Genomic DNA, 50,687 nt, shown 5'->3' with positions numbered 1-50,687 from the left:
TTAATTTTAGTGTGTAAGCAATCGTAAAAAACTGTAACACAGTGATAAAGAGTCGTACAAAAACGTCCATCAGTCAGACTGAACAGTGACTGCACTGATACACCTGACACATACTGCACCTGCTCAGGGGAAAAGTTAAATTATAATGATTGTATTTTATATTGGATTATATTAAGACAAATATTTACATAATCACACTATCGGTCAAAAGTTTTTGAACAATTCAGTGAAATGTTTCACATTATTAAAATGAAGACATTTGATCTGAAGGTGTATGCTGAAATGTAAGAAAGATCTTTTATAGACAAAAATGTAATTTTGCAAATATAAATGTTATTTTTTTCAGTTACAAAACAAATGTTTTTTTTTTTTAAATGAATGACATTGACTGAATAATGAAAAAAGAACAGTCAAGAGCTCAGAGTAAATGGAACTCTTTTAATATTGTTTAAAAAGCATCTCAGGGTGAGACCTGAAGAAGTTGCTTGATACTAGTGTGGGAATATTTTTTAGATAAAAGTATGATTTAAATATCAATATAATCAATAAGTGTTTTCTTTCATTTGTTTCATTGCTGTGTGATTTTGTCTGTGCTTTCTTTTCCTCAGTGGGTTCTGGGGCAACAAGAAACAGAGAAAGTTGGGGGTTGGAGTCTAAATTATCTAGATAAACACACACACAAAAAGAGTAAAAGAAAAATAAATTATGAATCAATCCACTGCATATGTTTAAGTATAATCATGAGTTGTGATGTGTTTTAATGAATCATAGGATTAAGAAACAACGCTATATAATTAAAAACATTAGATGATTAGTGTTTTCTTTTTACTAAAAGAATGTTAAGAATGTTGGTATGTTGTCCGGCCACAAACTGTTTTTAGGAGACCCTCCCCAAAAGAAACTGTCCTGGAGAACATTCCTCAGGACTGGCGATTGACCACAGGATATACGTTTTGAAATGTTATTTTACAGGAACTAAGAAAAAGGACTTCACGGTGATTGGTGGAAAGGGAGCAAAAAGCAGAGGAGGAGTCAGAAGATAGAACGACGTCACATACTTATAAATATGTGTATTTGAATATTGGGTTGTTGGTTTTTCGGAGGTCGTCTGACAACCCAAAGCTTTGTTACACTTTTTACATCTGATAATAAAACCTTATATTACTTTTGAGCAAATTGTCTCTTCAAATTTCTGAACATGCAGGACTGCCTTAAAGTCCAACAATTGGTGACCCGTGACGTGATTTTTGAACAGACATCAGCACATTTGCAAGTGAGGGAACAGAACGGAGATCCGGTTCAACACACAGGTCGACCTTAAACAAACAGAGGTAAGCAGAAGCCTGTTTAATCGAAATTCTGCTTTTGAATATACTCAAATTGTTGTGTTGAACTTAGATGAACATTCTGTAAGAAAGAAGATTACTGGTAAAATACGTAAAACACAGGTTTTAAATAAATCAGATGTGAAAAGACGTTGCGTCATAGAAAACATTGGATTTTGAGACGTTGACTTTTCCCACAATTAGCAAAACCTTACACTCAAGGAGCAAAACACAAGGCTAGATTTGCACAACTGTAAGCACATTGTCAGCTTCACACTATTTGCAAAACATTACACACAGTGATTTGCAAAACATTACACACACTTGTATACATCAGACACAGAAGTATATCATGATGTCACTTCCTTGCAATTCCAAAGCACTGACTGTCAAATTACCACACCTATGAGCCAATCTGTTAAACACAGCCATCAGGTGCACAAACACGTGATTGCTAAATTGTAGACACACCAATCAGGTTTAAGCACTATAAAAATGCAGCAGGTAGGTTTACCTGCCTTCAACCAAAATGGAAGGAGTCAGAAGAAGAGTGAGGGTGAGAGGAGGAGTACACACAGGAGAAGGAGGAGAAGGAGGCAGAGGCAGAGGCCGAGGCCGAGGCCGAGGAAGACCTGAAGCAGGAGGAGAACGTGCACAAAGAAGAAGAGGACCAAACTTATCAAATGACATTCGTGCAACACTAGTGGACCATGTTGTGAAAACCGGATTGACGCTGAGGGAGGCTGGACTGAGAGTTCAGCCAAATCTTCGCAGATATACAGTGGCATCTGTCATGAGGACTTTTCGACAGGAAAACAGGTAAAAGAAGATCTGTCTACAGTTACAGTAATCAGCCGCTTATTATATGCACCATATCAACACTTGTGATACCTCTTCCTGTGACATTGTACAGTAAATTACATGTATTATTCTCTACATAGGATTGAGGGTCGGGAACGACAAGGAGGAAGGGGGCCCATATTCATGCAAGAACAAGAGAGAGAGATAATAAACATGGTTTTGGCCAATAATGCTATTAGGCTCAGAGAACTACAAGCAAACATTATCGGTGACCATGCCATTTTCAATAATGTTCATCAGGTCTCTGTCAACACTGGCACGCATCCTGAAAAGACATCAGGTTCAAATTAAACAACTTTATCAAGTGCCTTTTGAGCGGGATTCAGAGAGGGTCAAACGGCTGCGGCATGAGTATGTGGAGGTTTGTATTGTTCACTTTAGCACTGTGATGTTGCATACTCCACACATTACTTTTTTATATTGACTGTAATATACTAGACCTATCCTGAACTACACAATGTTGTCTTTCACTGTATTTCAGAGAGTTTTGCAGATGGATGCTGAGGAAATCGTGCATGAATGTATATTGATGAGGCAGGGTTCAACCTCACAAAAGCAAGAAGGAGAGGCAGAAATATCATTGGCCACAGGGCTATAATCAATGTCCCAGTGCAACGTGGGGGTAACATCACCCTTTGCGCTGCCATTTCACAGCATGGGGTTCTCCTCCGTCATGCCAAAATGGGTCTGTAGTGAGGAAGGCGGGGCGAGAGCCGTGGGGCGGGTAAGGCGGGGCCGGCGGCGTAAGTGGCAACGAGTGTCAGCTGTGCGACCGCCGGTCCCCGCATGCCTCACGGGGGAGCTCGGGAGCATAAGAGGACGAGTGACCGGACCATCGAGAGAGAGGACCTGGGCCCGGAAACAGTTAAGTTTGTTTATGTTCGTGTGGCCGGCAGTCGACCGTGAGGTGGCTGCCAGCCTTTTATTTGTTGGATTATTGTTTATTTATTTTGATTAAAGTTTTGTGAAGGATGCCGGTTCCCGCCTCCTTCCTTCCCTTCTATTGAACTTTATTACAGGGTCCTTACAACACCTCACATTCTCACATTTTTGGACCGATTGCACCACATCGTCACAACAGGTAATGAAATGCACCAGATACAATACACTGTCATCACTGACAATGTGTCATTCCACCGCTCTGCTTTGGTCCAGAACTGGTTTCAACACCATCCACAGTTGACAGTACTATACCTTCCACCATACTCTCCATTTCTAAACCCTATCTAAGAGTTTTTCTCTGCATGGCGGTGGAAGGTTTACGATCTCCAGCCCCAGGCTCAGGTACCCCTCATTCAGGCCATGGAGGACGCCTGTGACCAAGTCGACGCCGCAGCTGTGCAAGGATGGATTCGACATTCAAGACGGTTCTTCCCGCGTTGTCTTGCTAATGAGGATATTGCTTGTGATGTTGATGAAATTCTCTGGCCAGATCCTGCTAGGCGAAGAGATAATGTATAGTATGTTTACTGTAGTATTTTCTGTACAATATTGTCAGTTTTTTCAGATTATTTTTTGTTTGTTGTTGTTGTTGTTGTTGTAGTTATTTACTGTAATTGGAACCTGTCCTGGATACAGTATTTTACGTTTGTCTGTTGTTTGCTGAGCTAACAGTGTCATGCACACTACTGTAGTAGCATGACAACTGGGACATGTTTTGTTGTGATTCTCCATGTTGACTGATTTGGGTATATGGAGAGAAATCAATGATATTTTCCTCAGTCTGCAGCATTGGTCTTGTGTAGTGTTTGGTGAACTATTGTATAGTTGCACTTTCTCTGTGTACTTCATTTACAGTACTCTAATCACTGAGAATTAGGCTTGCTAAAAGTGTTTTAGGTTAGCAACAGCAGTGTGCAACTGGTTCAAAAAGATGAAAGTCATATGAAATGTGTGTGTTTCGTATGGTAACAAAATATTGTTTTTAAAAAGTTGTGGATAGTTTTGACAAAAGTGTTCCATTTTGCAAATGATCTGAAGTGTTGTGCTACTTTGGTGTAGGGTTGTGTTAATTGTGTGTAGTGTTTTGACAAACCAGGCCCTGTTTTCAAAATTATGCTTAAGCAATCGTAAAAAACTGTAACACATATTTACTATTGATATAATGAAAACTCTGACAGTAATAATCTCCTGCATCTTCAGTCTGAACTCTGCTGATGCTCAGAGTAAAATCTGTGTTTGATCCACTGCCACTGAATCTAGATGGAGTTCCAGAATAGAGGGTTGTTGCTCTATATATCAGGAGTTTAGGAGCTTCTCCAGGTTTCTGTAAGTCAAGTGTCTTACTGTCCAAAGCCGCGGGAACGTAATTTGAGCAGGGGGTGCTATAATGATTTTTGCTAGGGCTGAAGTTATGACTGTGCTTTGGGCAAGCCACTTAAGTTTAATGTTAATAAATAACGGAAGAAAAAAAATTGTTGCTGCCAAGAATAAAGATGAATGCCAATGTGATTATAAGATACAGCATAAAAACAAACACATAAACGCATGTTATATGTATGCCTATAGCCAAATAACAATCTGTTGAACGAAACTACAAGCTGCGCGTTAGCAGTTAACTTACCCGGTACATTTAAAACCGACACGACTTCTCCCCAGCTCTTTTCCTTATCGTTGCGGTTGTGGTATGTTTTGGAGGATACATTATATAGATAATCATGCTGTTGCCACAAGTTGTTCTTCCATCTCCGCTCTCCAACGTACCCTTGCAGGAGCTTTCGCGGTCGACATTTTTAAAGGTCTGTCAGTCACCTCCGTCACCTTGCAGATGTGCCTCTCATTGGCTGTTGCGAAAGTACCAACTTCATCACCCCGATTTAAAATCCTAAATATCAAACATGTTTGATATGATCGGGGCGGCCCCAATTTCTCTCGGAGCAGATCGGGAGGTGTAAGATCGATCTATGAATGCCTCACATTACGTGATAATCTGGGCCAAACCTCGGACCCGATCGAGGTTCTGGACCCGAATTTTCAAAGATTCTCGGGAGGGGAAATCGGTGTAAAATCTGGCCGAGAATCCTGTAATCTGAGCCAGGTTTAAGGTTACCACAGCGAGCAGGATGCAGTTCATGGCCTGACCTGATGGTAGAGCGGAGAATGGGAAGCGGCGACCTGACAAGAGCTGAGATGATAGAGCTGGATAAAGAAGGACGCGGTCACCTGACACGTCTTCATGGCCTGACCTGATGGTAGAGCGGAGAATGGGAAGCGGCGACCTGACAAGAGCTGAGATGATAGAGCTGGATAAAGAAGGATGCGGTCACCTGACACATCCTCATCACAAAATTTAAAATGCTATTAGATTATTAATGATAATCTTAAACTATATTTTACCTTATTAGTAAGTTTATTTATTTTATTTAGCCTTGTTGTGCAAGCTCACTGGAGCTTGAGCAGAGGCAGCAGCTTTTGCCAGAGGGGAACTGGAATCCCCTGGTTGGGCCTGAGTTCTCCTGAGTTTTTTTTTCTCGATTAGAGTTTTGGGTTCCTCGCCACCGTTTGCATACTGTTTTGCATCTGCCTGGCCGGGGGGGCTGCTTTAGAATTTTTAAGTTTTACTTAATTAATATTGCATATAGGAATTCATAGTCTGTTATATTTAACCTGTGCTTCTCTCTCCTTTATCTTAAATGTGTGCTTTCAGTGTGCGTGTGTTTGTGTGCGTGTGTGTGTGTGTGTGTGTGTGTGTGTGTGTGCGTGCGTGCGTGTGTGTGTGTGCGTGTGTGTGTGTGCGTGCGTGCGTGCGTGGGTGGGTGTGTGTGTGCGTGTGTAGGTGTGTGTGTGTGTGCGTGCATGCATGTCTTTGTGTGTGCGCGTACTTGTCTGTGTACGTGTGTGTGTGCGTGCGCGTCAGAGTGTGTGTTTGTCTGTGTGTCTGTGTGTTAGTACGTGTGCATATTGTGTGTGTGGAGTGTTTTGTAAGTGGGTATGTCTGTCTTCTTTGTTTTCACCTTTTTCTTGTTTTTGCAGGTACAACTTTAATTGGTTTGCTTATAGTCAATATGTCTTATGTACAGCTGCTTTGTAACAATGAAAATGGTAAAAAGCGCTATATAAATAAAGTTGAGTTGAGAGTTCAGTTGAGTATGTTTGTAGAGTGAAACACGATAAACAAGATTCTCAATAGCGGCTGTGAGTGTTGATGAGTCGTATCTGAGTGTCAGACATCATTCATGAGTCCAGTGCAGCAGATCAGTACTGAATGAGAGCTCGTGTGTCAAACCACTGTGACATCTTTCAATGTGCGGTGTTTACTGAAACATTCAATAAAGCTTCTGAACATGTTACATTTGTGTCTAACAACTTCATTCAAACAGAGAAAATCACATGTAGTGTTTGTGCAGGAATGTCCTGTATCATGATTCTTAATAGTTTTAATAGTTGTGTAAAGGTTCATGTAGCAGTAAATGTGAAATGCAGCTGTTGTGTTGTGAACATGATCTCTGGAGACAGAGCGGATCTATTCTGAGAACATCTGAGTCTCTTCATCCTTTCAATGCAAATGTGATTTTCAGCTCAACAGTCTCATTGTCACTGTTTGATTGGATCAATCATCTGAACTGAAACACACCAGTTTCACTTCTTTATTGTTAGTGATTTTATTATGTCATCAAAGTTCACACATGAATATTATGTATAAAATTATACTGTGTGCTATACATGCACTTTTCAGCCTTTGTTAGAAAGTTGTGGGTGTCACATTTGACAAATGATTGACATAAATCATGAATTTAACTAAAAAATATGCTGATCAAAATGTAAATGTATTTTTTCTCTTGACTGGTGTGAACATTGAACTCTCTGGACAAATGTTGTGATGATGAACAGCGGCTGTTGGTGCATTTGATCATAACGTTTATCTCATAAAGATAATTAGATATGTTGTATAAAACATTGGTTACAAGAACACACAAACAGAGAAATAAACATTTTATATAAAGGTGACAGTGTATGTTTTGCTGATAATATATTCATTATTATTTGGGGGAATTTGACGCAATAAAATAAACTATCACCATGCTAAAATGATCTGATACCTGAGCGCTCAGTATGGATGCTAAAGTATTTTTTTATTTGTGATCAATGTAGTTCAAGTGTGTGTGCGTGTGTGAGTGCATGCGTGTGTGTGTGTGTGTGTGTGTGTGTGTGTGTGTGTGTGTGTGTGTGTGTGTATGTGTGTGTGGGAAGGGTAAACCCTACAAAATGTCACCACAAAGATGGCAATATCCAAAATCCTTGTCCTTGTGGGGACATTTTTTGTCCCCATGAGGAAACAAGTTTATAAATCATACAGAATTAACTTTTTTGAAAATCTAAAAGAGCAGACAGTTGTGTGTGACTTTTAGGGTTAGGGGTAGGGAATATGATATACAGTTATTATATACAGTCCCCATAAAACATGGAAACCCAACATGTGTGTGTGTGTGTGTGTGTGTGTGTGTGCGTGCGTGCGTGCGTGCGTGCGTGCGTGCGTGCGTGTGTGTGTGTGTGCGTGCGCGTGCGTGCGTGTGTGTGTGTGTGTGTGCATTGTATGATCAGCTGCAGTATGTGGCAGGTGTATCAGTGCAGTCACTGTTCAGTCTGACTGACGGAGGTTTTTGTACAACTCTTTATCACTGTGTCAACACACAGCTACTAGGACAGTGTACACTCTGCCAGTAATAATCTCCTGCATCTTCAGTCTGAAATCTACGGTGGCCTACTAGTGCACATGACAACGAAATTTAAAAAGCAAATATAAGTTCACAACACAACGCAATCAAGCCACAACACAACGGAATCGAGTCACAACACAACGGAATCGAGTCACAACACAACGGAATCGAGTCACAACACAACGGAATCGAGTTACAACACAACGGAATAGAGCCACAACACAACGGAATAGAGGCACAACACAACGGAAATGCTCCCGACCACTAGGGGGCACTTTCGGCATGATAAATTAGGTCATGCCGGGTAGGAGGTGCGCGTTTTACTGGGGGTTGTTTTAGTGGTTTTGGTAGCCTTTTGCTTGTGTAAAGCATTTAAAAGGAAAGTGTGCTCTACTGTGGAAAAACTGAATGTCAATGGCAAACAATCTCATATGAACACATTTGCACAGCGCTTTTGAATGCTTGATTTTGATTGGCCAGTCATGACATTCTAATGTATGTTATGGCCCTTTCACCAGACTTGGCAGTTGGACAGAGTTGCTGCATTGCTGCTGTCTCTCATAGTGAAAATGTCTCTGGGCGGACGTTCAAGGTCACTAACCAGCCTTAAGTTGATGTATATTAATTTTTGCGGTAATGACAAATACTAATGACGCTCATTTTAGGCACAGTTTACTATGACATTTTACACGTATCGTGTATTTTAACTTGCAAATCAACCCACTCTGTATTCTTTATTTAAATCTCTGTATTTGTCTTCTTTTTGTTAGGTCATATAACTTCGGGAATTCCATTATTAAAACTATGTTCTCCGTGTTTTGAGCTCACTAAAATGTTGACAGGTTAAAGCCAGCGTGGATGCCGTTCACAAAAAGAGCGCTTGCGAAGAGTCGTGCCAGTGGAAGGATTTTGGGCACCGCTTGCGCACCACCTCCGTGCCGCCAACGAAACCCTCGCGTTTTGCAGCTTACCGCATGTCTCCCACTGGAAATGAGCTATAGACATTCACGACTGCCACTCAAAACTAATAACAGAGGATAATCCCGGTGCTTCGAATCACATTTACACAAACATCATATATACTGTAAATACACCATAAGATTATATTTGCATTGCATTGTCGCCTATTTGCATTGGCATTCTGCCTTAACAACCAGCATATGAGTTAACCTCCGCTGCTTCAATATAGCTAGCCTACATAATTTGGATTGAAAGAATGAATTCCAAAACCTCCACCGACATATCGTAGACTCGTAGAGTTTTTTTTTAACTGTGCATATGTGTTTAAATGATTTTAAATGCTAGAAACTGTATTGTGAGCTATACATTGGTCGTATTTACAATAGGCTAAGCGTGTAAATGAAATGATTTCTTTAACGTTGAAATTAAAGAATTAATGTTTTTCATGCTTTGCTTCTATTGTGTGTATATGAATTGAAATAATCAAGACTTTAAATGACTACGGCCAAAAACGATTTAATCAAAAATTAAACGATGAGCATTGAAAGGAAAATATTTAGTTTTTTTATTTTATTGTATTACTTATTTTCTTTGGTAAATGCAGAACAACAAACAGCAATGATGTGCATTAAAAACAAATTCCTTGATTACACGATCTTTAGCTAAATATTGTCAAATGGAATACGGAAATAAATGGCTGTGTCCACATTTATTTATGATTGTATGCATTATTTAACCTTTGGTTAAATAATTTATATTTACCATGCCATTTATATTTGCCTTAATTTATATTTACCATGGCCACCTGCCACTGACATTATGAATGCACTTGAAACGATGAGGAACAAGACAGGAAAAATTTGAGAAAATCTGACAAAATACAACTGAATAAGCTATTATTGGGATATTATTATATAGATGTTTTTAAATGACAAACACGGCTGTTTTCAAGGAAAATACACGTTTTATTATTTACAAATGCAAATTATTTACAAAAACCACACAGCAGCAGGTGCAATTACAACGAAACGTTTTCCTTCATGAAAAAGGATAGCCATCTTAAGCTAACATATTGTCAATCGAAAATAAAAGCTATAGTTTACGCTGTGTGTGTGTGTGTGTGTGTGTGTGTGTGTGTGTAAGGGTACAGAAGAACATACAGTCTTGTTTTAAACATGGCTAAGCAATCAAATTTCGATCCAGCGATCAAAACACGTTGTATTTTTTATTATTATTTTGATTAAAGTACTTTTCAACTTTAAAGGTTTTTTAACGGACGCAAATTTCGGACTCAATGTGCAATGGGCTTAAGTCTGCATTTAGATCCAGACAATGCCACAGTCTCCTATCTCAGTTTCAGTGAGCAAGCTCTGGACTTAAGTCTGCATTCGTTTTTTTACTGTTACGAATAATTGATTACTCTATTAAATATTGTTTTCATTACCAATTTATTTAACCTTTATTATGCATGCATAACCTCTAAAACAATTAACGCATAACCAAGTGTAAATAAACGTGAGCATTGCGGTTTTATGACTAACGAAACGGGAATATCTTGCTAATCTATATAAGGTTGCTCATCTATATCAGTAAATAGATCAATAGATTTGTTGGTTTAGCAGAAAGTCCAGTCGTCATCAGTAATTTAATGTGTTAATGTGTATAGTGGTCTTAAGCAGTCGTGTGCTGTTTTCTGACTAGAATCCGCTCCAGTTGAAAGAAAAAGTCTTAGAATGTTTGTCCTCGGCTTTAATAATCAGCTTGAAAATCCTTAATGCTCTCCCGGATCTCTCTCCCACTGCTGTCTGCACTGAACCAAGCACGGAAGTGCCGAATGTGCCCATAAAAATATAGAACAATAATAAGAACTTTGGTGCCCCCTAGTGGTCGGGAGCATTTCCGTTGTGTTGTGGCTTTATTCCGTTGTGTTGTGGCTTTATTCCGTTGTGTTGTGACTCGATTCCGTTGTGTTGTGGCTTTATTCCGTTGTGTTGTAGCTTGATTGCGTTGTGTTGTGAACTTATATTTGCTTTTTAAATTTCGTTGTCATGTGCACTAGTAGGCCACCGTAGAACTCCACTGATGCTCAGAGTAAAATCTTTTCCAGTACTTCCTATTCCACTGCCACTGAATCTACAGTAGATGATACTCCAGACTGGAGGCTATTGATGTAATATATGAGGAGTTTAGGAGCATCTCCAGGTTTCTGCTGGTACCAGTGTAATTCGTTGCTATATATTCCTACATCTATATGACACTCTATTGTACCTGTTTGTCCCTGTTGAACACTTTTCACTCTAGGTTGAGTCAGAGTAACTCCTCTGGATTCTGAAAACACAAAATATAAACAATTTATGTATTAACATCATATGCTAAAACAAGCACGACAAAAACAGCAGAAATAAAAACAAGTCAGATTAAGTCTTCATGTCTCACCTGTAATAAACACTGTGAGTGTCCAGATGAAGATGATGCTGAAAGTCATTGTTGTTCTTGTTGGTTTATGTGATGATGCAGAATGTGTTGTGTTGTCAGTTATGAAGTGTTAATGTCACGGACGGCGTGGAAGAACCCAGATGCAGGCAGGCGTGAAGGGGTTAACAAGACTTTAATTAAAATAACAAAGACAAAACAAAAACCCACGATGGGGTGCAAAAACAAAACAAGGATAAGAACACGGAAACAAAACAAGAACTCAAAACAAAACACTTCTCATAAGAGGGCAAAAACAGGACTAAATCAAAACGAGATACACGTAAAAACACTCACAAGAAAAAACAGGCAAAGTAGCGAACACTGTCTTTCAGGCAAACGACAAGGAAACACGGAAGAACCACACACGTACATACAGAACGCAATCCACGAGGAACAAGACAATGAAACAAGAGGATTATTTAAAGGGGAGACAAACGAAGGATAATTGATGAGGGGCAGGTGAGAAACATAAGACATGGCAGGGAGGCAATACATGAAACGAGAGGGGCGGACCCAATGACAAAACACGAGAAAGCACAAGAGATGTAAAACGTAAACAACTCATGGCTTTCTCACATAAAACCTAAGGGCTCTGTCCCGATCCTGCCACACGACTAGAAATGCAGAACCAAGAAGGCAGGACCGTGACAGAGCCCCCCCCCCCCCTTAATGAACACCCCCAGATGTTCACCAAGGGGTCTACTGACAAGACATGACAGACTGGGACAAAGACAAAAACCAGACAAACATGGTGAACAAGACAAGGGGCAGACAAGAATACAAAACGACAAACATGCGAGGGGGGAGGGGCTAAACAAGGGCTCATGGGGGACAGTCAACAGGGTGGAAGTCCATGAGGGTAGGGAGAGGGGGAAACAGTCTTAGTCCGGGTCGGCGCTTGAAAGCGCGCAGCCCCAGGGGGCTCGACGGGGGAAGCCCTGGGGGGGACCGCCTACTGGAACGTCTGCGGGACAAAGATGGGCGCCGGCTGGAAGGCCGGCCGCACAAGGCTGGGAGCCGACTGCGTTGCCAGCTGGAAGGCCGGCTGAAATGTCGGCTGAAGAGGGCTGAACGCCGGCTGAACAAGGCTGAACGCCGGCTGGAACGCCGGCTAGAATGCCGGCTGAACAAGGCTGAACGCCGGCTGGAACGCCGGCTGGACAGGGCTGAACGCCGGCTGGAAGTCCAGACTGGATGCCGGACTGGATCCCGGCTGCACCGGGCTGGATGCCGGCTGGATCACCGGACTGGACACCGGCTGGGACGCCGGCTGGATCACCGGCTGGGATGCCGGATGGATCACCGGCTGGGACGCCGGCTGGATCACCGGCTGGGACGCCGGCAGCACCAGACTAGATTCCGGCCGCACCGGACTGGATTCCGGCCGCACCGGACTGAGTACCGGACTGGATGCCGGCTGGATCCCCGGCTGGGACGCCGGACTGGATACCGGCCGCACCGGACTGGGCGCCTGTCGCACTGGACTGGACACCAGCTGCTGCACCGAACTGGAACCGGCGTGGACGCTGGGTTCTGTGTGGCTCGTGGATTCTGTCACGGACAGCGTGGAAGAACCCAGATGCAGGCAGGTGTGAAGGGGTTAACAAGACTTTAATTAATATAACAAAGACAAAACAAAAACCCACGATGGGGAGCAAAAACCAAACAAGGATAAGAACACGGAAACAAAACAAGAACTCAAAACAAAACACTTCCCATAAGAGGGCAAAAACAGGACTAAATCAAAGCGAGATACACGTAAAAACACTCACAAGAAAAAACAGGCAAAGTAGCGATCCTGCCACATGACTAGAAATACAGAACGAAGAAGGCAGGATCATGACAGTTAAACTCACAGCACTATAAACAGTCTCAGAGCACTAAAGCACGTGATCACAACGCAAACTCACTCTCTACATGTATCATTTACCTCAACACAGACAAACACTGGACTTGTGATGTGTTGTGTATCTTTTAAATAATGTGAATATTGTGTGTTATGTGTAATCAAAATAATTTGTCTGTTTTAATACAGATACTTGCATATGTTTCTAATATTATTGATTATGATGTTGTATTTGTGTCATCATATCTTTACATCATCAATTTGACTGTAAGGCTTTAACTTTGAATATTGTATCCTTGTTCATACTTTGAGGATTGAGGTCATGAGAGTCGGATATGAGAATTAAAACTTTTCATCAGTGAGAATTCTCAGGATTTGTAAAAGCCTTTGTAAAATATGTTCATATTTTTGTCATAAATAACCAGGAGATTAAATGAAATGTAATGTGTGTGATGTGTGAATGTGTGATAACGTGTAAAGATGTGTTTGTGATGTGTTTATAGTGCAGTTACTGAAGCGTTCAGAGGTTTTTGTACAGTCGCTCTATTAGTTTGTATCACTGTGGTGGACTTTCGGCAGCGGCACCAGACTAGATGTTGGCAGTAAGTAAATTAATTCAATAATATTATAACAGATTTCTGCTTTCACATGTAAAGATCAACTATGAAATATAAAAAATATATAAATATGATTTTATCATATTCATGTGGTTTAAAAAATGACTTTGTAATATTGCACTTACAAATATGAAACAGAGCCCCTTTGTTTTTTATACAATATTGTGAGTAAAGATTTAGATGTGTTTAATGATTTATACATAATTATGTAGGTAATAATTATGTTGTTGCACGGTTTCCTATTCTGATTAAGTTTTGGCTCATTTTTGTAAAACTAAAAATTTTAGTGTGCTATTGTCTTGATTCTGCCTCATCTTGTCATGTCTTTCTTGATCTTGTGGCAGAATCACGGCAGGATTCCTTGCTATGTGTGGAGAGAGTCATTGTGACCCTTTCGGCCTTCGATACTCTCCCCGGTCCTTGTCTGTGTTCCCGCCCTTTTGTATCCCTCGCTATTGGTTGTTAATTAGTTCATGCCCCTCACCTGTTCCCCTTTGATTTGTCCCCTTATTTAATGCCCCTGTGTTCTCTGTCTTGTGTCGGATCAATGTACTCTGTCGTGTTTCGTGTGGGTGAGTTCTTGTCCTGTTAAGTGTACCTTAGTCTTTGTTCTTATTATACTCTTTTTCCCTTTCTGTCGGTCTCGACGTTGTGTCGAACCGACAGAATGGGGTTTGTCTTGAGAACCTATCATCTTCTGAGTATTTAGAAAAGGCCAATGAAAATTGGCGAATGAAATTTGCATGCCGGACTCCTCCCCGGATGTCCGGGTATAAGAGGGAAGCCGGCGTGCTCATTCATTCACCTTTTGTTCTTCAGAGCCTACGCATCTGATGAGCGACTCTTCAATCTTCAGTGATCTAATCCTGCTGGATTCTACGACGTGGTGCAGCGGACGGTCCCTTCCTGCAGAGACTCTCCCCTGGGCGTCTCGGCAGTTCCGGAAATGTCTGAGCAAATTTTTTTCTAAAAGAGCAAATTTCTCCAGCGTGGCATGACCCGCTGTTCTCTTGGGTGCGACGCACTCATTGAGGAAGGGGACAGACACGATGTCTGCCTCAGGTGTTTGGGTCTCCGGCACGCTGAGGCAGTCTTTGTGGATACGTCCTGCCCGCACTGCGGGCGGATGGCGATCCAGACGTTGCGGTCACGGGTGGATGTATTCTTTATGGATAAAGCCACCACCTCGTCTGCTACCCGATTCGTGATGACAGTGGCTACGGCCCTGCCACCCGCTTCGGTTAGCACCGGGGGTGATATGGGAATCACTGTGAACGTTAACCCGCCAGCCGCAGGCTCACGGACCTTTCACGCCCCGTGTTGCTCGTCTGACCGTTCCTCAAGAGACGGTCCTACCCCATCTTGTTCCTCCACGAAGATGAGATGTCGATCGCAGCATCGGAGGGCGACCTTTTGGCATCCGACCCCGACGACTCCTCGGAGCTCCCTCCCCCGGGGGGTCGAGCCCAGGAAGAAGCGGACGTCGAGATGACAACCATGCTTTTCCGGGCCGCCGCGAGCATTGGGCTGCAGTGCACTGCACCGCCTTTACCCCAGAGCTTGCGGCTGGATACATGGTACCTGGGGTCTGAGCGCGGCTCCAAGCCGCGCCCAGCTTCGGTCCCGTTCTTCCCGGAAGTGCATGAGGAGCTAAGTAAGACCTGGAACGCGCCCCTCACAGCCCGTTCCAGTCAGAAAAGCTCATTACTTCGCCCTTACTTCCCTCGATGGTGGGGCGGCCAGAGGCTATGTCGAGATTCTCCAGGTGGAGCGTGCTGTCGCGGTGCACCTGTGCCCGCAGACCGCGGCCACCTGGAGAGCTCGGCCTAGACTCCCATCCAAGGCGTGTAAGTTTTCGGCATCTCTGGTGTCGAAGGCTTACACTGCTGCGGGTCAGGCTGCCTCCTCCCTCCACGCCATGGCCATCCTGCAGGTCCACCAGGAGCTCCACGAGGGTAAGACCGACTCAGCGGTAATGCAGGAACTCCGTACCGCCACCGATCTCGCTCTACGGGCGACTAAGATGACGGCACGGGCCCTGGGTCGGGCGATGTACACCATGGTGGTCCAGGAGAGGCACCTCTGGCTTAACCTTGTGCAGATGCGGGACGCCGAGAAGGTTCGCTTTCTTGACGCCCCCATCTCGCAGGGTGGGCTGTTTGGTGACACCGTTGAGGATTTCTCTCAGCAGTTCTCGACGGTGAAGAAGCAGACGGAGGCCATCAAGCATATCCTGCCCCGCTGTGACTCGGCCGCCTCCAGGCTTTCGAGATCCCGAGCGGCGTCTGCTTCCCAGCAGCCCCGGCCCTCTTCGACTCCGGCTCCAGTGCCCCCTTCCAAGGCTGCCTCCCGGAAAAGGACGTCGAAGAGGAAACCGCCTCCCCGTCAGCAGCCGTCGCGGAAGCAGAAGCGGCCCTGATGGAGGGACCCCATGGAGATCGAGGCCACCATCGGGCACAAATCCAGCCACTCCATCGCTGGGTCGGATAGGGATGGTTCCTGCCCCGTCCTACCATCTGATGGTCCCCTCCGGGGGGCCAGCACCCACTTCCTCACAAAAAGAGTTTCCTCTCTCTCTGGGTTATCACAGCCGTTCCCACCCTCTGGTCGACGGTGGACAGCAACTCGACATTGCGTCTTGGCGAAACGCAATGTCGAGTATAAACACCAGCCCTCAGCACTCTCAGACAGACAGTGCGTTGAGCTGGACAATCACCAGGCAGGAAAAACAGCAGAGCCCCGGGGGGCGATGAAGAAGATCAAACCTCTAGTCCCCCGTCACGGTTTCTGGGAGCTTGGCTTCAGCTTCCCAGACCGTCAGGCTGGTTAAGGAAGACGATCCGTCTCGGCTACGCAATTCAGTTCGCTACACGTCCGCCCAAGTTTCAGGGCGTCCTTTTTACCTCAGTCAGAGGCAAGGATGCTCCCGTACTTCGGGCGGAGGTCGCCTCCCTTCTGGCGAAGGGAGCGATCGAGCCCGTCCCACCAGCCGAGATGTCCAGCGGGTTTTACAGCCCGTACTTCATTATCCCCAAGAAAGGCGGGGGTTGCGCCCTATCTTGAATCTGCGTGTTCTGAACAGGCACCTACACAAGCTGCCTTTCAGTATGGTCACGCAGAAGCGCATCCTGACGTCCGTCAGGTGTCAGGACTAGTTCATGGCAATCGACCTGAAGGACGCGTACTTTCATGTCTCGATCCTCCCTCGACATTGGCCATTCCTACGGTTCGCGTTCGAGGGACGGGCATATCAGTACAGGGTCCTCCTCTTTGGTCTGTCCCTGTCTCCACGGGTCTTTACGAAGGTCGTGGAAGCCTCCCTCCTTCCCCTCAGGGAAGGAGGTGTACGGGTACTAAACTATCTTGACGACTGGCTCATCTAGGCTTACTCGCGAGATCTGTTGTGTACACACAGGGACCTAGTGCTCCGGCACCTAGATCGGTTGAGGCTACATGTCAACTGGGAAAAGAGCAAGCTCTCCCCCGCGCAGAGCATCTCCTTTCTCGGTTTTGAACTCGACTCTGTCTCCATGACAGCGCGACTGTCTACAGAGCGCGCCCAGTCAGTGTAACACTGCCTGAAGTACTTCAGGCAGCCAGCGGTCCCCCTGAAACAATTTCAGAGGCTCCAGGGGAACATGGCATCCTCGGCATGTGCCCCAGGGCTACCCCCTAGGGCAGGTATCAAGGCACGTCGTAGTGACGACGGATGCATCCCTAAAGGGCTGGGGTGCCGTGTGCAATGGGCACGCAGTGTCGGGGCTGTGGACGGGCTGTGCTATTTGCACTGAAGAGATTCCAACCTCTCGTGCAGGGCAGGCACGTGCTGGTCAGGTCGGACAGCACAGCTGCCGTGGCGTATATCAACCACCAGGGTGGCATTCGCTCACGGCAGCTAACACGACTCACCCGACGCCTCCTCCTCTGGAGTCAGCAGGTGATCAGCTCCCTGCGAGCCATACACATCCTGGGCGACCTGAACCAGACAGCAGACCGGCTTTCTTGTCAGGGGTCGCCTCACGGAGAGTGGCGACTCCACCCCCACGCGGTTCAGCTCATATGGGAGCAGTTCGGCCAGATGCAGGTGGACCTGTTTGCCTCCCCGGACTCCACCCATTGTCCGCTTTGGTACTCCCTCTCCGACGGTCCCCTCGGCATGGATGCCCTTGCGCTCAGCTGGCCGCGGGACAAGCGGAAGTACGCCTTCCCCCCAGTGAGCCTCATTGCACAGACCCTGTGCAAGGTCAGGGAAGAGGAGCATCAAGTGTTACTAGTTGCGCCTTACTGGCCCAACCGGACTTGGTTCTCAGAGCTGATGCTTCTGACAACAACTCCCCCCTGGCTGATTCCCCTGATGAAGGACCTTCTTTCTCAGGGGAAGGGCACGTTTTGGCATCCCAGGCCAGACCTCTGGGACCTCCATGTCTGGCCCCTGGACGGGACGAGGAGATCCTGAGCGGCCTACCCCCGGCGTTGGTAGAGACTCTCACCCAGGCTAGGGCTCCGGCCACTAGGAGACTGTATGCCTTCAAGTGGCACCTCTTCTCGTCCTGGTGCTCTTCTCGCGGAGAAGACCCACAGAGATGCTCGATCAGGTACGTACTGTCCTTTCTCCAGGAAAGACTTGAGAGGAACCTCTCCCCTTCCACACTGAAAGTGTATGTTGCCGCTATAGCCGCACATCACGATCCAGTTGCTGGTAAGTCTCTAGGACAGCACGACCTGGTCACCAGGTTCCTGAGGGCGCGAGATGGTTGAATCCGCCTCGCCTGCACCCCGTACCCTCTTGGGACCTCGAAGTGGTCCTGGAGGACCTCCAGAGGCCCCCCTTCAAGCCCCTAGGAGAGGCCGATGTTTCTCGCCTGTCGATGAAGACGGCCCTCCTGGTGGCGCTCGCCTCTATCAAGAGGGTAGGGGACCTACAAGCATTCTCTGTGTCCACGGGTTGCCTAGAATTCAGGCCTGGAGACTCTCAAGTTATCCTGAGACCACGGCCCGACTACGTGCCCAAGGTTCCCACCACTCCCCTCTGGGACCAGGTGGTGAACTTGCAACCCCTTCCGTGTTGTGTCCAGTACGCGCACTGCGCCTCTACTTTGACCGCACGCAGAGCTTTAGAAGCTCTGAGCAGCTCTTTGTCTGTTTTGGAGGTCAGCCGAAGGGGAGGGCTGTCTCCAAACAGAGACTGGCACACTGGATCGTGGATGCCATCGCCACGGCATACCAGTCGCAAGATCGCCCCTGCCCCTTAGGAGTTAGGGCACATTCCACTCGGGGTGTCGCCTCCTCGTGGGCACTGGTTCAGGGCGCCTCTCTGGCAGACATTTGCAGAGCTGCGGATTGGGCTACGCCCAATACCTTCGCGAGGTTCTACAACCTCCGCGTAGAACCGGTGTCAGCCCGTTTCCTGCAGGGCAACAGGTAGGACCGGTAATCGCTAGGGCGTACGCCTGCGAAAGCCCTTCCCCCTCCGGGGGGAGCAGCGGCTATTCGGCCTCACTTCTTTCCCCTCGGGTAAAGAATAGGCATTCCATCCATCACCATTCCATCCATTCCATCCAAGCACCCTTAGGCCGGGGTACAGTTGAGTTATCTCCCACATAGCTCTAAGCAGACCTAGTGCTCCAGACGTGGTAACCCCCCCTCCGTGGGCTGTTCCGTCTGATGTATCCTCATGAATGGTTCCCACCTCAGCAACCCATGACCTCCCTAGGTGGTCTCCCAACTTGCGGTTAACTCCTTCAGTCCGCACGTTTTCCCATGAGTTCTCCCCTGATGGTAAGACCATGTGGTGTCTCCACTAATTCCTCCCTTCGGTAGGTAGTGGTCTCTGCAGCATTTTTCCCCCGCGGGGAATAATGCTTACCCAGTGGCCCTTAAGGTGCCGGGCGGCTTCTTGCTGTTAGAGAACTAGGCCTCCGCCCGTGGAGGATGCTTAAGGCTCCTCAGACCAAAGGTGAATGAATGAGCACGCCGGCTTCCCTCTTATACCCGGACATCCGGGAAGGACTCCGGCATGCAAATTTCATTCGCCAATTTTCATTGGCCTTTTCTAAATTCTCAGAAGATGATAGGTTCTCAAGACAAACCCCATTCTGTCGGTTCGACACAACGTCTCGTTCCCTCCATCAAGGAACTGGGGTTACATCCATAACCAAGACGTTTTACTCCCTCGTGGGTTTTTGTTTTGTGTTTTATTATTTATTAAAAGTCTTGTTTATCCCCTTACCCGCTGTGTGTTTGGGTCCTCTCTCCTTGTCTCACCTCACCTGAGATTCGTGACCGCTATAAAATGTATAAAAGTTGCATTGTGAAAATAGAACATCAAATTAAATGTATTTTGTGTTACAACAAACAATTTGTATTTATTTATTGTATTTAATATATTGTTGGGTTATATTTTTCAAAACCATTTAGTTCACTCGTATGATTATTTGAAATGCTGTTAAGACTTTGTCACTGTAGGTGATGTTACAGCTACTTTCTACATTATATTTTAATCCTTAATCAAAATAAATAAATGTCACAAAGGTAGTGTTTTCCGCATTGATCATTTCTAAAATCAAAAATCATTTACAAACACTACTGTATGTTGGTGATTCATAGCACTTGTAAACATTTGTGAATACTGTATGAACATTTAGATCAACATGAGTGAAAGATCTCATCTTTATTTATTATGATCTTAGTAGGAAGTTGTTTGTTTCTTAAATTATAATGTCTGTGAGTTTCTAACTATTGTGTGTTTGTCAGGCTTCACTCGTCCTAAAGACGAGACAGTGTGATGTGGAAGGTGGATGGGAGCAGCAGATCTCAGGACACCAGTGTTGGGCTCCTGCAGGAGGACGGTCTGTACAGCTCGAGCAGCAGTCTGACTCTCTCTGAGCAGGAGTGGAGCTCAGTGCTCTCAGTGAGCTGTGAGGCCAAACACAAAGATCACAGTCATACAGTCACTGGACAATTCAGGAGAGATGATCAGTGTTCACACTAGACTCTCTCTCTCTCTCTCCTCTGACTTCTGTTCTCATCTGAGTCTCACTCATGTCTCACATGTGTTTCTACATTCATTCCTCTCTCTGATCTGACATCTGCTCTGCTTTTCACAAACACCACACACCAGTGCATGTGTGCTTTATTCCTTCACTGCTGATTGTGTTCGATCAAAATTCTACAAATAAAATCATATTGAATCTTCATGACTCATTTTGTCTTTTGTGACGGATCACACATCAGCTCTTTTTTTATAAATAAACATCACTCAATGAACCATGAAAACACCTGCAGATGAAGTAAATTTCTAAACCAAACTGTCAAATGAATAACCACAAGTCACTTTCGCTTGTTTGACACGTTATTCACGAGTTGGGCTCATACACAACATACTGACCTTATTAATGTTTTCATCAACTCTTCACTCTGATATAAGACACATTGAGTGTGTTTACATGGGCAAAAACAAATGGATATCTATAAAAAAATCTCCTTATAACAGAAATCTGTTTACACATGTTTACATGCAAATCATTAAACCCGCTTCGCAGAAAACCGGGTTTACATGGAAGTTTGAGACTTGCCAGGTGTCATGATCCTGTCCTTCTAGTCAGGTTGTTTTCCAGTTTCTTCTGGACAGCCTCATGTACAAATCCTTGACAACCTGTATTTTTATATCTATTTTAATGTCCGCAGTACCTGCATATGCAATAACATTTTTTTTTTCATTTTGCTGTTTCTACATCAACTGCATGATTCGAGGGTAGACTTTTATGTGTTAGTTTATTGTTACTTCTGTTTGAGGCTTTTACTAATCATAGGCTACCAGACATGAGCACATTAACAAAACTGGGAGAAAACCGGTAACAGCATCTACATGCAACGCAAAAGTAATGGGCAAAAAACTACCTCTGCCGAGCAGGTTTTTCTTAGGCTGTTTATGATATTTCCCTGATAAAAGAAAACCGTTTTACACTTTTACATTAACTCCCTGTTGAAAAAAACATCATCTGCTGGGTTAGGTATGTTGTGATGCTGGTTTGCTTGAGCTGGTTTAAGGTCGTCATGTGCTGGTTCCTCACCAGCTTAAACCAGCTAACGACCAACACATGACCAGCTTAAACTAGCACAAACCAGCATCAAAACATACCTAACCCTGAATATGCTGTTTTGTTCAACAGGCTTACTTGTATTCAGTTTATTAAGCTTAATCAGAGTAAGAATGTGAATGTAAACACGCATTGATTGCTTCATTCTCGTTTGACTCCATCAGCATTAGTGTTACAACTGTTCACTGAACCATTCTGGGGTGCTTTTCCCAGATGTATTGTTAACCAATTATTGTCGCAAATTTCATCATTGCCAGCATAGTTCAACAATTCAGAATTTCCTGAAACACGACACAATGAACCAGCACAGGACAGAATACACAAGGGCATTATAAGGGATCAAAATCAAGAGGGGACAGGTGCGGGGCATGAACTAATAATTATCACTAACGAGGAAACAAGAGGGCAGGAACAATGACGAGACCTGGAGAGTATGGAAGGCAATCAGTGCCAAAATGCCCCTCTCCATGAATCAAGAGGTTCTGCCATGGCTCTGCCACAAGATCAAGAAAAGCAAGACAAGATGGGGCAGAACCATGACAATTAGCACTACAGCTCTCGATGTGTGGTTTCGTTTTAGTGTGATATGTACATTTACATGTTCTTGAGCAAAATAAACATTCTATATGCATTCTAGATATAAATAATATTTTACGTCTTTTCGTTTGTCAAGAGAATTCAAGCTATGTTTTTAAAAGGTACATGTGCATATGCTCTGGGACTCCGGGGGAAATCTGAAATTACAAAAGTGGAAACTTGTGAATGAAAGAAACAGGAGGAAATGAAACACTGGAGAACCAAAATAGATAGTGTTCAGATGCCACTTTTGTTTTTTACAGCAATAATCTGACATTAATGTGATCTGAATTATAGTTCAGCAATTAATCTGTACAGTATATGTTATAATTCCACCATCTGTGTGACATCATCATCTGTACTGTTTAACCAAACACATGAAGGGGGCGTCACAGGGGCTCTTTTGGGCTCCTGGAAGATGAGCCACGCTGCTGCGTTCTGAACCAGCTGGAGGTGTTTGATTGGCTTTGCGAGAAAGACCTGCAAGAAGAGCATTGCAGTAGTCCAGCCTAAAGATTACAAGGGCCTGGACAAGGAGGGTTCAGTGTGTTTTAGAGGTAGAGGTAGAGGTATTGATGATGTGTGTGAGTAATAAATAAATAAACATTTTAAATGTATACACTACCGATCAAAATGTTTTGAACACATACTAATTTATTTATTCACATTTTCCACAATTTAGTATAAAACTAAACTCATCAAAATGATGAAATAAAACAAAAGAAATTGCAATTATACAGGAATTATGTTGCGTATTTTAGTACCTTTAGTGTAGTCACATTTTGCTAGTATCAAGCAACTTCTTCAGGTCTCACCCTGAGATGCTTTTTAAACAATATTAAAAGAGTTCCATTTACTCTGAGCTCTTGACTGTTCTTTTTTCATTATTCAGTCAATGTCATTCATTTAAATAAAAAAAACATTTGTTTTGTAACTGAAAAAAATAACATTTATATTTGCAAAATTACGTTTTTGTCTATAAAAGATCTTTCTTACATTTCAGCATACTCCTTCAGATCAAATGTTTTCATTTTATTAATGTGAAACATTTCACTGAATTTTTCAAAAACTTTTGACCGATAGTGTGATTATGTAAATATTTGTCTTAATATAATCCAATATAAAATACAATCATTATAATTTAACTTTTCCCCTGAGCAGCTGTAGTATGTGTCAGGTGTATCAGTGCAGTCACTGTTCAGTCTGTGTCAACACACAGCTACTAGGACAGTGTACACTCTGACAGTAATAATCTCCTGCATCTTCAGTCTGAACTCCACTGATGCTCAGAGTAAAATCTGTGTTTGATCCACTGCCACTGAATCTAGATGGAGTTCCAGAATAGAGGGTTGTTGCTCTATATATGAGGAGTTTAGCCTGAGCTTCTCCAGGTTTCTGTAAGTACCAGTGTAAGTAATCACCATTACGTACTCCACTGCTGACTTTACACTTTATTTGAAGATGTTGTCCTGGTTGAACTGCTGTTACTTATGGACTCTGAGTACTGTCCTCTACACTCTGAAAGAAGCAACGAGAATGAAATATAAGACAACACTGAAACAAATGAAGATTTCACTCTTCAATGAATGAACAATCGTGATGAAAATGTTACTACACAAACCTTGAGCAAACACTGTGAGTGTTCAGATGAAGATGATGCTGAAAGTCATTGTTGTTCTTTTTGGTTTGTGTGTTGATGAAGATTGTGTTGTGTTGTGTTGTGTTGTGTTGTGTTGTGTTGTGTTGTGTTGTGTTGTGTTGTGTTGTGTTGTGTTGTGTTGTGTTGTGTTGTGTTGTCAGTCATGAAGTGTTAAACTGTACAGCACTATAAACACTCTCAGAGCACTGAAGCACGTGATCACAATGCAAAGAAGTGGGCAGGATTCTTCTGCTACAGTCTAGTGCACTATCATTATTGAATGTACATAGACACTAAACTAAAACAACAATAATAATAATAATAATAATAGTGATATTAATAATAAATGGAATCCTTTAGAGATCTCCTGAACTGTAGCTTGTATTGTCTGATGTAATTGCTGTATATTCTGTTTTAGTTTGTATTCAGTCAGGTGTAATGAGGGTTTTTGTACAATAGCTTCAGTAGATTATATTTGACTGGTGTATATTACTGAAGTAAAAAACTCTCCAATAAATTACTCAACGTACAGAAAATTAGTAAATGTTAAAGATGTGCATTGTTGTTGTTTTCATTGTGTTTGTGAATGTGTTGTGTGTTTGTGTCCTTCAGCTGGTCCTCAGAAGCCCTCAGTGTCTCTGCTGTCGTTCTCTTCTCTACAGATCTCTGAAAACTCAACAGCGCTGCTCTGTCTGCTCAGCTCTTACTCTCCACAGGGGGCGCTGGTGAGCTGGACACTTGACGGGTCAGAGGTCACAGAAGGGGTTCACACCAGTGAAGAGAGTGAGCATGACGGCCGATACAGCCGCAGTAGCATCCTGACCCTCAGCAAAGCACGCTGGGAAGAGAGAGAGGTGTATGTTTGCAGAGTGAAACACGATAAACAAGATTCTCAATAGCAGCTGTGAGTGTTGATGAGTCGTATCTGAGTGTCAGACATCATTCATGAGTCCAGTGCAGCAGATCAATACTGAATGAGAGCTCGTGTGTCAAACCACTGTGACATCTTTCAATGTGCTGTGTTTACTGAAACATTCAATAAAGCTTCTGAACATGTTACATTTGTGTCTAACAACTTCATTCAGACAACAGAGAAAATCACATGTAGTGTTTGTGCAGGAATGTCCTGTATCATGATTCTTAATAGTTTTAATAGTTGTGTAAAGGTTCGTGTAGCAGTAAATGTGAAATGCAGCTGTTGTGTTGTGAACATGATCTCTGGAGACAGAGCGGATCTATTCTGAGAACATCTGAGTCTCTTCATCCTTTCAATGCAAATGTGATTTTCAGCTCAACACTCTCAGTGCCACTGTTTGATTGGTTCAATCATCTGAACTGAAACACAAGTTTCACTTCTTTATTGTTAGTGATTTTTTTATGTCATCAAAGTTCACACTAGGTATGACAATAACACTATGAATTCAGTGAGATTACAAACCTGTTAGTATCAATCAATGAGGACTGAGGGACAGATTTATTTACAGAGATACATCTGTTTATCTATTTGGTTGACAGCTACAGTAAATGAATGTTCCGAGAGTAATGCTCTGTCACCATCTAGTGGTCAGAAAAACTATAAAAACACAACACAAAAAAAACCACAAGACAACTTAAGGGCTTCTCCAGTGAGACGTTTCTGCCGGCGGATGGGAAGGGACATCAGTAACAGATGCCTCCAGAACCACCAGGCTTGGGACGTTCGGGACACTAGCCACTCGCACAGATGCCAGAGGAGTATCTTCCAGGTTAGAAATCAGACGCCTGTGCCTTGAAAGGGGACCCGACTAGCGCCAGGGCATATTCTAGAAATTGCAGAAATGACCCTAGAGGACAATCATGGGTGAGTTGAGTTGAATTAGAAGTGGATGGATAAGTCCACAACAAAAAAATCTATAAATATAAGATCTGGGAGGTGTTTGCAATGTCCAAAAGTTTTTGATGTGGTCTTCGAGGGTGCTAGGTCCGTGGTGCAGGCGAACAAGGGACACTGCTGGCTCCATTTTTTTGTAGTGATGTTGCGTTCTGAACCGAGGCTTCGTGTGTGTGTCGTGAAATCCTGGAAGCTTTCAGTGAAGCGTTTGTCCAGGTGATCGCTTTAGACCACTGACATCATAGATGACGCAAGCCTCGCTTCCGCCTGAGTGGTTCAGTAAGCGTTTCGAATCTTGAAGCGACATTTTGACAGCTGTATAAACCAAATGCACAAGCACAACACTGCCCTGTGCCTAGTTAAACCCAGACACCTTCCAGTTTTAGAATATAGAATATTGCCCCTTCTTCTTATCATGACCAAATAATTGTAAATAATGATAGCCCCATTCATTTCAAGCCAATACGTTTATTACACCGTTATGTTATACAATCATTACATACCACCAGAAAATACACATTATATTGTATTTTTTTTCTTCACCGTTATTTCTTAGCCTTAACTGGCGCAAAATACAGTGCATCACAGACCACGTCAGCCACATCTGTAATGTATCTGCTTGTTTGACACTCTTTGTCCACCAGATGGTATTTTGAGCAAATGAAGCCTAGAGAAATGAACTCTTTTGTGAACCACTTGGCTAAAAGCTTTAAAGCTTCATCTCGCCACCACTCATTTTCAGTTCGTTCTGTAACAATGTAGAAACCAGGCCGAAAGAGGATCCAAGTGCAGTTGAGATTTAATTAACACAAAACAAAGTAGCCTACAACAAAATAAAAGCACAAAGAAACAAGGTGCAAAAATAGCCTAATCCGAAACATAAATGTACCAAAACACAGAAACAACAACTGTCAAATGACAAGTGAAACACAAGGGCTATATAGACAGAACCAAACAGGGTAACAAGACACACCTGGGAGCAAATCAATAGGGAACCAATGAGCAAAAGAACTACAACAGACTACATAGAAAACAGGAAGTGACAAAATAACTTAAAAACTTGAAACCCACATCAGACAGGGGAAAACACAGACCGGATCGTGACACTTACATTGTTCAACAAATATTTAAATGTAACATAGCTCATAAGTGTTCAGCAGATAGTTACTAATAACTAAATTAACATGGCTACAATGCATTTCAATGTGCAAGACAGAGATAGCTTGTTGCGTGTCATAATGTTATATATACAGTAACTTTACCCAGTGCTTAAAGTGGGAAAAAAGTTCCGGTACTCTCTTGTGTATGTTGCCATATGCAAATTATTACCACATAAAAACAATGTTTGGAGATAGTGCTTAAGTCTTGCTGGAAGCATTTTAGGCGCGTCTCCCTGAGGTGAGGGTTGATCGATTTGAGAGTTCTGCGGTCCCATGTCCGACTTCGAGTGCCATAGACATTTATTTCTGGGTTTTAAGTGGAACTATCTGAAATCCCAGTTGTGTGGAATGCAGCATAAGCGCCCGCCCCTGCCTGTGTGATGTCATTACTATTAATCACCCATAATGACGCTTTGAGTCGGAGTGGCAAAGTACTGGCAATATGTGAGAAGAACAAGTGAAGGTACGCTAAAGATTAAAATAAGAATTGCCTGTACTGTGGACCGGTCGTACTGGCCCACTTCAAGCACTGACTTGATCAGTATCAAGTTTTCCAGAGAGCTGTGTAATATGACAATTAACAAATACGTATAACTGTAACTTTGAAATCATAATAAAGATGATAGGGCTAAAATAGAAAAAACAAATATTTTCACACCAATTTTATATAAAAGCTATGATCTGTCATTGTTATATGAACAGAAAATAATTTAAGATTTCACTGTCAACTAATCTTGCAATACTCTATATGGTAATATTCTGTATTTGATCTGTATTCATAGATTCGCTGGTGTTCATTTGAGCATTCGGGAACATATAGCAGCTCTTTGTGCGCATATTAAGTGATAACATACTGTAAATGTGTTTGGTCACCTTGACAAACCAGGTCTTCAAACGGGAAGCAGCTCCCACAAAAATGAGAAAATAGTTCAGTATATCAAGCAAAAGATCTACTGCATTATTTTATTAATAATGCACAGACAAATTCTATAAAATCCGAAATCATTACAAACATGTAAAATTGTCTTTATTCCATTAAACACAAATAAAATGTTTTTTTTTCCGAATTGCAAGTTGCTCTTTTCCATATTATAAAATGGTTTCACATTGTTAAGGTCCAAAGAGGACACAACTTAATAAAAGTAGTGCTATATTCCATATGACATGCTATTTTCCATGTAGGCCAAGGTTATAAAATATTGTTTCATAAACATTGACACGGCCAAAAAAAAGTGTATAGCACAAGTTTTATGTAAATGTTTAAGTGTTAGAGTGCTTTGTGATTTTTGTTCAAATAACTGTAAATATCGCTTATTTATCCCCCAACATAACTTCATCAAATCATAGTGTTTAGTAAACATCTTTGGATAAATACAGTTATGGAATAAATGTTAAGTGCTATTTAAAGAACAAGTTCATACAATATATGAAACGTTTCAAGTACGTAGACAAAATATAAAAACTGGTACAATTGTAACAATGTTCACATACATGTATATAACATGAAAACATAATTAACACAAACCTTTTTGTTTTTGTATTTAATGTTAAAGGCACACACAAATCAAAAGCCAAGAAAGGCCAAATATCCCAGTCTACAGTTTTTACTGTGAAATCCAAGACACTCGATAAGAGCTATAGCCCACATTGGGTTTAATGAACAGATTTTTATGTGGAGGGACATTATAAAGCTTGCTGATAAAACTAAGTGTGGCTCACAGACTATTTAGCTTGTTTTTGTTTCTCTGTTCGAATTTAATTGTATTATCATGCTCATTTAGTTTAGTGAAAGTGTCCTGGTGTGATCTTTGTGCTCTGAAAAACATATCGTCAAGAAAGAAATGAACTCTGAGTTTGGAAATACAAACAGATAAATAATGACAGAAATTTAACATAACATTATGTTACATTATTCTCTCTAATTTACAACAGTGCTACTTTGGAAATCTATTTTCTGTTAACTCTTGTTACTGACCTCAGTTCTTCCTTTAATCTGCTGAGTTTATCAAACAGCCTTTCATTTCTCACATCCAGCGGTGAGTTTGGCACAAACCAGCTTGCTACACACTTAAAGATTACCACAACATGCTGCTCCGAGAGAGAGAGAGAGAGAGAGAGAGAGAGAGAGAGAGAGAGAGAGAGAGAGAGAGAGAGAAACAACATTCATTGAGGTACTAAAACAAATACTTAAAAACCTGAACCGCATGTTTTTAAATATATCGTTTTACCTCAAACAGAATGATGAAAACTAATCGTGCTGCCAGAATGACCCAAAACTGATTAGTTAAACTGAAGTCTTCATTACTTCTGTAGTCTCTATAGCTGAAAAGAAGACAGTCAATAAATATTGCACACCACAGAGCGCAGAGCCAAGGACTTCATAGTTTGGTTCTGTCCAAACCCAAAGATACTGATCAAACTGATGTAGTCTCTTACGAAAGAATAAAACTTCTTTCAAAAACAATTCTCTCAGTGTTGGATTTCATGTACAAAAATGTATAAACCAACAGAAAAGCTTGTGATCATTGGTACTGTACTGTTAGTACCAATGATCACAAGCTTTTATGTTGGTTTATTTGCAAAACGTAGAGCATTATCTGCATTCATTTCTTTAACATAACAGTCCAACGTTATTACTCACTCATGTGGACACTAATATAGTTATTTTGGGTCAATTCAACCCTCCAGTGCCTCAATGAGCAGGGAACTTTCCAAAATGCAGACTAACAAGTAGGATTTGACAACTGAATTGCACACAACATATAACACACATACGAAATGTTGTACATGTATGCTATTGACATGTTTGATTTGACAAATTGCATTATATTAAACCATACAAGAACTTTTACAGATATGGCATGGCAACAAAACTCTTGATTGTATATTTAGGTTGTGACTTTAAAGAGCACATGAAATCCAAAATGGAATTTTGTGTATTGCTGAATTGTTTTATGTAAATTTACATTTATGTAAAATTCAATTTGCTGTCATGGTTGTGCCCCATCTTGTCTTGCTTTTCTTGGCCTAGTGGCAGAACCATGACAGAACCTCTTGTTTTATGTGGAGAGGCGTTTTGACCATGTTGGCCTTCCACTCTCCGGTGTTGCGTCTCTGTTCCCACCCTTTCGTCTCCTCGTTATTGATTGTTAATTAGTTCATGCCCCACACCTGTTCCCTCTTGATTTGTCCCCTTTATAAGGTCCCTGTGTTTTCTGTCCTGTGCTGGTTCATTGTTTTCTGTCACTTGTTTCATGTGGGTGAGTTCTTGTTTTGTTAGTGTAGTTTAGTCTTTTGTAATATGTGGTAAATGTTATTTTTAGTGTTGTCTAGTTTAGTGTAGTTAGTCTTTGTTCTTGTGATACCCTTGTTCTCGTGATACCCTTGTTCTCTTGTTTTACTCCCTCGTGGGTTTTTGTTTTGTCTTTTTGTTATTTATTATTAAAGTCCATGTTAACCCCTTACCCGCTGTCTGCACTTGGGTCCTCTGTCCTTGTCATTGTGTCCTCACCACCCACGTTCATGACAGAATGAACCAGCCCCTTCAAGACCCAGCAGACAGAGGGATCGCAGCGGGAGGGGTCGATACCGCCGGACTCCCCTCCAGGGTCGAAGCCGCCGGACTCCCTTCCAGGGTAGAGGCTGCCGAGCTCCTGTCCAGAGTCGGGACCGCTGGACTCCCTTCCAGAGTCGAGACAGCTGGAACCCCGTCCGGGATCGAGACCGCCGGGCTCCCTTCCAGGGTTGAGGTTGCCGGGTTCCCCTCCAGGGTCAAGACCGCCGGTGTCCTGTTCCCGCCACAGATCCCTGTCGGCATCCCAGCTGGTACCCAGGCCTGTCGAAGTCGACACCCTATGTGTTTATGTGTTGTTCCTGTCACTGTTTGCTGCCCAGCCATCGGAGAACGCTGCCCAGCCACCGACTTCCGGCCCTGTCTCGTCGACATCCAGACCTGCCCAGCCGGCCTCCCAGTCGGCCATCCTGCCGGCGCCATGTGTTGTCCAGCCGGCCATCCAGCCGGTGCCATGTGCTGTCCAGCCGGCCTTTGAGCCGGCGCCATGTCTTTGTTTGGACTTTTTTTATGTATCATGTTTTTTGGTCATGTCTTGTGTAGTTATGGTTTGTCACAGTCTGTCTAGTCTTGTTTGTTCCTTAGGGATCGTCAGGATGCCGCTCCTTAAGGGGGGTGGGGGCTTCTGTCATGGTTCTGCCCCATCTTGTCTTGCTTTTCTTGGCCTAGTGGCAGAACCATGACCGAACCTCTTGTTTTATGTGGAGAGGCGTTTTGACCCTGTTGGCCTTCCACTCTCCGGTGTTGCGTCTCTGTTCCTGCCCTTTCGTCTCCTCGTAATTGATTATTTAGTTCATGCACCTGTTCCCTCTTGATTTGTCCCTTTTATAAGGTCCCTGTGTTTTCTGTCCTATGCTGGTTCATTGTTTTCTGTCACTTGTTTCATGTGGGTTGGGTTAGGTTAGGTTAGTCTTTTGTAATATGTGGTAAATGTTATTTTTAGTGTTGTCTAGTTTAGTGTAGTTAGTCTTTGTTGTTGAAATACTCTTGTTTTACTCCCTCGTGGGTTTTTGTTTTGTCTTTTTGTTATTTATTATTAAAGTCCATGTTAACCCCTTACCCGCTGTCTGCACTTGGGTCCTTGTCATTGTGTCCTCACCACCCACGTTCATGACATTTGTACGATTCTTCGGTTTACAATATTCTCCCGCGCAACTAAACAAACTTTGTCCACTGATATTTATCTAATTTAGAACCACAGTCAAAAGTGCCTCATATCCGATCCAAAACAATCAGATCGCAGTTTAGTTTTTTTTGACAGTGTGAATGCCACCAGTGTTGAGTTGGTTTAACCTGATTATCACAGGAATTCATAACTATTTTATTCGTATGCATCTGTATGATGTGAATCGTACCAAAATGTATGCTTGTAAGAAAAGAACAATAGTGAAGCCCTAACCCCACCCCTTATCCTAACATCACTGGCACGAAATCAAATCGTACTACAACATACATATAAAATTGTACGAATTCATATGAATAAGACACCTTGTCTAATAGTTTTGAATTCCTGTGAGATTGTGTTGGTTGGTAACTCTCTCAAATAAATACGTTAAGTGAAAAAAAATTACTAAAAGTACAAATTTTTAAAGCCTGAACTGAAATGGCAAACCATAGTACCTGCAGTGTGTAACATGTATGCCGTTGTTAGTGACCATTTGTTTCAGTAAGAAATCTTGACGGACTCTCTCATCACTTATATTGGCGGTGGACAGTGTGCTGTTTATGTATCCTTCCATACAGCTGAGAAAGAAACAAAAAAAGAAAAAATTAAAAGACACTTTCGTTGTTGCAACCATTGAGCACGCAGTTAGAAAAAATGCCAAATCCTACTTACTCAATGCCAGAATCACTACCAATGGCACAAGGCCCGTAGTAGTACTGGTAAACCAGACGTGGGATAAAATCAGAGGATATACCAATGACCAGTCCATTAGCAATGACCGCAAAAACACTAATGGTCTCCAGCACGTCTGTCCAGACTCCTGAAACAGGAAAGGAATGAAATGATGCTGCTAAGCAACGCTTGCACCTGTAACTTTATAAAATCGGTTTATATCCCATGATCCATTTCCACTCACCAATATCGTTGGCCTTTGTCGCCACCAGTCTGCGTTCAAGACTGACCATCTTAATAGCATCAAGTCGGATCTCAATGATGTTGTTTAGAAGGGCCAACAATGGAGCCAAAGGAAATGCCGCAACGAATATAGTCGTGAAACTGAACTGTATCACTTGGAAGATAACAAAAGAAAATATATTTTGACAATGTAGTATTTTTAGAAAATTCATTTTCTATGATTCTATCCACAATGAGGATGTTGTTTATGGGTTATACTAAAGTTTTTTTTTTATTAATCTTAATGCAAATAAATTACCCATTTCCAGGAACTCATTAAACAGGCTGAAACAATCTGTTTCATTGAGTTCATAGTTCCTGTGGAGATTTTCCAGTTTGCAGTTGTCACACAGTTCTGATCCGGCCATTGCATTCATACACTCCTTCTTATAGCAGTTAATACACCTTCTCTTCAACTTCTGAGTCTTTTGCTTTTTTATCCAGCGTTTGAACCAGCTGCAGAGAAAGGGTGCAAAGAGATGGTAAATTATAACAGTGAGAAAAGGAACAGATCTTGTGCCTTAAATAGTTTATACTATATTAAAGAAGAAATAATAGTCATAACAATAAACTAAAGTAGGGCTGTCAAGCGATTAATCACAATTAATCGCATCCAAAATAAAAGTTTGTGTATTTGTAAGTGTACTTTACATAATAATTTTGTATTTTTAAGCACACTCAAATACATGCATATAGAAAAAGAAAATTATAAAAATTAACAAACATTTATAAATAATTTAACTTACTACTTTGTAGTAAACATAAATAAATACATAATTTTATAAATGAATACATATTTCCTAAATATTTATACATGTATTTGTATGCGTTGATAAATACAAAATTAATATCCACAGTACACAGAAATATAATATATAAACACAAACATTTATTCTGGATGCGATTAATCGCGATTAGTAGTTTGACAGCCCTATACTAAAGTAATAAAATAAACCGTATTGAATCCCAATCCACATGCTGAATGAGAGAGTGAACCTGCAGAGATCATATGACTTCAATAAGAAAGATATACTTACGGGCCAGAATATTCAAAGATGTTGTTGAAGGTCTGTTTAAGAACCATGATAATAGACATCTGAATGAATAAATCTGTGAGACAGCCACTTGGGTGACACTACATTAAAAGTGTGTGACATTTAATTAGAATATGAGCCAATAAGTGAACCACAGAACATAATAATGAATGTATTCATCCTGTAAATGATTGTCTCACCTCCTCGAGTCTCCATCTGCCTGAAATCCTCACATATCCACCAGGGTGACCATTAATCCTGTAACATCAGTATTACTTTACAATTCATTCAATGGAGAATGTAAGCCTGTTTCATACATAACATATGTTTCAATACTAGTGGTGTTGAATTTGTAAAATGGAGAATAAGGCCTAAATCCTGAACATCTTCTTTTTGTGAAAGTCTTAACGCACAACAAACTTAATGAACTGAATCTCTGTTGATCCACAGCACCACCAGTAAATGATTACATTGTGGAATAACAATAAAGTACATCGTTGTCCAGTTACCTTCCCAGAAAGAACGCTGTGTAAATGAGAGAAGAGAAGAGAGTGAAGAACTGGAATATGAACATCTTCACTGTGAAGCTCCTTTCAATGGCAGCTTGGGATTGCTTATTCTCTATGAGCAAAAACAGCAGTTTCCAGACATGTTACATATCATGAACAAGCATCCTTAACAATGTTATAAATAGGCTTCACTGACCTATTTCAGTCATCTTCATGGCAACTTTACAGTTCACCTGAATAAAGAATGAGAACATTAATTAAAAATGATAAAAAAAACTTTATCAAGACACTGACCTCTAGAATTACCCATAAATATATATATATATATATATCAAAGGGGTGTGGCAAAATATTGAATAACAGTGATATTTTATATTATGTGCATAGTAAACATATGATAATGTTGTAAATTATTCAGCACCAGAATCTGGTTGGCACTCCAACACAGTTGAGTGGATGTCTATTCATCCAACCACCAGAAGGAGCTCTCTCTTGAACATTGACTGAGGACATTTGCAACTGCTCATCACTCACTTCCTGTTTGTTGTACATTTAAAGGGACAGTTCACCCAAAAATTGTAGTTATTGTATTGTTTACACACCAACATGCCTTTCTTAACCTATGACCTTCTATCTTCTACAAAACCACGAAATACGATATTTTGAACAACATTGGCCCCCATTGACCTCCATTGTATGGACACGAAACCACTGAGACATTTCTCAAAAAATCTTCTTGAGACAAAAGATTCATGCTTTTGAATGACATGGGGGTAAATAAATGACTTTTTTTGTTGTTTTTGAGTAAACTATCCCTTTAAGCCATGCATTCCCACATTCCAGTGCAAGTATTGTTAGTTCTGACTGCATATGTTGTTAACATTTTATTGGTTTATTATTTTGGCCAGGCGTTTTCTGGTGGTTTACCCGTGTCATGACGGTGATAGTGATATAGTGAAGCACGGCTCCAAGCATCAGGGCAACTGTCTGCGAGTTATCACTGATGACATTCCAGGAACTGTGTTCGGCCAACAGCACGGTTGCTATAACCCTGAACACCACCAGGGCGTGAGTTAAACCAATGATCAACAGCAACTGATAACACAAGACACAACAGACAAATGGAGATTAGATTTTACTAGGAAAGTTTCTTATTGGCCCTTTTGTCTTTATGGGGTTCTTACCATGAGCGTGACTAAAACCAGCACTATGGTGGAGCGTAGATAAGAGTGTCTCTGCATCTTGGGTTTACAGTCTGCATTGTTCACAATCTCCAGTATCAACTCCTCCTGAACAATACAAGGACATACACAGCTAGATTACTGCATTTACTGAGAAAAAAAACTGTGTTTGCCCTTGTGAAACTTGCTGCCAAAACTCTAGGGTGCATGGTGTGGGTGTTTGCTTATACTGGTCCAAGTTTTATCATGTTCTGGTCTCTATATACGCCTCTGGTCAAACTTCCAATGCTTTCAGGTCTGCTGCTTGCTAATTTGTTCAGTAAACAAATAAGTAGTGGACTATTGTGATTTACTTCAATTGTTGGAAATATCAATGCTTGAGACACACAGCACCAAAAAACATCTAAACAAAATGCTTTACAAAACTCTGCACAATGATGTCACAATCGCTCATACCTCTTCCTCGCACCAGTCAAACACCTTCCACGCACACACGTAAGAGGATCGATGACGCTTCCAAAACTCCAGAAACACAGTAGCTGAGTTTAACAGGAAGACATTAACATCTGTCATAATATTGATTCATTGAACTAAAATGAGTTGTAGAGCTGTTGAACTTACTCCAGACCGCCATGAACATGGCGAAAAACACTGTGCCCGCATTATCAAACAGAAGGCTCACCTGCACATGGAGTCCAAAAGACACAGTGTTAATAGTACAACATATTAAACAATGGCTCTATTCCATTGCCCATACTATGAGTAGTCAGGTGTAAGATACAATGTTATCTCAGGTTTAATCTCATTTTCTTCCACTGATTATGAAAGAAACACGTGTCATAGCCAATGTTACTCTTTCAAATTACATGTCCAGTTTTGCACCCAAATTGATATTCACACAATTTCATACAGTGACAAGAAATCTTCAAAAACGGTTGCAATTTATGTAGATGAATTGTAACCAGAATTGTAAGAGTTTTACTAAATTCAATACGAGGCACAATACCAATCAACCCAAAAACATAAACAGTACTATACTTTAAGTCAGTGGTTCCCTTTCTGTCGGTCTCTCAACGTTGTGTCGAGCCGACATATGGGGTTCGCTCTTGAGAACCTATCAACTTCTGACTAGTTTAGAAAAGGCCAATGAAATTGGCGAATGAAATTTGCATGCCAAAAGCACACTCCTCATGGGCACTGGCTCAGGGCGCCTCTCTGGCAGACATCTGCAGAGCTGCGGGTTGGGCTACGCCCAACACCTTCGCGAGGTTCTAATACCTACGCGCGGAAGCGGTGTCAGCCCGCGTCCTGCATGGCAACGTGTAGGACCGGCAGCCGGTAGGGGGTACGCCTGCGAAGGCCCTTCCCCCTTCCTCTAGGGGATCAGCGGCTATTACGCCTCCCCTCTTTCCCCCACTGGGTAAAGAACAGACATTCCATCCATCACTAAGCACCCTCCTGGGGGCAGGCTGGGCAGAGCAGCCCTGCCCCCTTAGGCCGGGGAACAGTTGAGTTATCTACCACATAGCTCTAACCGGACCTAGTGCTCCAGACGTGGTAACCCCCCCCCCCCCGTGGGCGGTTCCGTCTGATGTATCCTCATGAATGGTTCCCATCTCGGCAGCCCATGACCTCCCTAGGTGGACCTCCACCTTGCGGTTAACTCCTTCAGTCTGCACGTTTTCCCATGAGTTATCTCCTGATGGTGAGACTCATGTGGTGTCTGCACTAATTCCTCCCTATGGTAGGATAGTGCTCTCTGTAGCGTTTTTCCCCCAGGGGGAATAATGCTTACCCAGTGGCCCTTACGGTGCCGGGCGGCTTCTCGCTGTTAGAGAATCAAGGCCTCCGCCCGTGACAGCCGGTGGCAGGGGCTTCCCTCCTTTTTCCAAAAAAGCTCTGGGACCTCCTACCTCTCCACTGGACGGTTGCAATTTCGCGCTAGCGCTCACGTCTGACTCGCCCAGGCCAGTCAGCGTCGATCCACTAGAGATTGTGACGCGGCACAGCACTGTGGCGTTTTCCATAGGAACCCCATCTGTCGGCTCGACACAATGTCGAGAGACCGACAGAAAGGGAAAGTCTTGGTTACGGATGTAACCTCAGTTCCCTGATGGAGGGAATGAGACATTGTGTCCTCCCTGCCACAACGCTGGCTGCCCGCCGCAGCGGTCGAGGGATGCTCAGGCTCCTCAGACCAAAAGGTGAATGAATCCGGCATGCAAATTTCATTCGCCAATTTCATTGGCCTTTTCTAAACTAGTCAGAAGTTGATAGGTTCTCAAGAGCGAACCCCATCTGTCAGCTCGACACAACGTCTCGTTCCCTCCATCAGGGAACTGAGGTTACATCCGTAACCAAGACGTTCCCAAATAGTTTTTGCTGGGCCCCCCTTTTGTAGAGAAACATGTTTTCATTTATTTTTTGTTTTGATTTCAATATAATATGATTTCATTTGTACATGCAGAGGAAGTACAAGTGCGTAGATTTTTTAAAGCAAGCTCTTAACAGTAAGCAGTAGGAAGATAAGAAACTAATCATTATAAAAAAGAATGCTATAATAAAAATAATAATAAAGAGAGAGCAGTCAGGGCTTTATTTGAAACATTGCAATAACAGCACTGAAATTTGTGTGACATCTTACTAAAAGAAAACTAGATAAAGAACTGGTCACTTTAAGAGCGTGAGCCCTATCATACACAAGGTGCAATGCGGCGCCAGGTGCGATGCAAGTGCTTTTTGCTAGATTCAGCCCAATGCAGTTTTTTTTATTTTCACATCCTGCGCCATGTTGTTTAAATAGCAAATGCATTTGCACCCATTTGTGTGCCATGGGCGTGCTGGTCTGAAAACGAGGTGTGCTATTTTGAGACAACTGAAATAGACTGCGCCACTGACCAACTGAAACCTGGTCTAAAGTCAATGGCACAATCTTTTTTTAGTTATATAAAGAGCGTGTTAGTAATATGCGTCTATAGGTGGGTGCACAGCGTGCGTACACTCTGCTTCTTACATACAGAAGGACACGCAGCAGCACACACTAATGCCAAATATTGTAATATGTAAAAGATTATTATTGTGGACATAAAGATAAAAATACGGCTTGTCCTGTTGTTTTAACCTCTCGCACGAGCAGACACGTTTCCTTTCTGGAGAAGTGTCCAGTCTTTGCTCTTCCGAATTCTGCCGTGTAAATAGCGAATCCTTAATGGCGTGAGCGCAACTGGCGCTTAAAGGGAATGGGAGATGAGACTCAGATTGGTTTACTGCATGTTTTGCCCAAAACACGCCCATGACTCAGAGAATAGGGACAACCCTTCTACCCTGACCTTTTTTCCCATCGTTAAACTAGCAAAAGTGGATTCGGGCAAGCCCTAAGTGCACCTGCGCCTTGCGCTTTAGACCATGCGCTTAGATCGTTAAAATAGGGCCCTACAAGTAACCGATCCGACAAATGCCAATAAACTGCGACATTTACAGCTGGCAGTTGAATTTATTATGTCGGGAATCACAGCTGACAATACCTAAGCCTTGTCGCGCACCCCCCTCGAGGGGTCCCACCCCCCAGTTTGGGAACCATTGCTTTAAGTAAAACAATAGTGTCCTTTAGTGCACTTTATCGGGGGTCGGACATTTTGAAGTAGCGTCCAAATTCTGAATTGATGGATTTATCAGTACACTGTATCTGTGTGAGTATATAAATAATGAAGTGCACAGTATACTAAACATATGAGCACCGTACCTTTGCATACATGCAGGTGTCTGAAAGCTTCCAAACATTGCATGTGTTATCACACAGGGGGCACATGATTGTGTTGGAATGACACACTTCCTGTCTGCATCGAAACACACACACCATTAAGACATCCTTTTAAGGCAGTAATTCTCAATGGGCTTTTATCCAGATGATACATTGAACATTGTTTCTAGCCTCTTACAGTTTCAATGTTTTCATGCTCTGTGTAGCTAACATAATCAAATAAAATAGTCCAAAAAATCAAATAAAGACATTTTGTTTGTCACATTTTATAATACATGCCACACAACTTTATGGATTAATTGGCACAACTAAATGCCGTAATGTTTACTTGAATGCAGTGCTGGGTAAGTTACTCTGAAAAAGTAATTAATTACTACTTACTAATTACATATTCAATAGTGTAATTAGATTACTGTACAAATTACTATCTACAAAAAGTATTTAGTTACTTATTACTAATTAATTTCTCTATCCTACATCAACCTTGATTAGTTAAGGATAGACATGAAAGGGCTCTTTTAATTCATTCAAATAAATAATATTAAACTACATAAAGTACTCTTATTAACTGATCAAAGTATTACAAATGTGAGAATTATACATTAAAGCAAGAATTTTAAAGTTAGACTTTGAATTTTGATGTCAATTCCACTATTGCACACACATATTACACAAAAGTATTTAGTTTAATTACATCAGAAGTAACTGTAATTAACATACAGAAAAATAAGAGTAATCCCTTACTTTACTTTTTCAAGGGGAAAGTAATTAAATTACAGTAACTAATTACTTAGTAACTAGTTACACCCAACACTGCTTGAATGTATGGATTAACGTCAAAAAATATAGTAGGCTAAATTATACGCTTGTTCAGTTATTGTCAGAGCTATGCACAGCTACCATAGAAAACTTTTATTTTTATTTAGCATTGTTGTCTGCAACCCCTTGTAAAACAGAGCAAAGACAATCTTTGGTTTCAATCCACCATTGAGAATCACTGAATTAAAGCATGTTTATTCTGTCTGGTCATTGAGCATTAAGTTACTCACATGAGAGGACTTGTCTTGTAGAAGGCCAGGCCATACAAGAAGACTACGATACCAATGAGAGAGGCGGGAATCAACAGAAATGTGTACCAACCTAACCACAGAAAGTAGAGTGCCACCTTCTCACCAAGGTAATTCCTGTACATACCAACACATACATGTATGGGTGCTTTGAATATATGTGATATTTTCAACAGAATGTAAATCTTAAGTGATTATAGAAGTGTGTAAAAGCGAGTAAGGTAAGAGAACCTGATGTTACTTATGGGTTGCCCCCGAAAACAAGCGGACCATCGAGCCCAGCTCTGCTTCAGCTCCTTCTGCTCTTTTTTCTATCAATTTCAGCGCACACAAAAGACAAAGACAGTGTTTAAGATTATTATAAGGCATTGTACTGCTTACTAAAAATTAGAGCTGCACCGATATAACGGCCAATAATCTGTCTGGGTGGATGAAAGCAATTTTTCACACTATCGGCCAATGATCAAGGCCGATACATCCTGTCAATCAAAAGAGGACAGGAAAATGCTATGAATTTGTGCTCTGTGTATAGAAAATGTTAAGAAATATCACCAGTTTGGTGTTAATAGTCATTAAAAGAATTAATAACATTTAAAAAATTAAGAAATATGAATTTAATCTTAAAAATCTGCAAATGCAAGTTAATATCACCACCAATCGGTATCGGCGGATATCATTCTGAATAATCGATATCGGTGGAGAAATGTAATATCGGTGCATCTCTACAAAAAATACAGTTGCATCTCAATAAGCAGATGCTGATTTGAGAGCTGAGAGGAAAGATTTTCATAATGCGTCATAAAGAATATAGTCGCATGGACTGCTTTTATGGTGCTGGTATTTGGGTATTTCTGATATTTTCTACAATCAATTCACTTCCATTTACTGTATGGAATAGAAATCGTTGTAAAAATTGTTTGAACTGCTTACATTTATGGCTGTGCTTGATAAGCTACCTTAGTTTTAGATTATTGCTTAATAATAGGGATGTAACGATTCACCGTGAGCTGGTTGAAAATCGATTATAATGTGTGACGATTCAACCCGTTTGAGATGTTATTTGAATCGCAATACATATTTTGAACAGCAGGGGCCGCTGTGTTTACTGAAAACATGGATATGCCGATATTTCTTAAATGTAAAAAGTCCAAGAAAAGCACAGACAAAGTCTTAGTTTGTTTACTTTAAAGAGAATTTTGTATTATTCATTTTTTATTTGATTTGGAATTTGTTTTAAAATTGTAGTCTAGTTTTGTTATTTGACACACAAGATATTTTTACTTTACAAAGAAATGTGCAGCATTTGAGAAATGATAAAATGGCAGTTGTTCATTTTTAATTTGTCGTGATAAAAAGGCTTTGTGCCACAAAGAATGAAAAACAAATCTCAAAACAAACCTCATGTAAGCAGAAATGAGTCTCAAAAACATTTCTTTTCATGAGGTCTGGCAGATATTCTGATACGCCTACGAGATGGGTAGAGAGAAGAGAAAGTCTGGGTTGATAGATTAATAATGCAAATTAAACTTGCAAAGGCTTAAAAATAAATGTAATGTAATATGCAGTGAGTAAGCGGTTGGGAAAAATCTATTTACCCACCATCTGAATCAGTGCTGGTGTGATGCAGAATAAAATCAACAATACGAATCCTGAAACAGAGTTAATGACAGCAATGATAAATGACCTCCTCTATGGAAATGGCTCATTTTTTATTTAGGTGATGGTCAAAGTCATCTTTACCTCTACAGCACTTTCACAAATACTGTTCAAAGCAGCTGTAAAGAAATGTCTCAATGTTTTCATGACGCCATACATTTCTGGCAACTAATTATGTCCATATTACAAAAATATATATACATAATATATTATATTATATATAATAAAAAACAAAAGTGTTGCGTTTATAATTTTGGTCAGTGTAGATATATGGTAACATTTTACAATAAGGTGCTATTAGCTAAAATTAGTAAATGCATTAGCTAACATTAGCTAATAATGAACAATTTAGTTTTTCAGTATTCACAACTGATGTACTTGTTGCATCAAAGAGTGCAGAACAGTACTCTACTCTCAGCCAGTCTTGTCTCATTGTTCCAAGGTTACCACAGCGAGCAGGATGCAGTTCATGGCCTGACCTGATGGTAGAGCGGAAAATGGGAAGCGGCGACCTGACAAGAGCTGAGATGATAGAACTGGATAAAGAAGGACACGGTCACTTGACATGTCTTCACTACAAAATTTCAAATGCTATTAGATTATTAATGATAATCTTAAATCTATAATTTACCTTATTAGTAAGTTTATTTATTTTTATTTAGCCTTGTTGTGCAAGCACTGTCGAGCTTGTGCAGAGGCAGCAGCTTTTTCCTGAGGTGAACTGGAATCTCCTGGTTGGGCCTTCGGCCTGGGTTCTCTTTTTTCTCGATTGGAGTTTTGGGTTCCTCGCCACTGTTTGCATACTGTTTTGCACTATTTGCCTGGCCGGGGGGGGCTGCTTTAGAATTTTAAAGTTTTACTTAATTAATATTGCATATAGGAATTTATAGTCATAATAGGATTTATAGTCTGTTTAATATTTGACCTGTGTTTCTCTTTCCTTTATCTTAAATGTGTGTTTTTCACTGTGCATGTGTGCGTGCGTGCGTGTGTGTGTGTGCTTGTCTGTGTGTGTGTGTGTCTGTGTATGTGCATGCGTGCGTGCGTGCGTGTCTGTGTGTGTGTGTGCTTGTCTGTGTGTGCGTGTCTGGTTTATTATCTCCGTGGGGACAGTCCATAGGCGTAATGTTTTTTATACTGTACAAACTGTATATTCTATCCCCTATCCCTAACCCAACCCCTAAACCTAAAGATCATAGAAAACTTTTTGCATTTTTAGATTATTAAAAAATATTGTTCTGTAAAATGTATACAATTTTTTGCCCATGGGGACCTCAACATTGGTCCCCACGGTGACACGAGTCCCCATGTGCATTCAGCTTTAGGTCCCCACCAGGATATAAAAACATGAACGTACGTGCGTGCGTGCGTGTGTGTGTGTGTGTGTGTGTGTGTGTGTGCGTGTGTGTGTGTGTGTGTGTGTGTGTGTGTGTGTGTGTGTGTGTGTGTGTGCGTGTGCGTGTGCGTGTGCGTGTGCGTGTGCGTGTGCGTGTGCGCGTGCGCGTGTGCGTGTGCGTGTGTGTCAGTGTGTGTGTGTGTGTGTGTCTATGTGTGTTAGTACGCGTGCATATTGTGTGTGTGTGGAGTGTTTTGTATGTGGGTGTGTCTGTCTTCCGTGTTTTCACCTTTTTCTTGTTTTTACAGGTATAACTTTAATTGTTTTGCTTATAGTCAATGTCTCAGGTACAGCTGCTTTGTAACAATGAAAATTGTAAAAAAGTGCTATATAAATAAAGTTGAGTTGAGTCATTAATCCCTGTTAATGTTAGTTTATGCCAATACAGTTATTCATGTTAATTCATGGTGCATTAACTAATTTTAACATTGACAACGTTTTTAATAATATATTAGTAAATGCTGAAATTAACATGAACTAACATTAATGAATACTGTATTGGTATTGTTCATTGTTAGTTCATTTTAGCTAATGCATTACCTATTTGTCAACAAATAGCACCTTATTGTAAAGTATTACCGATATACAGTATATAATAATAGTGGCAGGCGTGAGAAAATATGTCAGTCAGGAGCACAAACCTTGTGAGAAGAGTAATGAGTATAAGCGTACACTGTAAAACTTTGCTGTAATTTTGCAGCAGTTTTGCCAGTAACTTACTGTAGATTTGATTACTACTTAACACTTTTCTATTAGTACTGTTTTTAATTTGAGTTAAACCTTACTTTAATCAGAATGAAAACACCTTGACTTTTGATATTCAAAATGAGCAAGAAGAGACTGGTCTCATTACTGGCATTACACTGCAAAAAAATGACATTCTTCATAAGCATTTTTGTTTTGTTTTCTAGTACAAATATTTAAAACTTCATAAATTACGATACATTTACATAACAAGAAAAAGAAAAGTAACCCAATATATTTAGTCTTGTTTAATAAAAGAAAATATAAGAACTAGGTAAGTTTATGTTTAAAACAAAATTGTAAATTAAATCTACAGTAAGTTACTGGCAAACCTGCTGCAAAACTACAGCAAAGTTTTACAGTGTAATATTAATATTTTCTAAAGGGTAATTCCAAGGCCTTAAAGTTAACATTGTCATTTTTTATTGAACGCCAATACCCATTTAATGACTTTATACCTGATTATTATGTTTATATTACATTTAGTCATTTGTCAGATAGGGAGCATCGTAAACACTTTATCACAGAGCCAACAATAGTCACATACTATTCTTCAGCTTTAAAGAGTAAGCCAGACTCTCACAGAAGCTGGAGCAGAAGTGAAAAAGCAGAACTTACAAAAAGAGAGAAGAAGATGTTTTCCAAACACATGATAATTAAAGCTTACAAAAGGACATGGGACAAAAATAGCCACCGTGTTGTTTCACGTATTACCTGGTTGACTGAGGTATAGTTCCCTGCTGCTCACAACTCCAATTACAGGCATCGGACACTTTTAGGAGGTACCTGTACATCTCAAAGATCTCTTTTGGTGCTCTGATGCAATAAAACACTGTTTCATCATCTCTGGTTTTCTGTCAAAAGAAGCGTATTCAAAGAGTAACGCTTACCTGACAAGTTGATCATTACCCTGCACAATATGTATAAATTCATACATTACTGCATAATAATCCATTGTGATATTATAAATGACTGCTCACAAGAATACAACAGAAACATAAAAAATAACACTGTATTTAAAAGCGGATAAATTATGTTATGTATCTTTATATGTAAGCAAAAAGATTTGAATGCACAACGTGGAGGCCAAGAACCACCCAACGCAACATGCACACCTTCAAGCCAGTCAGAATCGCGTATTCAAACAGACCATGGTATACTGTAAATGTATTATGATGTAGTGGCCCACAAAAATTGTATTACTACAAAAAAAGACATGCACAATGATGTCTGAAGTAAGAGCATGAAACTGAAATGGAATAAAATGAAACTTCACGTTGATACAAAAGTGTTGTGTTAGCAGTTATGAACCAATTGCAAGATTAAGGGAAATACTATTTGGTTACATTTTCATTTAAAAAGGGAAATTATATTGCAATACCAAAGCATTGGATCTGTATAATACTGGAAGTAGAAAAAGAAAATAATTCTTACAGTTATCTTTAAGTTCTTAGCATTCAAAGCGTCTAAGAAAGCTTTCTGTTTTCTGATGCGGCCTTTGTCTTCCTCATCTGAGATTTTTGCCACCAGCACATAATCGAATAACAGGGGGAGTTGCTGGAGAGAGATCGGCAGTTGTTCGGACATATTATTACATTGCTGGAGAAATTGACAATTATGTGACAGTCACATGATTACAAATGTGTATCTTTAGTTTATGTATGACTGTATAGCGGTATTCATTTGTTTCTTATGGGACATTTGGAACATGTTATATTGTATATTTATAACAATAGTTCAGTGCTCCCTTTTTAGAGATTCACTTTGGATAAAAGTGTGTGTGTAATAAGAAAAGACCACACTTACAATCAAGGTTCTAATCTTATCTAAATCTTATTTGAAAGTTTCTACGGATTGATTACAAATCAAATGTACACAATATGCCCTATGGAGCATTTTCTTATACAATACGCAGATAACTTTGATTAAAAACTACTACTACAAATACTTGTAATACTACAACATCTGAAATACACATTTCACTTAGGTTCCACTGAAATTGCAATGCTAATATAATTTAAAAAATAAATTCTGCACTGAGCTGTTTGTCTTACCACTGGAGGCAGAGATTGGTTTTCCATGCCATTCTCATTTACAACTCCACAGGTCTCTAAAAAGTCAATGCTCCCCTGCAACAGCACAATACAGTCAGATTAAAGTATATTAAAGTAATACATTTCATATTAAAGTAAGTCTGAACTTGTATTTAAACCTGCTGTAATTGCATCAGTGCTGTCCGCTTCGCTATATTCTTTCTATATGTACAGTAAGTGATGCCCTCCTGTGCAAAACATTGTTGGAGTTGGCCAGGCATCTTTCTTTATTATTTGATATTAATCCTTGCTAAAACGCTGTGAATGGTTTCCGGTTTGTTGCTTCTTCTTTGAGTTCAAAGAAACCCATATCAAGTCTCCAGCTTCAGGTCCCTCAAGTTTTAAATCTCTTTTTGTTTACCCCGTACGTCTCGAATGACTAAAGTGCTATCTGATTGGATATGCACATTCCATTTGCACTTGGCCACATAAACGTGTGTATGCATAATGAATATAATCTGCTACTCCCACACTATTTGCAAATTCAACAATTTTGTAAGAATGCTAATGCCGAGTTCATTTGTGTTTGAGTTTCGCAGTTGCTTTAACCATCAATGATTCCTCGCTAACAATATATATACTCACCATTTACACCCGATCTTCTGTAAAATGAATGAAGTGACCATATGTAAATATAATAATCGGCAAATACTGTATATATGGCCCATTTGTTTTTTATTAAATAAGATTGAGGCATTAAGAATTATGTTATTAATATGGCCATACTTGTCCTGTCCTATCTGTATTACTAAAAAAAATAGCTTTCAATTGGCCATGTGTTATAAAGCAGAAGAGTAGCAACAAATCAGTTGTAAACAATCTGAATCTTTTCTTCTGAATCTGAATCTGAATCCTTTATAAATAGGAATACCAGAAATACCAAAGTCATGATGGTTTTATATTTTCCTGCGTTATGGGATCTGTTTTTAGAATTCACATACGAAGATACTAAGATAAGATATGTGTGGCTATTTATAATGAATTTTAACCCACTCTTACAATAGATTTTTTAAACTGCGTAAACGTTCCACACAAATGAAAGCAGACAATGCCAACAATGTTGAGCTTGGAAAGAAAAGACAACATGCTGTGTTGCCTGACTTGATCTAAACATGTTATCTCATAGATACTGTACACAGATACTGTTTATCCATGATAGCTAAAGCATTGGAATTAGATGTCATTTGCTTGCATTCAAAACGTTTTTCTATATACCATTGTCAATGCATGGTACAACAATGTCTAAGCCTGCATTATGTATCCAGTGATTCTCAAATGATGTAAACTTTGTATACAAATCATTTCTGTTTTTTGTGTCTGAGAAAAATGTTGAAAATGATAAAACCACTATTTTGGGATACCAAATGTATCACTTATAAAACCATACACGGTTAATATTTTCAAATCATTTTTAACCTAAATAGCTCATTCACAGTTATGTGTAAAATGCATCGAGTAAACCCTATGACTTTGAGTTCTTGTTATACGGATCTTCTCACCTGTCTCCTATGGATTTTCAGCTCCATCATGTGAGTGAGCTCGCGCGCGTCCAGGTGTGACAGGTGTGGGCTGCAGGGGTCGCACCAGATCGCAAACACCCGTTAATAAAGAGGATCTCTTCAGTCATTCGCCATTACAAACCAAAGAGTCGAAACAAAAGATTTGGGACTTCCGTGCTGCTATAAGGAACTCGCGTGTATTGCTGCTTCAATTGACAGTGACGCTGCTGGAATGCCGTCGGTTCACTTTGGGCTCTGATCTGACGTCACATCTGATGTGACATTTTACTTTAATGAATAGTAATAGGGGATTTCAGAACTTGAACCACAAAATAAACAAAACTGTCGTCGTTTAATTTTTACTATTTATTACACACGGTAATGTGTGAGGAAAAATGACATTTATGGTCATTAGCCTATAGGCTACTTGAGATCAAATTTTCTGTTTTTTTATTCATTTTTTATTTTGGTCAAATAATTTATTGACAAAACAAGGGGATGCTCACTGAATCACCGCAAAGAAATAGATTATTTATCCATTAAGTATAAAAGGAAAATGTTTCCATTCTTAAACAAATAGGTAAATGACTGCACTTCCGAAAATCACCAGCAGGTGGAGGCACTGCAATGAGCGTGCACTTTGTTGTCTCGAGAAATCTGTAACTAGAGGTCACAGGAATGCGCCTGACTACACATGTCTGGGAACACGCATGTAGCTTCTTTACATTGTACAGATTTCATTTTATAAAGAGAACGTGTTTCTAGTGTTACCGAAGACCATCAGTGAACATATACCACGAACACAGGTTCAAGTAAAACTTACAAAGATTTATTGGTGGCACTATAAAAAAGAGACTATGTAGAGGACGTCCAAATGTTACCTCAGCAGAGCATGAGCGTTGAACAAAACAAACAAACCAAATGCACATGAAAAGAAATACAATCAGATTTCACAGCACAACAAATTATAACACCGTCGTGCCTCACACTAGACATCCATGTAATGGCTCAGCTCTGCCTACCTACCATAACTTCTGTCCTCGGCATAGTAACACAGTGGGAGAAACAGATTACTTACTAATAAACAAACAAAAAAAATAAAGAAAACTAGTCCGCCCTCAAGGCCTTTCCATCAGGCCTAATTACTCGTTCACCAGGCGGACTAGCAATAAACCAAACCCTCAATAGTAATCTGTACCAAAAACAAAACCCAAACAAATCAAATAAACAACAAGAGCAACATATAGGCTAGAGATGGGACGTTTGACACTAAGGCTTCGAAGCCTTTTACTCTATTGTAGCAGACTGGTTCGAAACTGTGTCAGGCTTGTATCAAATGTATGTGATCACGTGACCGATGACGTTTGAGGCTTCATACGTCACAATTAAACACCTGAAGCATGTGACAAATCTTTGCCGTGCCTTCATTCATTATAAGGAGCCGCAAAATGTTCTTAATGCAAATCAGAAAATCTAAATCCAGTGATGTCCTTATAATCAGTTCCACCATAAGAGTTATCCACTGAATTGCATATTGCAACATATTTTAAACATTTTACTAGTAAAGTGACATTTCAAAACGTTGTAACGCTTTCATGTGTGGACAATGATTCTCAGACTGAAGATACAGCTCGTATTGCGGAGTATTGCTTTTGCTTTTGTGTTAACTGGAATCAACAAGATGTGAATCATTAGAAAGTGGCTTCTATTATTGCAGCTGACCACTAGATGTCACTGGTAGGGTCTGTCTTTGAGGCTTTGAATCATTTTTGGTACAATCAGGAAAAAGCCTCAAAAGCTTCACAAGGCTTCATCTGTGGGATTCCTTTTGTGCCAATAAGAATGAACGCAAACTTTTAAAAAACGAACAAAAATATACAATGAGAAAGAAAAAAAACACTTTGATAATGAAAACAATAAACTCAGTTGCAAGAATGTGACATGATTTCTTAACAATTTTCTAAGTTTCGTTTTTGCAAATAATAGTTTTGAATTCGCTGCTAGATTTTTCATTTGCGCTTTCCGAGTTTTCGTTTACGCTTCTCAATTTTTCGTTCGCCTTTCTGGCACAAAGCTCACGTGTGGGCGGGATTTATGGCCACTTTACTCTCATTGGTTAGTGAGATTTGGATTGACAGCTCCGTGACCAGGAAGTCGAAACTGAAGACAGTGCAGCGGATTAGAGAGCAATCTGCTTGCGGTTTTCTGTATAGTATTGTTTTAGTGTTTGTACTTAAATTACTTTCTTATTTTGTTAGTATATTAGCAGGGTTGCCAACTTTCACGCACTTAAAAGTGGGACACGCTTCCAGGCTCTATCACGCCGTAACAACAAGCCAACGTCGACTAAAGAAAGGATAGATAACGTTAGCCATATTCACATGCAACTTTACGTGTGTTTAGAGGCCGTCAAGACAGCAGTCTATAATTTATAATTACAATGATATCAGGAAAACGAGATGCCTAGTGAGTTTTGAGGATATATACAATAAAGTGTTATGCTTCCAGTTCATATTTCTAATTTATACATTATAATCGTGGTGGCATTTTATGTATTGTTTCTATCTTTAAATGTTTGTTTATAGTTTAAGAAGTCTCTCTTCTGCTTTTCTCTAACCTGTTTTATGTAGGTGTGTAAATACATAATGAAATTGATGTTTGCAAGAGGCAGACTAAATGAATAAAACATTGATAAGGCCTCTAATTATGTCACCTTATGCATTTGTTTTGTTGTAGCGTTTAAAAAACATAAATGTCATTTGAATGTATTGGTAGTGTTTTATGAGGTGTACTTTCTGTGAATGTAATGAAAGGGGTATAATACTGTACATTCACCATGAGTTTAAAAAGAAAGATACAGTACTTGACTTATAAGTGGACTTAATTCTTTAAAAGGAGACTGTATGCAAGAGCGACATCGTCATCCTCCTCCTCAGCTGGACACAAGTCACCCTCAGGTACATTTATGTAACC

General features: G+C 41.0%; 1 protein-coding gene and 1 gene segment (V, D, J or C); both read right to left on the bottom strand.

Moving 5' to 3' along the window:
- Window positions 1-4,245: 4,245 nt before the first annotated feature.
- Window positions 4,246-11,300, bottom strand: LOC130549714 (Ig kappa chain V region K16-167-like; the record flags this gene model as incomplete). The annotated part of the segment is given in 3 exon segments: window positions 4,246-4,417; window positions 10,960-11,131; window positions 11,240-11,300. Coding segments are annotated over 3 exon segments (405 nt in total), but the record flags the coding sequence as incomplete, so codon positions are not given.
- Window positions 11,301-26,379: 15,079 nt separating this feature from the next.
- On the bottom strand, window positions 26,380-47,922 carry LOC130549713 (anoctamin-9). 2 transcript variants are annotated; one of them, XM_057327012.1, is made up of 24 exons: window positions 47,715-47,922; window positions 46,177-46,251; window positions 45,557-45,679; window positions 44,837-44,976; window positions 41,926-41,975; window positions 41,725-41,792; window positions 40,558-40,637; window positions 40,309-40,443; window positions 39,242-39,335; window positions 36,121-36,181; window positions 35,956-36,038; window positions 35,503-35,607; window positions 35,246-35,413; window positions 34,515-34,551; window positions 34,319-34,430; window positions 34,010-34,067; window positions 33,813-33,910; window positions 33,035-33,231; window positions 32,738-32,890; window positions 32,494-32,641; window positions 32,277-32,399; window positions 29,314-29,407; window positions 29,061-29,173; window positions 26,380-28,900 (listed from the first exon to the last, which is right to left on the bottom strand). In XM_057327012.1, the coding sequence occupies exons 1-24, from the start codon at window positions 47,742-47,744 to the stop codon at window positions 28,801-28,803; spliced, it is 2,445 nt and encodes an 814-aa protein (XP_057182995.1). In that variant the 5' UTR covers window positions 47,745-47,922; the 3' UTR covers window positions 26,380-28,800. The 2 variants fall into 2 exon arrangements, with proteins under 2 accessions (XP_057182995.1, XP_057182996.1); XM_057327013.1 differs by lacking the exon at window positions 45,557-45,679.
- Window positions 47,923-50,687: the final 2,765 nt, after the last annotated feature.

This window comes from Triplophysa rosa, unplaced genomic scaffold, assembly GCF_024868665.1.
Source record: "Triplophysa rosa unplaced genomic scaffold, Trosa_1v2 scaffold153_ERROPOS79069, whole genome shotgun sequence".
Taxonomy (NCBI): Eukaryota; Metazoa; Chordata; class Actinopteri; order Cypriniformes; family Nemacheilidae; genus Triplophysa; species Triplophysa rosa.
The sequence above is the reverse complement of the archived record's forward strand: the minus strand, read 5'-3'. Positions and strand labels throughout refer to the sequence as shown.

What these genes read in the sequence shown, in the direction of transcription:
- LOC130549713 (XM_057327012.1), bottom strand. Translation starts at nt 47,744, where the DNA reads ATGATGGAGCTGAAAATCCATAGGAGACAG. An exon ending in ATCTTTGAATATTCTGGCCC is followed by an intron (nt 33,232 to 33,812) that starts GTAAGTATATCT and finishes CTTTCTCTGCAG; the next exon opens with CTGGTTCAAACGCTGGATAA. An exon ending in TTTTCATCATTCTGTTTGAG is followed by an intron (nt 29,174 to 29,313) that starts GTAAAACGATAT and finishes CTCTCGGAGCAG; the next exon opens with CATGTTGTGGTAATCTTTAA.